Genomic DNA, 50,778 nt, shown 5'->3' with positions numbered 1-50,778 from the left:
GCCCAGGCTGGAGTGCATTGGCGCGATCTCGGCCCACTGCAACCTCTGCCTCCTGGGTTCAAGTGATTCCCCTGTCTCAGCCTCTTGAGTAGCTGGGACTACAGGCACCCACCACCATGCCCAGCTAATTTCTGTATTTTTAGTAGAGACGAGGTTTCACCGTGCTCACCGCTGGAAGTCACCACAAAGGTTGTTTCCATGACACCTTTTTTTCGGCAGATTCAAACGGTGTATATTTTTAAAATTTATTTGTTTTGTGTGGGTCGGAGCACTGCAGCCTCCGATTCCCGGGTTCAAGCAATTCTCCTGCCTCAGCCTCCTGAGTAACTGGGATTAATAGAGACGCGGTCTCACCATATTGGCCAGGCTGGTCTCGAACTCCTGACCTCAAGTGATCCTCCTGCCTCAGCCTCCCAAAGTGCTGGGATTCTAGGTGTGAGCCACTGCTCCCAGTCTCAGCTGTTGATAGTGAATGGCCATGCCCATGACTACATTGTTTGTGTTGTATTTTAAGGCTCCAATCAATTATTTTTTCTTGATGTTAAACACAGTAAATGTGTGGTATGCAACGGAGAACAAAAGAGTTCATAGTAAGATAAATAAACTTGGTCCATTATGCTGGGAAGAGGGAATAATCAGTCAAGGTCAGTGATTCTCAACTGGGTGCAGTCTCCACTCCCCTAAACTCAAGGTTTGGAGACATTTTTGGTTCTCAGCTGGGTTGGGGTGGGGACTACTGGCAACAGTGGCTAGAGGCCAGGGATGATGCTTCTGGCCCTGCAATACACAGGACAGCCCGCTGCAGCCAAGAACCATCCGACTCCAGGCCGGGTGCGGTGGTTCACGCCTGTAATCCTAGCACTTTAGGAGGCCAAGGTGGGTGGATCACGAGGTCAGGAGTTCAAGACCAAACTGGCCAACATGGTGAACCCCTCTCTCTACTAAAAAATACAAAAATTAGCTAGGCATGGTGGCTGGTGCCTGTAATTCTTGGGAGGCTGAGTTTAGGAGAAGTGCTTGAACTGGGAGGCAGAGGTTGCAGTGAGCTGAGATTGTGCCACTGCACTCCAGCCCGGGCTACAGAGTGAGACTCCATCTCAAAAAAAAAAAAAAAAAAAAGAATGATCCAACTCCAAATGCTAGTGGTACCGAGGCTGAGAAGTCCCTGGTCTAGGTGATTGTGTATGGTGACACTGGGGAAAATTGACTCCTTACCCCCAGGTCTAATTCAGGCATACAGAAAACACATGGATGCACTAGCTCTGGCAAGACAGACCTGAGTTTTACTCTGCCTCTACCAGGAATTAGTGGTGTAACTCTGGGCAAGTTAGTTACCTTTTACTTAAAAGTAGCACTAAGGTCTACCTCATGGGGTTGTGGTAAGGATTTAACAAGTGAATACGTTTCTTTGGGGGTGATTGAGGGGAGCGGAGACTCCCTATCGCCAGGCTGGAATGCAGAGGCGCGATCTTAGCTCACTGCAACCTCTACCTACTGGGTTCAAGCAATTCTCCTGCCTCAGCCTCCCGAGTAGCCAGGACTGCAGGCACCTGCCACCACGCCCGGCTAACTTTTTTGTATTTTTAGTAGAAACGGGGATTCATCATGTCAGCCAGGCTGTTCTTGAACCCCTGACCTCAGGTGATCCGCCCACCTCAGCCTCCGAAAGTGCTGGGATTACAGGCGTGAGCCACCACGCCCAGCCTTTTTTTTAATTTTCCTTTTTTGAAATGGAGTCTTGCTCTGTCACCCAGGCTGAAGTGCATTGGCACGATCTCTGCTCACTGCAACCTCCGCCTCCCGCATTCAAGCAATTCTCCTGCCTCAGCCTCCCAAGTAGCTAGGACTACAGGCGCCCACCACCACACCCAGCTAATTATTGTATTTGTAGTAGAGACAGGGTTTCACCATGTTGTCCAGGCTCGTCCTGATGATCTGACCTCAAGTGATTTACCTGCCTCAGCCTCCCAAAGTGCTGGGATTACAGGTGTGAGCCACCGTGTCTGGCCAAGTGAATGCATTTCTGTCCTTTCTAACCCTGAGGCTGTCGTCAGAGGCAGGGCTGATATTTTACTGCTGGAGTCGGGATAAGAGACTGTTGCAACTATCAAGAGACTAACAATGGCAGCTTAGAGTAGAGCAGTCATGGCGGAGCCAGTGGAAGGTAACAGGTTGGGGATAGGCTTTCAAGGATGAATGCAGGGTTAGCTGTTGGGTTGGATGTAAGCTGGGAAGGAAAGAAGAGTCAAGTCTTTGGGCTGGGCAGTTTAATGAATGAAGGTGCTGTTTACTGGGGTGGGAAGGATTGCAGGTAAAGCAGGTTTTCTGGGATGGTGGACAAGGGATGGGAACCAAAGCTAGAGTTTTAAAGAAGATAAATGGGAGGCTGGGCGTGGTGGCTCACGCCTGTAATTCCAGAACTTTTGGAGGCTGAGGCAGATCAGGAGCTTAAGAGATTGAGACCATCCTGGCCAACATGGTGAAAGCCCATCTCTACTAAAAATACAAAAATTAGCCAGGTGTGGTAGCGCACGCCTGTAGTCCCAGCTACTCAGGAGGCTGAGGCAGGAGAATTGCTTGAACCCAGGAGGCGGACATTGCAGTGAGCCCATATCGCACCACTGCACTCTAGCCTGGCGACAGAGCAAGACTCCATCTCAAAAAAAAAAAAAAAAAAAAAAAAAAAAAAAAAAAATGGTAAATGGGGTGCCCCGTTAGAAATCCAATCCAAGTGGAGTCAGCCAGGCACAGTGACTCATACCTGTAATCCCAACACTTTGGGAGGCCAGGAGTTTGAGACTAGCCTGGGTTACATAGCGATACCATGTCTCTGCAAAAACTAAAATATTACCTGGGTGCCACACCTGTGGGTAGAGCCCAGCCAGGTACCTGGCATTGTGTGGCAGTTGGACAAGTCAGTGTGGCTTCTTGTGAGGAGACACAGGCTTCGGCTGGGCTCACAGCAGCAGGCAGAGGGGCAGAGATGGGCAGGGTGCATCCCTTAGCGGGAGAATCAGCCAGGCGGGGGCTGACTGGACACAGGAGGAGGTGAGGAGGGAGAGAAGGAGAAGCGGGGACAGAGAGGAGCAGCCAGGTGGCCCCTACTAATAATATCTCATGGTGCTCTGGGGGGACTGGGCTCAGCGGGGTAGTTCTCCTGCTGACCTCACTTGGAGTCTGGTGCAGTCAGATGGCAGCTGGGTCTGGAGTCTCTGTAGGTGCAGCTGTGCTGAAGCATCTAAGTTGGCTTTGCCATCATATAGCTGGTGCCTCAGTGCTTCTTTTTTTTTGAGACAGAGACTTGTTCTGTCGCCCAGGCTGGAGTTCAGTGGCACGATCACACTCACTGCAACCTCCACCTCCTATGTGCAAGTGATTCTCCTGCCTCAGCCTTCCGAGTAGCCAGGACTACAGGTGCACGCCACCATACCCGGCTAATTTCTGTATTTTTAGTAGTGACGGGGTTTCAACATGTTGGCCAGGCTGGTTTCGAACTCCTGACCTCAAGTGATCCGCCTGCCTCTGCCCTCAAAGTGTTGGGACTACAGGCGTGAGCCATCACGCCCGACCTCTCAGTGTTTCTTTCGTGGCCCCTCCCTCTGTGTCATCTCATCTTCCAGGTCCTTTCTTTCCAGCAAGGCCATCAGACTTCCTGCACAGCGACTGGCTTCCAAGGGCTTGAAGCTAACGCTGCCAGGGCTTATGCATGGACCCAGAACTGGCACCGTGTTCTTTTGAGTTAACTGAGTCGACGGCCAGCTCAGAGGCACGGGAACTGCACGAGCAGTGACTAATACGCAGCAGGGGTCATGGGGGCCACCAAAGAGTGGGCCACGGTCGCCCAGCTAGGAAGTGTGTGGCCTCGGGTCCGTCTGGCTTTGTGTCCCACACTCCCAACTCTTTGTTTTTTTGAGACAGGGTCTCCCTCACTCTGTCGCCCAGGCTGGAGTACAGTGGTGTGATCATAGCCCACTGCAGCCTCAGCCTCCTGGGTCCAGCAGTCCTCTCCCCGCAGCCTCCCCAGTAGCTGGGAACACAGGCATGCACCACCACAGTCAGCTGATTTTTTTTGTAGAGTTGGGGTCTCCTCACGTTACCCAGGCTAGCCTTGAACTCCTGGGCTCAAGCTCTCCTCCTGCCTTAACCTCCCAAAGTGCTGGCATTACAGGCATGGGCTACCGTGCCCAGTCCACAGTCCCAGCTGCTCCCAGATACTGACCTTTCCAGGTGTCATTGAGTGTTTGAAGTGAAGGTTGGAGCAGGTCATTGTGCAGGATACATATTTCAGAGTCACGCTGGGGACAGCGATCCTGGTCTTGAAGCCCTGACGTCAGTATGGGAAGTGTCACTGGAGTGCCTGCTCCGTGTTGGGCTCTTTACCTCTCTCTCTCTCATCATTCCTCAAACCCCGTCTGAGACTTTGTTTTTCTCCAAACTGGGAGTGCTGTCGGTCACCTCAGGATGTGGGAAGTGTGTTGACAGCTCCCAGCAGAGTCTGCTCGTGGGTATGTACTCAGGCATTGCTGGTCCATTTCCTGCCACTCACGAGGCTGGTAACTGACCTGGGTTCCCTGTTGGACCAGCCTGAGTGCAGCTGAGGGAGGGGGCAAGGCACACAGCCTGAAACCTCCAGCTGTTCTAAACGTGAGAGCTGGGCTGGCCAGGGCTCCGTCTTCCATCCCATGCCGGCCTGGGCTGTGTGGAGCCTGTAAACTCACCTCCGTGTCTCTTCTCTTTTCAGCAAATGGAAAGGATCCTGAAGAAAGCATCTAAAACCCACAAGCAGAGAGTGGAGGTGAGTCACTGTGTCCGGTGGGGGAAGCTGAGGCATTCAGGGTCCCAGCCGGGCCCAGAGGCTAACAGCCTGGCAGAGGGAGCTGTTGGCATGTTGATGAGAAGGGAAGCTTACCCAACAGAAATGACACTTCCCTAGGGCTACTCAAAGGTGAGCCCAGGGTTCAGGTGTCTAAGGCCTGGCAGGGTGAGTTTGAGAGGAGGGGCCAGGAGAGAGGGGATGTGGGAGAGACGGGGCTGCGCAGTGCTGCTTCTCCCCAGCACCCCACTTGGGTCTGTGCTGACACTGGCCTTCCACTCTGCTTTCCCAGGACTTTAACAGACACCTGGACACACTCACGGAGCATTACGACATTCCCAAAGTCAGCTGGACGAAGTAGCTGCCTGCGCCCGGGATGGAGCCGCATCGAGGGTTCGCCAAAGGCCCCGCTGGGGTTGTGTGTGATTCCTTTGGTATATTCTAGACACACGGCTTTACACACACCCTCGCGTCTTCTGCTACAGACTGCTCTTCGAAGCTGTGCACCCTCATTCTGGAACTTGATTAAAGTAAAATTGTCCTTGTCCTCAGTTTAGGTTTCTTGGCAACATATAGAAGATATACCCTTTTCGTTTGGATGGAAAGTTTCTAAGTTTTTCCGGAGGTAAATGTTTTTACCCCCGAGTTGCAGCTAACGCTCTGGGGCCAGCCAGTTGTCTTCTCCTGGATGAGACGGACTCCAGAGGGTCAGGAGCTGTTAATGCCAGGTGGCCTGCCGTATGCAGAACCCCACAGGACCCAGCGTGGGTGCCCTTGCGAGCTTCCTGTAGCTTGGGGCTGTGCTATTCCCTGCAGGCCCCAGAGAAGCCACTTGCAACTCTGTGGTCTTGAGACTTCCTCCTCAGCCACGTGGCCACTGAGACAGCGCAGCCTGGCCGGCAAAACAGCCACCTAGGGGAAGAATGGAACAGACATGCCTTGTTCCTTTCTGAGCCTGTTCCCAAAACCCTCCTTCCAGGTACTTCTAATGGGCGTTGCCATGGCAGACATTGCTAGTGGATCACAGCATTCTTTGACATGGAACCCCGGTATAGCCTGCCTCTCAGTCCTCAGCCGGGGGCTCCTAGCAACCTCTCGTATTTACTCAGAGTTGACACATCACTCGGAACCTGTTTGGCATTCCTACCCTAAGGACGCCTCAGGAAAAGACAGTTGCAGACCTTTATCCATGAGCCAGCAGCAGGCGTCTGCATCATGCAATACTGTGGAAACCCGTCGCCTGTGCAGTGGAAAAGTAGTTACTTAAGTTCTCTCTCCCCAAATAACAACAGGAGCAGGGCAGAGCGCCAGCACAGACAGACATGGGTGCAGTCCGATGGGAAGCCTCAGGCATCCATGGTGGAGGGCAGGGATCTTGTAGGGCCTGTGTGTCCTGGTTGACAATCAAACCACATGTGCCGCTGGAGAAATAATCTCTGGTGATGGAGCTATTGAAAGAAAATCGAAGGCAGAAGAGAAAAACCAAGTGTGGGATTTAGGGTTGTCCTGTGTAAATTACACAGTAAAGCAAAAACCAATTATTATGAGTGCCTTTTTTTTTTTTTTTTTTTTTTTTTTTTTTTTTAAAGAGACAGAGTCTCAGTCTCGCTCTGTGGCCCAGGCTGGAGTAGAGTGGTGTGAACTCAGCTCGCTGCAACCTCCACTTCCCGGGTTCAAGCAATTCTCCTGCCTCAGCCTCCCAAGTACCTGGGACTACAGGCGCCTGCCACCACGCCTGGCTAATTTTTTGTCTTTTTAGTAGAGACAGGTGTCACCGTCTTGGCCAGGCTAGTCTCGAACTCCTGACCTTGTGATCCACCTGCCTTGGTCTCCCAAAGTGCTGGATTACAGGCGTGAGCCACTGCGCCCGATCAAGTCTGAGTGTCATCTTAGAGGCTATTTAATTATCATCTAAATGCTGCCTTTTGGATTTGTGGCACAGAAAAATATGCATACTGGAAAACAGCAACTCAGTTGGAAGAACTCGGATGGCACATCTGTCCCCGCCTGTGGCTCACACCCGAGAGAGAGGACATGCATTCTGATGAGCGTTGCTTTCAGCAGCAGTTCTCCCATGGCCTGGCGGAAAGACAGTTGCAGACCTTTATCCATGAGCCAGCAGCAGGCGTCTGCATCATGTAGTACTGTGGAAACCCGTCGTCAGTGCAGTGGAAAAGTAGTTACTTAAGTTCTGTCTCCCCAAATAACAAACACCACCAAAAGGTAGTGACTTAAAACAGTGAAGATTCATTATCACAATTCTGTGGGTGGACCCTGCTCGGCTGGAGGATTCTGCTCCATGGAGTGTGGTTCAGTTCACTCATTTAGTTGTGTTGGCTTTCCTGGGGCCAGAAAGTCAGGGTGGCATCCCAACCTCCAGGATCTCCGTCCACATTGCCTATTTCTTTTTATTATTTTTTGAGACAGAGTCTCGCTCTGTTGCCCAGGCTGGAGTTCAGAAATGGGATCTTGGCTCACTGTAACCTCCACCTCCCAGATTCATCCGATTCTCCTGCCTCAGCCTCCCGAGTAGCTGGGTGCCCAACACCATGCCCAGCTAATTTTTGTATGTTAGTAAAGATGGGGTTTCACCATGTTGGCCAGGCTGGTCTCAAACTCAAGACCGCCCACCTTGGCCTCCCAAAGTGCTGGGATTGCAGGTGTGAGCCACCGCGCCCGGCCTAAATTGGTGCATTTTAGGATGACAGATGCCACGTGGTCTCACTTCTGTGAATCTAAAAAAGTTGAACTCAGAGAGTAGAAGGATGGTTACCAGGGGCTGGGGGGTGGAGTGTGGAGTTGGGGGACATTGGTTAAAGGACATAAAATTGCCGTTAGGAGAGGGCCAGGCACGCTGGCTCACGCCTGTAATCCCAGCACTTTGGGAGGCTGAGGCCAGAGGGTTGTCTGAGCCGAGGAGTTTAAAGCCAGCCTGGGGAACAGATTCTTACTGTGTGTGGTGGCAGTGGTGGTGGCGGCAGCGGCGGGGGGTGGGGGGGTTGTAGCAGACCAGGTCTCACTAACACAGGCCTCCATAATGACTGTTCTAGTACTGAGTGGTTAAGTTAAATTTTTTTGTTTTGTTTTGTTTTTTAAATAAAGACGGGGTTTTGCCATGTTGGTCAGGCTGGTCTTGAACTCCCAACCTCAGGTGATCCGCTCGCCTTGGCCTCCAAAGTTCTTGGATTACAGTCGTGAGCCACCACACCTGGCCAAATTTTTTTTTTTTTTTTGAAACAGTTTCACTCTTGTCGCTCAGGCTGGAGTACAGTGGCGAGATCTCAGCTCACTGCAACCTCCGCCCCCCAGGTTCAAGTGAGTCTTCTGACTGTCACCCTCCTTAGTAGCTGGGATTAGAGGCACACATTACCACACCCAGCTTATTTTTTTATGTCTAGTAGAGACAGGGTTTCAGTATGTTGGCCAGGCTGGTCTCGAACTCCTGACTTAGGTGATCCACCTGCGTCGACCTCCCAAAGTGCTGGGATTACAGGCGTGAACCACTGAGACTTGATACTAATTGCCCAATGAATACGCTCTGAAAGGAATCTGACGAGATGTCTGGACCATGACATTTATTTTTTTTATTTTTATTTTTTGAGACAGTCTTCGCTCTTTTGCCAGACTGGAGTGCAGTGCAGTGGCATGATCTCAGCTCACTGCAACCTCTGCCTCCTGGGTTCAAACAATTCCCCTGTCTCAGCTTCCCGAGTAGCTGGGACTATAGGTGCGCACCACCACCCCAGCTAATTTTTTATGTTTTAGTAGAGACGGGTTTTCACCATGTTGGCTAGGAAGGTCTCAGTCTGGCCTCGTGATCTGCCCACATTGGCCTTCCAAAGTGCAGGGAGCACCAAGCCCGGTGAGTCACCGAGCCCAGCCGACTTTTTTTTTTTTTTTGAGATGAGGTCTAATTCTACTGGCCAGGCTGCAGTGGTGTGATAATAGCCCACTGCAGCCTTGACCTCCTAGGTTCAAGTAATCCTCCCACTTTGACCTCCTGTGTAGCTGGGACCACAAGTGCACATCACCACACTCAGCTGATTTGTTTCTTTGTAGAGACAGGGTCTCCCTGTGTTGCCCAGGTTGGCCTCAAACTACTGGCCTCAACCTCAAGTGATCCTCCCACCTCAGCCTCCCAAAGTGTTGAGATTGTGGGTGTAAGATACACACTCGGCCACAACTATGACTTTCTACTGCTAAGGAAGGACATCAGGGTCTGTTCAGCAAGAGTTAACAGATGTGATATGTAACAAACCCTATTGGACCTTAACCTCATATTTTGCCCAATTAATTGTAATGTTTTAGAAAAGCGTATCTTCTTTTTGTTTTTGAGACAGGGTCTCAAAAACAGGGTCTCTGTTGCCCAGGCTGGAGTGCAGTGGTGCCATCATAGCTCACTGCAGACTTTACCACCCAGGCTCAAATGATTCTCCTGGATCAGCCTCCCAAGTAGCTGGGACTGTAAGTGCGTGCCACCACACTCAGCTAGTTTTTGTATTTTTTGTAGAGATGAGGTTTCACCATGTTAGCTAGGCTGGTGGGAAACTCCTGGGCTCAAGCAGTCTTCTTGCCTCAGCCTCCCAAAGTGCTGGGATTACAGGCGTGAGCCACAGCACCCAGCATCGTATCTTTATTTATTTTATTTATTGAGATGGAGTCTCGCTCTGTTGTTAAGCTGGAGTGCAATGGCACAATCTCAGCTCCCTGCAACCTCCAACTCCCTGGTTCAACCGTACTCCTGCCTCAGCCTCCTGAGTAGCCAGGATTACAGGCACGTGTCATCACACCCGGCTAATTTTTGTATTTTCAGTAGAGATGGGGGCAGGGCGGTGGGGAGGGTCTCACTAAGTTGGTCAGGCTGGTCTCGAACTCCTGCACTCAAGTGATCCAGCCGCCTCAGCCTCCCGAAGTGCTGGGATTACAGGCGTGAGCCATCGTGCCCGACCGTAAGTGATTATATCGTTTTAACCTATTACTAACATCTGAGTCCTGCAGATCTTCCTCTGCAGCCTCAGTAAATATACTTAATCTAAGTGGGACCAGGTGCTGGGGTGATGATTCCTCTTGTCTCCTGCTAAATCACGGAGGTTTGGGGAGTTCCTTCAAACCCCAATAAAGTTGTTTGTGGAGGCCTGGGGAGTTTCTTCAGATCTCCAATAAAGCTTGTTTAATCCTAAATGGGTCCTGTTAAGAATTACTTCGTTATCATATCATGCTTCAAGGCCCAGGAAAGGCCTACGCACAAAGCACTTTGGGTGGGCTTTTGTTACATCCCACCCTTTGTATAAGAGCACTCTCAACTTTTAATATTTAACTTAACCCTTGTAATCCCAGAACTTTGGGAGGCTGAGGTGGGTGAATCACCTGAGGTCAGGAGTTTGAGACCAGCCTGGCCAATGTGGTGAAACCGTGTCTCTACTAAAAATAGAAAAATTAGCCCAGCATGGTGGCACATGCCTGTAATCCCAGCTGCTCGGGAGGCTGAGGCCGGAGAATTGCTTGAACCCAGGAGGCAGAGGTTGTAGTGAGCTGAGACTGCGCCATTGCACTCCAGCCTGGGTGGCAGAGCGAGACTCCGTTTAAAAAAAAAAGCAAAAAACAAGCCTCTTGGCTGCTTGCTCTGTGCCTTGTGCAAGAACCCTTCCAACCCAGGAGTCACTTAGTAGTCTTCAAACATTCTACTTTGCTTTTCTAGAGTTTCAGTTACGTTTGTTTTTTCTTTTTCATTTTTTTTTTTCTTTTTTGAGATGGAGTTTCGCTCTTGTTACCCAGGCTAGAGTGCAATGGTGCAATCTTGGCTTACCTCGACCTCTGCCTCCTGGGTTCAAGCGATTCTCCTGCCTCAGCCTCCCAAGTAGCTGGGATTACTGGCATGTGCTACCACACCCAGCTAATTTTGTATTTTTATTAGAGACAGGGTTTCAGTATGTTGGCCAGGCTGGTCTCGACCTCCCGACCTCAGGTGATCCATGTGCCTCAGCCTCCCAAAGTGCTGGGAGTCACATTTCTATCCTAAGCAAAAGCTATATAATTACCGAATTGCAAAAAATCATCTTTCCAAACTCCAAAACGGAGATAGGAGGGAAGATAAAATATATGAAAGAGACAGGCATCCTGGGTAAATCACTCCGATATTGCAGGGTTGGGATCCCCAGGGTACTATGATGGCTAATTGGAACAGAATGCAGACATTTCTCGAAAGCCCCATCATTCATAAAAGCAAATTAAATATGATTCAATGGATTCATCAGGAGCCACCAGTTGCATTACTGACTTCTAACTTTGCAGAAATGAAACACGGTACTTTGGGTCAAGGTTCAATGAGGCTGGTTTTTACAACATTCCAGGCAATAAACAGGGACGCCCATTCACTGATAAATGTTGACACTGACAGGTGGTGACCGATAATAAGGTTTGACTCCCATTCAGATAGTTTGACCTCTTTGCAAGTAACCACGGCCTTACCCCTCACTTTTGAGCTTACAATTGGTACACTTGTTTCATAGGCTTCCCCACCAGACTGTGAGCTCTATAGGGCTGGCCCCCAGATCGGTTCCACCACCAGGCTCTCTCGCCTAACTCGGCCCACGGGAAGCGGCTAAATAAGTTCCACCGGAGGCGGCTTTCAGCTGCTCTGGATCAATTGCTCAAAAGGCAGCGGCCACCGGGTGGCCTGATTTAGTTGGCCCCGCCCTGCAAGGGCCTTACTTCCGGGATTCTTCGGGCGGGAGCAAGAAGCATGGTCACATTTGACGTCCTGCGCCTGCGCACACTCCGTCTTGCGCCTGCGCATTCCTGACAACTCCGGGACCGGACATAACGGTCCCCGCGCGGCTCTCCGAACCGGAAGTGGAGGTGAGCTGTTGCGGGCCGCGCCCGGCCTCGCTCAACGCCCGGTAGCCCCCACCGTCGCCGCCGCCGCCCTCGGCCGTTGCCGAGGCCTCCTGCAGCCACCATGTCCGCCAGCGCCGTCTACGTGCTGGACCTGAAGGGCAAGGTACTGAGGGCTCCCCACCCTCCCCGTTGCCCGGCAACTGGCGGGGTCCTCCTCCCCGCGGGGACCCACCCTGTTGCTAGGTAACCGGCCTGTGAGCTCCACCCTGGTGTGAGGCTAGGAGGCCGGTAGACCTCACCGGAGATTCACACCCTGTTTCTTTCTGGGTAATTGGGCGGGGGTCTGCAGTGGCTCTGCCCCACCCTGCTGCTAGGTAACGCGGTGGGCTGTGGCCACCGCGTTGCCAGGTAACCGACTGCCGCGCCCCTGCTCTCAGGCGCAGGGACCAGGGGCTCTGGCCGCAGCCGTCCCGGGAGCCAGGCAGGGCGTCCAGGGGCTGCGCGACCCTTGGCCAGGGGTGGCGAGGCGTGGCGGGGACTGGGTGCCCTCCAGCCAGTCCCGCCTTCTCAGGGCGTTGCAGCTTCTGTTTACCGTGCACTTTCTCTCAGTAGGAATTTCTCCACGTTCATTGTGATACTTATAAGGCTTAGGTGAGGTGGGTGGTGATCACGAGTGCCATTTTATAGAGGGAGAAACTGAGGCACGGAGAGGTGAAGCAACCTGACCAAGGTCACACCGGTCACAGAGAAGTAGCAAGTCTAGGAGTCCGATCCAGAATCATTTGTTAATTCATCTGATATCTAGGGAGCACTACTAATGCTGGGCAGGGTACTAAGCCTGGGGTCGATTTGTGTTTAGCAAATACCAGTCCCCCCTCTTTTTTTTTTTTTGAGATAGTGTCAGTTGTCCAGTCTCGAGTGCAGTGGCGCAATCTCCACTCACTGCGACCTCCACCTTCTGGGCTCAAACAATTCTCCTGTCTCACCCTCCGGAGTAGCTGGGATTACAGGTGTCCACCACCACACCCAGCTAAATTTTATATTTGTAGTAGAGGTGGGGTGTCATCATGTTGACGAGGCGGTCTCGAACTCTTGACCTCAAGCGATTTATCTGTCTCGGCCTTCCAAAGTGCTGGGATTACAGGAGTGAGTCACTGTGCTAGGGCTCAACAATCCATGTTCTTATGACGTTCACAGGCTGATGGGGGAGATGGATACCGATCTCCAAAACCACAAATAAATGTCAGTTGCAGTGGTGGGGCGGGGTGAGTGTGTAACAGGGACAGTCAGCCTCAGTCAGAGAATGAGAGAGGGTTTCCCTGAGCAAAGGTGACAAATGGACCTGAGACACCAGCAAGGTGGACATAAATGAGAACCCGGGCATCCTCCCCAGAGGATCTGAGAAAATTTAAAGGCAGGATTGTCTCTGCCTTTTCAGAATGGGCCTCTGCCTTCTCCCAAGTCCATCCCAGGTGCACAGCAAGTGGCTGCTTGGCCTGTTGTGTGTGGAAGCAACAAGAACCGGTCCAACAATGTTAGCCCAACATTGATCAGTGAGAGAAACAAACGTGGGTGTCAGGTCCTAGGTGAGAGGTGGGCAGGAGTGAGCTCTGAAGCCCCTGGGAGTGAAGAAGTGAAGTGGCTGCCACTTCCTGCCCCACACCACCCCAGCACTTTCCTGAAGTCCCTTGAGTAGGTGCCTGCCCTGGAAGCCGCCCACAGTCAACACCTAGTGAGACCCAGTGCCGGCCTTGCTTCTCCCGCCTTCTTAGAGGCAAGCCAGAGGCTGGGTGGGTGTGGTGTTCCCTGAGCCCTGGTGGCATGAGTCTTGCTTCTGCCCGGCCACTGCCTCTCCAGCCGTGCCAGCAGGCTGCCTGTCTTGGCTTGCTTATGCCTTCAGCAAACATTTCATGAGCGTCTAGCATGCACCCTGTCCTGTGCCAGGGATAGGGTATCCATTGGCACTGTGGCTGTGGTGTTAGGGCTGAGCTGAAAACCCATCTCTGCCACTTAGCTGGGACAAGCCTCTTCTCTCTGAACCTCGCTTTTCTCACTGGTCAAAAGAGGCTTTTTTTCTTTTTTGGACGGAGTTTCGCTCTTGCCACCCAGGGAGCGCAATGGCGTGATCTCAGCTCACTGCAACCTTCGCCTCCCAGGTTTAAGTGATTCTCCTGCCTCAGCCTTCTGAGTAGCTGGGATTACAGGCACCCATTACCACACTAAGCTAATTTTTTGTATTTTTAGTAGAGATAGGGTTTCTCCATGTTGGCCAAGCTGGTCTCGAACTCCTGACCTCAGGTGATCTACCCTCCTCGGCCCCCCAAAGTGCTGGGATTATAGGCGTGAGCCACCGTGCCTGGCCAAAAGAGGCTTTTATGGACTTACTGTGCAGATTTGCTGAGCAGATGCATGAGACAGGTTCAGCACCACTCATGGTCCACGTTAGCCTTCCCAGGCCTCTCCATCTAGCAGGGGAATCACCTAGAAGCAGAGACATTAGTACACGGTTGGATCCAGGCAACCACAGTGGCAGGACCAAGGTCCTAAGTACCGCAGTTGCTCAACCTTGTCTTTAGCCAGTGGACGGGGAAGGTGGTTACAAAAGGCCTCCTGGAACAGGGCGATGCTGGAGGGGGTTTGGACGGTGACCAGGTCAGGTGGAAAAGAGGCATTGCAAGGGACAGAAGGGGCAGCCTGCTGGGGCTGCCAAGCCAGAAGTCCTGACTAATGCTGAGCTGGGAGAGAGAGCCCAAGGGGACCACTTCAGTTCCAAGAAGGAGCAGCCACTGTGAGGAGACCGTAGCCCAGAGAGGCGTGATCAGACCTGCCTTTCAGGAAGCTCCCCAAGGCAGCTGTGGGCTTCCCTCCCTTCCTCTGCAACCAAGACACCCTTTCTTATTCCACAACCCACGGACCTCATGTTTCCAAAGTCAGCCTCGTGAGCCCACTGTATTTCATCAAAAATAAAGCACATTGAGAAATTCATGGCCACATGTCTGGTTATCAGGGACATTGGCGTGGCCACACTGGCTAGGAGAAAGCTCTCCTGGTAGGAAGCTTCTCAGCTTTATCGGGCTGGCTTCTCAGCAGCTTCTGACACCACTGACCACCTCCTCTGCGGTGCTCTCTTCTGCTTCTGACATCACCGACCGCCTCCTCCACGGTGCTCCCTTCCGCTTCCGGGAAGCTGCACTCTGGGGTTTCTCGCGCTGCCTGTTCTCCTCCTTTTCTGCCCTCCCCAGGGTTATTGAGTGGCTCAGGCCTACGCATGCCTCCCCATGCTGTCACTCTTCCCAGGTGATGTGACCCATGTCCATGGGCCGGTGACCCTCGACTTTGTCCACAGCACTTACCTGGAGATCCACTGGCTGCTGGGACACTGGGAGGTCCTGCCACCACCACAAACTGGGCATTCGTCAAAATGCACTCCCCGTGCCTGCTTGCTCTCCCTCTAAGTGATGCCATTACCCATATAGCCATCTGCACAAGACCTACACATTTTCCTCACCTCCTTTTTCTCGTCACCCCGGTATTCACTCCACAAATGTTTACTGAGTGCCTACTATGGGCCATGCCCCGATCTGGGTGCTGGGACACAGCTTTGAATGAGACAGAGTAGTCGCTGTTCTCAGGGAAGGTCAGACAGTAAATGAGGATACAAATAAATGTATAACGCAGCAGGTGATAGGGACACTGAAGATAAAGCAGGGGTCAGGGTACAGAGGGACAGGACATGATCCCAGCCAGAGCAAGCAGGGAGGACTTCTTAAAGGAGGTATCGTTTGAACTGAGGCTTGAGAAATGAGAAGAGCCAGGCCAGGACAAAGACCCCGAGGCGGGAACAGATGTGGATCATTCAGATCACCCAGGCTGGAGTGAAGTGAATCAGGGCAGCACAGGCAGAGAGGCGTCAGAGGGGCCGTGAGGGGCCGGACTACGCTGGTCCTTGGGAACCACGGGGATGAGCTTGGGGTTTGTTCTCAGTGCCGGGGAGGCTGGAGTAGGTGGCAGTTCAGCAGCAGGAAAGAGACCCCGTCTGGCTTCTGTGTAGGAAGAGCCCTGTCACCCTTTGTGAGGAAAGACCTGGGGGGGTCAAGAGTGACAGCAGGGGGAGGGTCTGTTTCCTCAACAGGTCATCACCTGCCTCCCTCCAGTCAGTCCCACAGGACTGGGAAAGGAAGGTACCATCCTCATCCCTCCCAGCCCTGCCTTGAGAGAATAAAGGCAGTGTGTGATGAATGACAGGTTCTGAGGCAGGCGGTTCCCAGGATGGTCAGCGCCGCCATGGCCTTCTCAGCCAGCGCATTGCTGAGTCCTGCCACTGGCTGTCCTGCGGGCTCCAAAAGCTACAGCTGCTCTGAGCGGCATCTCCAACCGCAGCTGTGCCCAGGCTAGCAAAGCTTCCGACCTCCTTTTTATTCTTTCAACAAGGTGCAATAACCTGCACTTTGTACGGTTTGATGAGCTCAGTCGTTGGGAGGCGTAACCCGCATTCCATCGCCCCTAAAGCTTCCTCATGCCCTTTGCTGTCCAGCCCCATTCCTAGGCAGCCACCGATGTGTGTTTCATCACCGTTTTCTAGGATTTTCTATACGTGCAGTCATCCAGGATGAGCTCTCCTTTGTCTGGTTTCTTTCAGCCAGCAGAGTGGTCGTGGGATATGTCCCTGTATCAGGAGTCCGATGCCTTTCATTGCTGAGACGTGTTTCTCTCCTTTTTTTTTTTTCTTTTCTTTTTTGAGGTGGAGTTTTGCTCTTGTTGCCCAGGCTGGAGTGCAATGGTACAGTCTCGGCTCACTGCACCCTTCTGCTCCCGGGTTCAAGCGGTTCTCCTGCCTCAGCCTCCTGAGTAGCTGGAATTACAGGCGCCTGCCACCACACCCAGCTCATTTTTGTATTTTTAGTAGAGACGGGATTTCCCGCGTTAGTCAGGCTGGTCTCCAACTCCTGACCTCAGGTGATCTGCCCGCCTCACCCTCATAAAGTGCTGGGATTACAGGAGTGAGCCACTCCGCCAGCCTGAGGTATGTTCTCATGGTGTTCAGGACACAGTGACTGTGGGATCCGTCCATGTGTTGGGAGTCCCGTCCCGTTCATTGCTGAGGTGTGTTTCTCATGGCGTGCTGGACACGGTTTGTTTCTAGTTTACCTGTTGAAGGACATTGTCATTGTTTCTAGTCTGGGTCTGTTTCAATTAAAGCTGCTGTTAACATCTCGTGCTAGTCTTTGTACAGACATGTGATTTCATTTCTCTTGGATAAATACCAAAGAGAGAAATGACCGGGTCGTACGGTAACTCTGGGTTTCAGTTTTTCAGAAACTGCCAGACTTCACCAAAGTAGTTATCCCATTTTCCATTCCCATCAGCAGTGGACAGGGGTTCTAGATGCTGTGTATCCTGACCCACAGGCTATGAAAGAGAGAGACCAGGAAGGGCGTCTCCTCTTCAGAGTACCCATGGACTTCAGGAAATACGAACCTTCAGCAGGAATGGGTGCCCTGACCCAGACAGGAAAGCAGGGTGCGTTAACACGGGAAAGGCTCTGACAAGGCCCGTGTTGAGAGCTTGTGAGGCATTGCTTAACGTGTTGTCTCGGAGTGATTCGGTCCTGGACCCTTGCTGCAGAGTCCCCATCTACGCTCACCCTGCAAGGAACTGCGGTGGCCCCTGTGGAAGCTCACACTGGGAGATACTCTTCTCCAGGAATTCCCTGGGGGATGGAGACCAGAATGGCCTCGAGTCCTGCTCTTGTGCAGACAGGGGCCATGATCAGGGACCCTGAGGGAAGCAGGCTGGTGCATCTCACCCGCTGCCCCCAGCCCCTGGATTGAAGAACTGAAAATGCAAGCGTCTTCTCTCTTCCTTCCCCACCACAGGTGCTCATCTGCCGGAACTACCGTGGCGACGTGGACATGTCAGAGGTGGAGCACTTCATGCCGATCCTGATGGAGAAGGAAGAGGAGGGGATGCTGTCACCCATCCTGGCCCACGGAGGGGTCCGCTTCATGTGGATCAAACACAACAACCTGTACTGTATCCCTTTGCTGGGGGCGCCCCCAGGGGACTCCTGTGTGGGTGTGTGTGCACATCTACACACCGGCAACCAGAGCTGATTTGGGCACAGCGGCAGCCATGGGACACAGCCATGCCCTCCCGGAGCTCCTTGCTGCCTGCGGAGACAGGCAGAGAACGCGTTATGACACGTGTGACGGGTGTGGGGAGAGGAGCGGGTGTGACTTGAAATCCTTTGGCTCAGGGGCCCAGGAAGGGAAGAGACACCCTGGAGGAAGCCTGGCTTCTGCCAGCTGGAGGGATGGACAGGCACTGGGCGTGGGTGAAGAATCTGCAGGACAGAGGCTCATTCCAGCAGCTGCACTCGGGGTGGCTGGAGCCCTCAAGAGGGGACGTGTGGCAGCAGCGAGGCTGGAGTGGTCAGCGGGGTCTGGGGTCTCAAAGAACATCATCTGAAATGCGACAGAAAGTCTTTGGTGGCTTTTAGATATGTACCTTCTGGAGGTTTCTGGTTGCTGAGTGGGGCAAGACAGTGGGGACAGGAGAGGACATGGGTAGGTCGGGAGTAGGCTGGGGTCGTCGTGCAGCTGGGAGGGGAAGTGGCTTGGACCACGGAGGGGTGGTGGGGTGCAGAGAAGGTGACAGGCTCCTCCCAGCCCCGCCCAGATCTCAGAGCCCCCTGCCCTTCCTGTCCTTGGACCCATGTGGAGACTTGGCCAAGCCAGTTTCTACCCAGGAGGTCTAACTGGCCATCCCACAGCTTTGGGCAGACCTTCAGGCACATTGCAATACCTGCACTACTACGGAAAGAGCCTGGCTGTGTGGTTCACAGCCCAGTGTGAGCCCCAGCTCCAGCAGCCATGGGGCTGGAGGCGAATCCCTCACCCTCCCACAGTTCAGCGGGAACGACGACCCCTCGCTGCACATTGAGGGGTTGTCAGGTCAGTTGAGCTGACTTGTGCACATTGCTCCCAGCAGATGTGGGCTCCGTGCCCTTTCCTATGTTCTTGGAGACACGGGGCCTTGCCAGTACAGCGTGGCCAGTGGGCCAGAACATCTCCTGGGAGCCCCCTGGAAAGGCAGAATCCCACACTCACCCAGCCCTGCCCATCAGAATCTGCATTGCAGCAAGATCGTTCCTAGTGGGTCGTGTGCATGTTCCCATGTGGGCCGTGCTGGTCCAGGGCCCTCACCTGGCTCCCTGTGGCCTGCCTCTGTGGAGATTTCTCCTGGCTCTGGAAGACCCTGAGAATAGCTCTGAAGCTGATCTTTGGTGGCTTTTAACCCGGGGAGTTGACAGTCCTCTGAGGCCGCCCAGGTATTGGGAGGAGGGTGAGGGGCTGTGGTCTGAGCTCAGCAGGAGCCATCAGATCAGTTTCTGCTTGGACCCCTACATTTCACACCTGGGCATCTGGGGAAGAGACAGGGAGGGCTCACCTTTCTGGCTGAGTGGACATCCTTTGCCTCTAGCCGGGACAATTCTCAGCAAGGCCCTGGGTGAGAGCCACCCACTGCCACTGCTTATAAAGCATCTGGGGAGGGCGTGTTGCCAGGCAGCAGGAGGGAGGCCAGCACTCGTGTGACTGGGCCAGCGTCCCCTTCCTGGGCCCCTGTGCTGGGGTGAGGTGAGAAGGGAGAGGATACAGCCCCCGCCCTACCCCCTAGAGCTCACTGCTGGGCAAACAAGCCACGTGGCACAGACAAGCCATGAGCAGGGATGTCGGGGGCACAGTGCGTGAGCCTATAGAGGAGGAACCAGCCTGCTCTGGTAGCCTGGGAGCCCATTAGGGAAAAAGGAACAGGAAGCGCCCAGCACACTGACCCTGGGAGGCACCCGGGGCAGAAAGGAACATCTGCATCAAATGTCTCATGTACACTGCCTCAGTGAATTCATTCAATTCACAGGCCCCCATTACACAGGAGAAAAATATCGAGGTTTCTCTAGAAAGGTTTGTTTCAAGGCCACGGCTTGTGTTTCCAAAGCCAGGAAGGACTGAAGCCAGAATTGGCCCTGGCTACTTGCCACAGAGTCTGGCCGGGGGACCCTGGATCTCAGCAGGGTCATGATGAGGTCGCCTTTGGAGAAGCAGGGCCAGTGCATCCTGCTTTCTGTTCCTGGAATGAGCCTCGCTCCCTCCCTGCTCAGGGCAGCCCCTCACCCAGCCCCCGGGACAGGTCTCCTGTGCCACCTGCCATCTCTGTGATTCTCCATCTCAGTGAGTGCTTCCTGGGGCACATCTGGCCAGTGACTCCTGTGTCCCAGACCCAGCTTGGACCAGGAGCTTGGTAGCCCACCATGGGCCACGTAAACAGCTGGGAGCGGCGGTAGGGAAGGCTCTGAGGGTTGTGATGGTTAGGGGCTGCCTCCATCAGCTGGGGTCTTCCAGGCAGCTGCGCGGCCTCTGAATGCTCCTTAACCGTGGCTGCCATGCAGTGGTCGCCACGTCCAAGAAGAACGCGTGCGTGTCGCTGGTGTTCTCCTTCCTTTATAAGGTGGTACAGGTGAGTCTCTCTCAGAGGGACTGCGGGCTTGGGTGGCGGTTGTCTTGGCTCTGCTTTTGCACCTCCCCATACCTGGCCGCCCTAATTAGAACTGTGGGGTCCCCAGGGAGGGCTGGGGCTGGAACCCCAGGAAGTGGGAAAAGGGAGCCCAGCCCCCTTGTGTGGAATTCTACAGCTCACATTGCTCCCCACCCTGGGGAAGAAAGGAAAGTGAACAGGAAAAGGTGGGGTGCAGAGCAGGGGTGTGCCCTGACCCTGGAAGGGACAAGCAAGTCCCCCAGCCAGCTTTGGAAGGATGTGGGGTGACCCACTGATGTGGTTGGAATAACAGCAGAGCTGCAGAGCCGAGCCCAGCTCAGAGTCTCCCTGGGGGCTCTCAAGGCACAGAGGCCCGAGGCCCACCTTGGAGAGAGCTGACACACGCCTGGCCCAGGCTGCCAGTGACATGGAGACAGTGGCTGGTGCAAAGGCCCTGGGACAGCCGTGTGCATGGTATGGACAGGGAGGCTGAGGTCAGCTGGGAAGAGGACGGATTATACAGAAGTGGGGATCTGATGAGAGGTAGTGGAGAGCTTCAAGCAGGAGACTGACAAGACCCAGTTTGATCTAAAGCAGTGACTGGCTGCTGAGCAGCAGGACTTGAGGGCAGCCTGGAGGCCAGTGAGGAGGCTGCTGCCGGCTTCCTGGAGAGGATGGGCCTGGCCAAGGCAGGCTGTGGGGCTCAGGAAAGTGGGGACCCGGACCCAGGAGGCCTGGGAAAGCTTTCATCCCTCACTGATCCCACCTGTGCAGAATGTTGGGGAATGGGGGCAAGCCCAGGTGGGGAGGGCATGGGGATGGAGCCGAGCGTCAGCTGGGAAGGCCCCACGTGCAGGCCGAGGGCTCCTTCACTGGACCAGTGGCACTGTCACAAGCAGGGCTGGGCCTGGCTGTGCTGCCTTTGCTTTCCAAGCAGAGGCCGGGCAATCACAGTCCTGAAGCGCACAGGGGTCAGCAGATCAGAGACAGGAGATGTGGGAAGGGGAGAGTCCCCAACTGAGGGTTGGGCAGTTCCTTCCTGCTTCAATGGTGTTCCTTCCTTCGGCACTTATGCCTGCAAAAGTGCTTCTAACAGCCCCTCTTCTTTGACGCCCCTTCCTTAGCCCTCTGAGCTTTGCATTGAAATGGGGAAAATGGCGGTTCATCAGGTCCTCCCCTGCGTCACTCCAGACTCAGGATGGGATGACAGTTACAGTCACTCAGGAGGGGCCGCCTGCCTGGGGGTGTCTGGGCAGGGAAGAGAACGGGGATGTGGAGCTTCTGAAGGCCGCAGAGGACATCTGCAGGGGCTCCAGCCTGGCCCCCCCCCACAGCCAGCCACCGCTGTCCTGCCCCGTTAACCTGTGTCCAGGGCCCTGTAGCACATCCCCGAGCCTGGGAAGTGGGCTGTTGGTAGGACTTAGAGGGCAAATGAATGTGTGCAAGTGTTCATTCATTCCTCAACCATTTGCTGAGCCATCTGCCTCCCGTCCCTCCCCCGCTTCCCACGCCGTCACTGCCACAGGTGTTTTCCGAGTACTTCAAGGAGCTGGAGGAGGAGAGCATCCGGGACAACTTTGTCATCATCTACGAGCTACTGGACGAGCTCATGGACTTCGGCTACCCCCAGACCACCGACAGCAAGATCCTGCAGGAGTGAGTGGGCGGGGGTGGGGCCGGGAGCTAGGCCTGGGCGGTGTGACATTGATGCCATCAGGTTTGGAAACAGAAAGCAAATGTGTGTTCGTGTTGTCTCCCACCCCCCTCCCACCACCAGCCGTGTTAGGATTTTTACTGAGTTGGTAGGCTTCTTTTCTTTCCTTCTTCTGTAGTGTTTTATCTCCTCTGCTATAGAAATAGACACAGCATTTAAAACTAGCAAAGCCCCAACAGCCATTCTGGGTGGTGACAGGTAGCAGGATTCAGTCTGGGCCATTAATTGAAATGTGAGCTTGTCCTATCTTTTTTTTTTTTTTGAGACAGAGTCTCGTTCTGTCTCCCAGGCTAGAGTGCAGCGGTGTGATCTCAGCTCACTGCAACCTCCGCTTCCCAGGTTCAGGTGATTCTCCCGCCTCAGTGGTTTTAATTCGTTTCCTCCTCGATAGTTGAGCATAGCAGTGCTTTTCCTGTTCCTTATCTTTACTCTCCATCCACACAGACGCCCTAAGTCCCTTGCTACTGAGGAGTAGCCTCCTTTGTTTTTACTGTCATAAAATAACCGTGATTGAGATCTCCCCTCTTTGGAATCCTGCCCTTCAGATAATAGGCAATGAGAATTAAGTCCCCCCACGTGCAGCCTTTTACATTCACTGAGTCACAGCCTCCCCATTTACCGTCTTCCCATTTTACGGTGGGCAGACAGACTCCCAGAGAAGCCTGTGTTCTCAACCCTGCACCTGTTGCTCCCGCAGCGGGATGGGGTCATCAGCCCCACCCACGTGCTCAGCGGGGGTGGGAAGCAGCTCACACCCACTTCTTGTTTTCCTCCCCAACATGGTCTTCTTGGGCCCCAGAAATGAGCGCTTTAGACTCCGTAGCGTGTGTATTGGCCTTTGGAAAGGGTGAAGATTTTCCTGTATGAAGCAGCCCCAGGTGAAACCAGAGGCTGCCTTTTCTGGAGCTGCTTAAATTGAGGGTCTGCTTTCAAGTCGGTCAGAACCTCCCCTGCACCCACCCTGACCCCACCGAAACATCAGGGCCAGAAGCTGTGGCGTTGGCGCGGGTGCCACCTCCTTCACTCTGAGCTTGTGGCCCCACAGGTACATCACCCAGGAAGGCCACAAGCTGGAAACAGGGGCCCCGCGGCCCCCAGCCACCGTCACCAATGCGGTTTCCTGGCGGTCCGAAGGCATCAAGTATCGGAAGAATGAGGTGTTCTTGGACGTCATCGAGTCTGTTAACCTCTTGGTAGGCCTCCTTTCTTTCCTTCTTCTGTAGAATGTTATCTCCTCTGAGAAACAGACGCAGCATTTTAAAACTAGCAAGGCCCCGAGAGCCATTCTGTGTGGTAACTGATAGCAGGATTCAGTTTGGGCCACTCTGAAATGTGCACTTGTCTTATCTTTTCTTTTTTTGCTTGTCTTTTCTTTTTTTTTTTTTCTTTTTTTTTTGAGATGGAGTCTCCTTCTGTCGCCCAAGCTGGAGTGCAGTGGTGCGATCTCAGCTCACTGCAACCTCCGCCTCCCGGGTTCAGGTGATTCTTCTGCCTCAGCCTCCTGAGTAGCTGGGATTACAGACACCTGCCACCACGCCCGGCTCAAGCTTGTGCTGTCTTCATTAGCATTTATGCTGACTGAGAAGCCATGCGTGCAGATTATTTTTAAAAATTAAAAGCAGGATATGAGGTTAGAAAGTGAAGGGCTTTTATCATTCACCGTGTACAGAAAAAAAAGAGGAAGCGAAGGGCTCCGCTCCCATGAACAGAAAGATGAGGATTTCTTCACCGTCCTCTCAGGCCTCATTCTGTAGACAGAAACGCGTATGTTGGTTGCCCTATAAACCTGAGATCGTAAGCTGTGGTTCTCCTGCAACTTGTTTTCATTGTTGTTGTTTTTTGGGTTTTGATTTTGCATTCAGTGTTACTGTTTTGTATGTTTGTTTTTTTTCTTTTAGTTTTTAAATTATGAGATAAGTTGACGTTTTGAAAATGAATTTTAGTGCTTGTGCAGATTTGTGTAACCCACCACCATACCCAGGGCACAGGACCTCAAAACCTCCTCATGCCGCCTGTAGCTCCACGCCCCCTCTTCCCCATTCCCTGACAACCATTGCTCTGCTCTCCACCACCAGAGTCTTCGTTGTGTTGCAGTTGTCACCGTAGCTGTCTTTCTGAGATTGTCGTATGAACGGCATCATACAGTCATGAGCTCTCGAGTCTGGCTTTAACTCATTCTAATTCTTTGCGATTCATCCAAATCCAATTGTTTTGTGTATCAACAGTCTGTTTCCTTGTATATTTATTTGTATTTATTTTCTGTTCCAAACCACAGAAGGACATTTGGGTGGTTTTCTAGTCTTTGGCAATTGTCAGTAGAGTTGCTAGAAACATTTTGTGTCCAGGCTTACGTGTGGACATAAGTTTTCATCTCTCTAGGGTAAATACCCAGGAGTGGGATGGCTGGGTCACACGGTAAGTGTATGTTTACCTTTATAAGAAACTGACAAACCATTGCCGTTTTGCATTCTCACCAGAGCGGATGAGGGTTGTGAGGACCCCACATCCTTGGTCAGTAGTTTTACTTTTGCTATCCTAATAGGTATGTAGTAGTATCTCAGCATTGTTTTGTTTTTGTTTTTTTGAGATGGAATCTTGCTCTTGTTGCCCAGGCTGGAGTGCAATGGTGCTATTTCAGCTCACTGCAACCTCCACCTCCCAGGCTCAAGTGATCTCCTACCTCAGCCTCCCAAGGAGCTGGGATTTTAGGCACCCACCACCACGACCAGCTGATTTTTGTATTTTTAGTAGAAACGGGGTTTCACTGTGTTGGCCAGGCTGGTCTTGAACACCTGACCTTGGGTGATCAGCCTCCCAAAGTGCTGGGATTATAGGTGTGAGCCACTGTGCTTGGCCTATTGCATTTTCGTAATGGCTCATAATGTTGAACATTGCTTTACATGTTTCTTTGTCATCTGTATATCCACTTTGGAGAAGCGTCTCTGTGCATCTTTTTCGCATTTTAAAATTAGATCGTTTTCTTATAATTGATCCTTGACAGTTCTTTGTTGTTCTAGGTTCTAGTTAGAAGTCCTCTGTCAGATATGTGATTTGCAAATATTCTCTTCCAGTCTGCTTATCTTTTTAATCTCTTACCAGTGTCCGTTTTTTTGTTTTTTTTTTTTTAGGACAGAGTCTCACTTTGTAGCTCAGGCTGTAATACAAGTGGCATGATCTCAGCTCACTGTAACCTCCGCCTCCTGGGTTCAAGTGATTCTCTAGCCTCCGCCTCCCAAGTAGCTGGGATTACAGGCAAACACCACCACACCTAGCTAATTTTTGTATTTTTAGTAGAGACAGGGTTTCACCGGGTTGACCAGGCTGGTCTTGAACTCCTGACCTCAGGTGATCAGCCCCCTTCGGCCTCCCAAAGTGCTGGGATTACAGGCATGAGCCACCATGCCCGGCCCCCAATACCATGTGAGAGAGGACATCTTTGTCTTGTGTCAGTTTTCAGGGGAGGTGCTTCCAGCTTTTGCCTATTCAGTATGATGTTGGCTGTGGGTTTGTCATAGATAGCTCTTATTTTTTAGGTATCTTCCTTCAAAACCTACTTTGTTGGCTGATCATGGTACCTCATGCTCTACTAAAAATAGGAAAATTAGCCGGGGATGGTGATGGGAACCTGTAATTCCAGCTACTCAGGAGGCTGAGGTGGGAGGATCGCTTGAGCCCAGGAAGTAGAGGTTGCAGTGAGTTGAGATTGTGTTACTGCATTCCAGCCTGGGTGACACAGCAAGACCCTGTCTCAAAAAACAAAGGCGCGGTGGCTCACACCTGTAATCCCAGCACTTTGGGAGGCCGAGGCGGGTGGATCACGAGGTCAAGAGATCGAGACCATCCTGGTCAACATGGTGAAACCCCGACTCTACTAAAAATACAAAAATTAGCTGGGCATGGTGGCACATGCCTGTAGTCCCAGCTACTTGGGAGGCTGAGGCGGGAGAATTGCTTGAACCCAGGAGGCGGAGGTTGCAGTGAGCCGAGATCGCGCCATTGCACTCCAGCCTGGGTAACAAGAGTGAAATTCCATCTCAAAAAAAATCAAAACAAAACCTAAAACCCTAGTTTGTTGAGAGAGTTTTTAACATGAAGATATGTTGAATTTTATTGAAAGCCTTTTCTGCATCTTTCGAGATGATCATGTAATTTCTGTATTTATGTGATGAATCATGTTTATTGATTTGCATATATTGAACCAACCTTGCATCCCAGGGATAAAAGCCATCCTGATTGTGGTAGATTAGGTTTTTGATGTACTGCTGGATTCAGTTTGCTAGTGTGTTGTTGAGGATTTTTGCATCAATGTTTATCAACGATATTCCCGAAGTTTTCTTTTTTTGTTGTATCTCTGCCAGGTTTTGGTCTCAGGATGATGCTGACCTTATAGAATGAGTTGGGGAGGAAGCCCTCCTCCTCAGTTTTTTGGAATAGTTTCAGTAGGAATGGTACCAGCTCTTCTTTGTACATCTGATAGAATTCAGCTGTGAATCGGTCTGGTCCAGGGCTTTTTTTGGTTGGTAGGCTATTTATTACTGATTCAATTTTGGAGCTCATTACTAATCTGCTCAGGGATTCAGTTTCTCCCTGGTTCCGTCTTGGAAGGGTATATATGTCCAGGGAATTATCCATTTCTTCTAGATTTTCTAGTTTGTGTGCATAGAAGTGTTCACAATAGTCTCTGAAGTTTATTTGTATTTCTGTGGGATCACTGGTAACACCCCCTTTGTCATTTCTAATTGTGTTTATTTGGATCTTCTCTCTTTTCTTACTAGTCTAGCTAGCAGTCTATCTTATTCATTCTTTTAAAAAACCAGCTCCTGGCTTAGTTGATCTTTTGAATGTTTTTTTTGTGTGTCTCAGTCTTCTTCAGTTCCGCTGTGATTTTGGTTATTTCTTGTCTTCTGCTAGCTTTGGAGGTAGACACTTTTGCATCACGCGTTGAGTTGTGATGTAGATCTTTCTAACTTTTTGATGTGGGCACGTAGTGCTATAAATTTCTCTTAACACTGCCTTAGCTGTATCCCAAAGATTCTGGTCTGTTGTATCTTTGTTCTCATTGGTTTCTCTTGACTTCTGCCTTAATTTCATTATTTACCCAAAAGTCATTCAGGATCAGGTTGTTTAATTTCCATGTAATTGTATGGTTTTGAACAATTTTCTTAGTTTTGAATTCTATTTTTATTGATTTGTGGTTTGAGAGAGTGGCTGATATGATTTTGGTTCTTTTGCATTTGCTGAGGATTGTTTTATGTCCAATTGTGTGGTGGTTTTTAGAGTATGCCATGTGCAGATGAGATATATTCTCTCGTTTTTGGGTGGAGAGTTCTGTAGAATCTATCAGGTGCAGTTGATCCAGTGCCGAGTTGAGGTCCTGGATATCTTTGTTAATATTCTGCCTCAGTGATCTGTCTAATACTGTCAGTGGGGTGTTGAAGTCTCCCACTGTTACTGTGTGGCAGTGTAAGTCTCTGTAGGTCTCCAAGAACTTGCCTTATGAACCTGTGTACTCCTGTTGGCTGCATATATATTAGGATCGTTAGATCTTGTTGAATTGAATCCTTTACTATTATGCAATGCCCTTCTTTGTCTTTTTTGATCTTTGTGGTCTTAAAGTCTGTTTTGTGTGAAATTAAGATTGCAACTCTGCTTTTGTCTGTTTTCTATTTGCTTGGTAGATTTTTCTCCATTTCTTTATTTTAAGTCCATGGGTGTTATTGCATGTGAGATGGGTCTTTTTTGTTGTTGTTGTTGAGACAAGAGTCTTGCTGTGTTGCCCAGGCTGGAGTGCAGTGGCACGATCTTGGCTCACTGCAAGATCTCCGTCCCCCAGGTTCCAGCAATTCTCCTGCCTCAGCCTCCTGAGTAGCTGGGATTACAGGTGTGCACCACCACACCCAGCTAAGTTTTATATTTTTAGTGGAGACAGGGTTTCACCATGTTGCCCAGGCTGGTCTTGAACTCCTGACCTCAAGCAATCCACCCACCTCTGCCTCCCAAAGTGCTGAGATTACAGGCATGAGTGAGCCATGGTGCCCAGCCAAGATGGGTCTTTTAAAGGCAGCATATAATTCGATCTTACTTCTTTATCCAGCCTGCTACTCTGTGCCTTTTAATGGGGACATTTAGCCCATTTACATTCAGAATTAGTATTGATGTGTGTGTATTTGATCCTGTCATTGTGGTGTTAGCTGTTTATTATGCTGACTTGTTTGTGTGTGGCTGCTTTATAGTGTCACTGGTCTGTATATTTGTGTTTTTGTGGTGGCTGGTAATGGTTTTCTTCTTTATACATATATGTATATATATATATATATATATATATTTTTGTGAGATGGAGTCTCGCTCTCTCACCGAGGCTGGAGTGCAATGGCATGATCTGGGCCCACTGCAACCTCCGCCTTCCAGGTTCAAGCAATTCCCCTGCCTCAGCCTCCCAAGTAGCTGGGATTACAGGCACCCATCACCATGCCCAGCTAATTTTTATATTTTTAGTAGAGTCAGGGTTATACCATGTCGGCCAGGCTGGTGTCAAACTCCTCACCTCAGGTGATTCACCTGCCTCGGCCTCCCAAAGTGCTGGGATTACCAGCATGAGCCACCATGCTGGGACTTCTTTTCATATTTAGTACTTCTTTCAGGAGCTCTTGTAAGGCAGGACTGCTGGTAACAAATTCTCTCAGCGTTTGCTTGTCTGAAAGGATTTTTTTTTTTTTTTTTTTTTGAGACAGCGTCTCATTCTGTTGCTCAGGCTGGAGTGCAGTGGCATGATCATGGCTCACTGCAACCTGTGCCTCCCTGGCACAAGCTATTCTCTGGCCTCAGCCTCCCAAGTAGCTGGGACTATATAGACAGGCACCACCACACCCGGCTAATTTATATACTTTTTGTAGAGACAGGGTTTGCCATGTTTCCCAGGCTGGTCTCGAACTCCTGGACTCAGGCCGTCCACCCACCTCAGCCTCCCAAAGTGCTGGGATTACAGGTGTGAGCCACCGCACCCCACCTGAAAATAATCTTATTTCTCCTTTGCTTATGAAGCTTAGTTTGGCCAGATAAGAAATTCTGGATTGGAATTTCTTTAAGAATGTTTAATATATAGGCTGGACATGGTAACTCATGTCTATAATCCTAGCACTTTGGAAGGCTGAGGCAGGCGGATCACCTGAGGTCAGCAGTTCAAGACCAGCCTGGCCAACACGATGAAACCCCGTCTCTACTAAAAATACAAAAATTAGCTTCATGTGGTGGTGCATGCCTGTAGTCCCAGCTACTTGGAAGGCTGAGGCAGGAGAATTGCTTGAACCCAGGAGGTGGAGGTTGCAGTGAGCCAAGATCATGCCACTGCACTCCAGCCTGGGCCACAGAATGAGATTCTATCTAAAAAAAAAAAAAAAAAAAAAAAGTTTAATATAGGCCCCCAGTCTCTTCTGGCTTGTAAGGTTTCTGCTGAGAGGCTAACTCTTAGCCTGATGGGTTTCCCCTTGCACGTTACCTGTTACTTCTCTTTAGCTTCTTTGATTTTGACCCTGGACAATCTGATGATTATGTATCTTGGGGATAATCTTATGAAGTATTTTGCAAGGGTTCTCTACATTCCCAGATTTTGAATATTGGCCTCTCTAGCTAGACTGGGGAAGTTCTCATGGATGGCATCCTGAAATATGTTTTCCAAGTTGCTTCCATTCGCCTCATCTCTTTCAGGGTTACTGATGAGTTGCAGATTTCATTTCTTTTTTAATCCCGTATTTCTTGCAGGCTTTGTTCATTCCTTTTCATTCTTTTTTCTCTCTTCTTATCTGTCTTATTTCAGAAAGCCAGTCTGTAAGCTCTGAGATTCTTTCCTCTGCTTGGTCTATACTGCTGTTGATACTCATGATTACATTAAATTCTTGTGCTGTTTTTCAGCTCTCTCGGGTCAGTTATATCCTTTTCTGTCCTGGCTCTTTTGTCTGCCAGTTTGTATATTTGTTTTTATTATGATTCTTAGCTTCCTTAGACTGGGTTTCAGTGTTCTGCTGAATCTCGATGATCTTTGTTCCTCTCCAGATTCTGAATTCTATTTCTGCCATTTCAGCCATCTCAGCTCGTTAAGAACTCTTGCTGGAGAGCTAGTGCAGTTGTTTGGAGGAAAGAGGACACTGGTTTTTTGAGTCGTCAAGAGTTCTTGCGCTGGTTCTTTCTTATTTCCGTGGGGCGGATGCTCCTTCGGCCTTTGAAGTTGCTGTCCTTTGAATGGGTTTCTTTTTCCTTTATCCTATTTGGTGACCCTGGGGGTTTGATTGTGTATAAGGTGGGTTCAGTTGGCTGGCTTCATTATTGGAAGATTTGAGGGGACCAGGGCTCGGCTTAGGACTCCTGAACTGCGGGCTCTCACTGGAGGGCTGGTATCCAGCCCTGGCTTTGAGCTCTGGCTCCTCCAGGTTAGGAACCTGCTGTGCTGGAGGGGCCAAGCTGCTCCCGGACAGCTGGTCACCACACTCCGATGGGTGGTGCCAGGCAAAGCATTGCGCAGGGTGGTGGCAGCGGGATCTGTCCTCGTTTGCATGTGCCAGTGGCAGTATGGTGGCGTGCATGCTCATTGCCTGTGACAGGGTGCTAGTGGGTGCCATGGAGCCGGCCTCTGGGAGGGCATTTGTAGCAGCACCAGTGGGGACAGTATGGCTGGAGTGGGGGCAGGGGCACACTGGCAACTGCATGCCTGTGTGTTAGTGCCAATGGTGGGGTTAGCATGGGGGTGGGGCACTGGTGGGCACAGGACTGTGTGTGCCCTCTGTGCATGTTCACACTGGCAGCAGTGGCCGCTCAGGGCTGGGTGTTGTCTCTGCCTAGTTTCCTGGGGGAGGCCCAGCATGGGTGGGGCACCGGCAGGGGTGGGGCTGGCGGGCTCTATGCCGCCAAGACTCTGGCCAGGCGTGGTGGCTCACGCCTGTAATCCCAGCACTTTGGGAGGCCGAGGCGGGTAGATCACGAGGTCAAGAGATCGAGACCATCCTGGTCAACATGGTGAAACCCCGTCTCTACTAAAAATACAAAAATCAGCTGGGCGTGGTGGCACGTGCCTGTAATCCCAGCTACTCAGGAGGCTGGGACAGGAGAATTGCCTGAACCCAGGAGGCGGAGGTTGCAGTGAGCCAAGATCGCGCCATTGCACTCCAGCCTGGGTAACAAGAGCGAAACTCCGTCTCAAGAAAAAAGAAAAAATAAATAAATAAATAAAAGACTCTGACAACAATGGTGGTAGGAGAGGAGAATGGGGGGTGAGGTGCATTTAGGCTGGCAGCAGTGACACGACATAGTGAACACACGACATAGTGAACGCACATTACCAGCAAAACGATGTTGAGGGTGGCTGTGGGCAAATGCCTGCAGGCAAAACCGCACAGGGTAGGCTGCAGTGGGAGCAGGGCTCAGGCAGGCTAGTGTGTCTGCGGGGCCGCTCTGCTGGAGCACTCCCCGTTCAGGCACAGTCTGCTAGTGCAGGAGGCATGATGCCGCCCCCAGGAGGTACCTGGGGATAGCACCTCAAGCAGGCTTGGCCAGGCTTGGGCCGCAGGAGAGGCCAGCAGACTGAGGGTTGCTCAGGTCAGACGGGCCCCATCTGATGGGCAAGACTACTCTGGAGAGTTCAGGTCTGACATTTCCCCTAGGGCTAAAGTCTCCCACGGGAGCAAGTCGAGCCTAGGGATGGGTATCCTGGCTGCGCTTCACTACAGATGCTCCTGCACCAAACCCCCTGGCCTGGCTCAGGCTGGAGCTCTGCCCTGACCGAGGTAGGAGACAGAACTGGACTCAGGAGGTGGGGCTGGGACGCCAGATCAAATGGAGGACCAGCTAAAACAGGTCAGGGGCAGAAGCGCCTCCTCATAAGACACACCCCCAGTGTGCTATGCCAGTTTACCATTGCCATGGCAACACTTGGAAGTTACTGCCCCTTTTCATGGTGATGACCCAACAACCCAGAAGTTACCAACCACATTCTGGAAATTTCTGCATAAACTGCCCCTTACTTTGCATATAATTAAAAGTAGGTATAAGTGTGACTGCAGCGCTGCCTCTGAGCTGCTGTCCATGGGTAGCCCCACTCCATAGGGAGCAGTGCCTCTGCTGCTGCGCACGCAGGCGCTTCAGCAAAAGTTCTGCTTATTACCACCGGCTCGCCCTTGAGTTCTTTCCTGGGTGAAGCCAGGAACCCTCCCGGTCTGTCTCAGTTTTGGGGCTTGCCTGCCCTGCATCACTACCACTTCTTTAAGCAGCTTTCTCTGACGAGGGGTCCCTCCTGCCGGGATTCCAGAGGCCATGGTGAGAGTGGGTTCCCCTTGCTTGTTCAACTCACCCTCTCCACAGGAGTCGTTAGGGGCCAGGAATGATTCCTGGTGCACAGTAGCCCCATGCAGCGTTCCCAGCCTCCTCCTCTGTCTCCCTCCAGCTTCTGTGTCTTCCCTTCACCCACTCTCGGGGCCTTCCTTCTGAAGATCTAGGAGCGCACCTGTCTGCACAGTGTCCCTGTCTCGCAGTGGGAGATGTCTCTCCTGGCTGCGCCTAGTTGGCCATCTTGGAGCAGGAGCAAAATCTAGGTAAAGTCTTTAAACAGCTTCAAGCAGGGGTTCCCTGCTTGAACCCCTCTTTTTGGTGGGCGAGACATAGGGGAAGGGGCCCAGAGCTTTCTTGCCTTCTCTGGGCACGCCACCCTCCAGGAACCTCCACGAGTTCAGCTCTCTGGAGGCTCCTTTTATCTCTTTTGCTTTACGTCTTCCCTCACTAAGACTTCCTCATTCAGTGTTGAATACAAGTGGTGAGAGTGGACATTCTTGCTTTGTTCCTGATCTTAGAGGGACACCATTAAGTCTTTTGCCACCAAGTAGGATGTTAGCTGTAGATTTGTTGTAGATGTTCTTTTTCACCTTGAAGAAGTTCCCTTTTATTGCTAGTTTGCTAAAAGTTTTTTTGTTATCATGCATGGGTGGGCATTGTATTTTGTTCAGTTCTTTTTCTGTATCAATTGATGTGATCACATGAGTTTTCTTCTTCATGTTGTTAATATGGTGCATCCCACTGACTGCTTTCTGATTGTTGAACCAGTGTTGCATTCCTGGAATAAAATCCAGTTGGTCATGGTGTATTGTAGATTGAGTATCCATTATACATGCTTGGGACCAGGAGTGTTTTGGATTTCAGATTTCTTTGGATTTTGGAATATTTGTATATGCATCATGAGATATCTTGGGGCTAGGACCCAGGCCCAAACATGAATTCATTTTATTTATTTATTTATTTATTTTGAGGAGGAGCTTCATTCTTATTGCCCAGGCTGGAGTACAATGGCGAAATCTTGGTTCAGTACAACCTCTGCCTCCCGGATTGAAGCGATTCTCCTGCCTCAGCCCCCCCAAGCAGCTGGGATTACAGGCGCCTGCCACCACGCCAGGCTAATTGTTGTATTTTTAGTAAAGATGGGGTTTCACCATGTTGGCCAGGCTGGTCTCCAACTCCTGACCTCAGGTGATCTGCCTGCCTCAGCCTCCCAAAGTGCTGGGATTATAGGTATGAGCCACTGCACCCAGCCTCGTTTATGTTTTATATACACCTTATGTACATAGCCTGAAGGTAATTTTACTTTTCCCTTGGGGATGCTGAATAAACTGCATTGTGCACCTGCATTTTGATTGCCACCTGTCACATGAAGTCAGGTATGGAATCTCCTACTTTTGACGTCATGTTAGGGCTCAAAAAGTTTTGGATTTTGGAGCATTTTGGATTTTGGATGTTTGGATTAGGCATGCTTAACCTGTATTCTTTTTGTGTACTGCTGGATTTCCTTTGCTGGTGTTTTGTTGGAGATTTTTGGATGTATACTCATAAGAGATATTGGTCTGTGATTTTCTCTTTTCTGCAATGTTTTTACCTGGTTTTAGTATCAAAGTAATGGAGGAAGTGTTTCTTCCTCTTCCGTTTCCTGGGAGACATTTTATAGAATCTATGTTAATTCTTTAAACATTTGTTAGAATTTACTGCTGACACTATCCAAGCCTGGAGATCTATTTTACACAATGCTTTTAACTATGAATTTCAAAAAAAAGTGTTCTTTTGAGACAGGGCCTTGCTCTGTTGCCCAGGCTGGAGGGCAGTAGCATGATCGCAGCCCACTGCACCTCGACTCCCCCGGCTCAAGGGATCATCCCATCTCAGCCTCCTGAGCAGCTGGGACTACAGCCGTGTGCCACCAAGCCTGGCTAATTTTTAAAAAATGTTTTGTAGAGATGAGGGTCTCACTGTGTTGCCCTGGCTGATCTCAAACTCCTGGGGCAAGTGATCCTCCCGCCTCTGCCTCCCAAAGTACTGGTAGTACAGGCATGAGCCGCTGTCAGACGTGGCCTCCATCCTGCTGTTAAGTCCATTGAGCAAGCTGTTTATTTCAGTTATTCTATTCCTTAGTTCTAAAATTTCTCCATTTGATTCTTCTCTCTGTTTTTGAGACAGGGGCTTACTCTGTTGCCCAGGCTGGAGTATAGTGGTGCAGCCATAGCTCACTGCAGCCTCAGCCTCCTGTGCTCAAGTGATGCTCCCACCTGAGCCTGCTGGGTAGCTGAGACCACAGGCGAGCACCACCATGCCTGGCTGGGTTTTTTAATTTTGTAGAGACCAGGACTTGCTGTGTTGCCCAGGCTGTTCTCAAATTTCTGGTTCATTCTTCATCATCTGTTTATTTGATGAGACTTTCTATTTTAACATGTGTTGCAAGCATTTGCAATTTTTAAAATAGCTGTTTGAAGTCTTTGTCAGATAATCCCAACATCTGTGAAGTGTTGACATTGGTTGATTGGGTTTTCCAGGCAGGTTGACATTTTCGTGGTTGGTTGTATGCTGAGTCATTTTGGATTGTATCCTAGACTTTTTTTTTTTTGAGACGGAGTCTCGCTCTGTCCCCCAGGCTGGAGTACAATGGTGCAGTCCTGGCTCACTGCAACCTCCGCCTCCTGGGTTCAAGCACTTCCCCTGCCTCAGCCTCCCGAGTAGCTGGGATTTCAGGACCATACCTGGCTAATTTTTGTATTTCTAGTAGAGACGGGGTTTCACCATGTTGGCCAGGCCGGTCTCGAACTCCTGACCTCATGATCCACCTGCCTTGACTTCCCAAAGTGCTGGGATTACAGGTGTTTGCCACTGCACCCGGTCATATTCTAGGTCTTATTTAAACTATATGGGAAATACTGATATTTTTGTTTTGGCCGGGGGCCAGTCTTTCAGGCCACAAGTTCCAACCTCCAACCTGTGGGCCATGAACATCAGGTCGGTTTTTAAAGCTCCTACTTAGGTCTCCTAGGTGTGCACCGCCCAGTGGTCAGTCTGGGACCAGGGTGGTTAGTTCCATTCTCAGAGTCTTTGGTAAGTGGAAGTATGGTATACACACAGGATGCACACATGCTCGATTCTAGAGCGTTCTGGAGACATCAGCCACTTGATGGGTGACTTTCCTGAGCCCCTGCCTCTGTGCTTTCTATCTGGCACTTTCACATTCCTTGCGGTGTTCTCGGTTGCACACATCTGCCACTGGGCCCGCATCCAGCCCACATGGGGAGAGCACAGAGAGAGAAAAGGACAACAGTCCCCCCCCACCCTTGGAACAGTAGCTAGCACCACAGGGCCTGGGGCATGAGGAACGCGGAGATGAGGACTTGTGTTTTCTGGGAGCATCAGGAGCTCCTCTTGCCCTGGAGCCCGGCCTGGAGGCTCTGCTGAGCTCTCGTCTGCTCTGTGGTGCTCACTCCTGCCTCCAGGTTTCTGCTGCCCTTTCTTGTGGGAGCGGCGGGGACACTGTGCATTCGGTGGCTCTTCCCTGGTCCACCTGCTGCTGTCTTCGGTGTTCCGGCAGCTGCCAAGCCTCCTGCCCAGGTTTCAGAGCTGTAGTCGGCGGCAGGGGAAGCAGCGTCCACCGACCCACCTTGCCAGCCATTTGCTTTTGTGTTCACACTGGCCGCCTCCCCACGGTGTGGTGGACGGTGACGGGCTCAGCCGATCCAGGCTGAGGATCACTCAGGCGCCCATTTCTGATGGTCACAGGCCATGCAGCATTGAGCAGTCTTGCTCAGCCCCAGACGTGTGCACTTGGGTGTCTCCATGACCTGGGTCGGAATTTCTGGAGGGCTGAGGCCCCAGACACGGAATTGCCGAGGAGAGTGCTGCCCAGACTGTCTCCCAGCGCGCTCTGTGCAGACCTCTTTGCATTCTTACTTTCTAAGCTATGGGATGGGACAGTAGCCTCGCTAATAACCGCCTTCCCCTCTCCTCTGGGGACCCTTGTCTGATTGTTTATTGAGCCCAAAACAGGATCCATCTGGGTGCCCTGGGATGCAAAGGCAAGTCCCAGAGGCAGCTTAGAGCTGAGCAGGAAAGCTATGGGTCTGCAGGGGCCCCCACCACAGGGCTCTGCTATGCGTGGCTCCACCTGGAAGGACCCCACTCCTCCTCACGGGTCAGCCCAAGGGCAGCCGTCAGAATGCCGCCTTCCTAAGTCACTTGCAGAGCTCGCGGCTGGGTCAACATTTACCTCCAGATTGATTATCTGGGTGGAGCCTGGTACTTACACAGCCAGGCCCTCAGCAAGCATCCCTTCAGCGCCCACCCTGGGAAGGGCACCTGCTCTGGGCAGCTAGTCACACCTCAGCTGAGAAGGTCCCGATTGCTGCCCGCAGGACCGAGATCAGCCTTGTGGGCTGCGTGGCTTTTCGGCTTCACTCCCTGGGCCTGCCCTCGCAGCATTTGTGACCTCACATGTTCAAGTAGCTGGCTGCCAGGGACAGTCCCAACTCCCTGCGGGGGAGGCAGCATCCAGGGCGAATGAGAGGCCGTCACAATCGAGTGGAGGCCCTCCGAGAATGAGGCAGGCGGAATCCCAGTGCTCAGGCTCCGGGAGCCCCGGCCGGTGAGGGTCCTGCGCGCCTGAGCCTCCTCGTGCCCACTGAGCACCTGTTGTCTCACACGCCGTTTCTGGAGCAGGACGTGGCAGTGCGCAGCCCCACGTGGCTTCCCCGAGCAGAGAGATAGACAAGTAGGCAGACTCAGGGAAGCGCTTGTGCACTGTGGGACTGGGGAGCCGCCTTCAAGATGGGGACAGGATGGTGACAGGAGGCGAGGGTGCGGAGGGGACAGACCAGAGAACTTGGGGCTGTGTCTGCTTCCCTGCCCCTCCCATGGCTGCCATTTGCTTGGTGCCTCAGTTTTCCTGATTCGCTCAGAGGCGAGGGTGGGGAGGTGACAGACCAGAGCCCTCGGGGCCATGTCTGGTTGGCGCCTCAGTTTTCCCAGTTCCCTCAGAGGCAGCAAGCTGGTGAGAGGCTTTAGCGTGTCTACCTGGTGCTTTTTGGATGTCACATGTAAGACTGCACAGACTCTCCTGCTCCTCTGCAGACAGGAAACACAGGCCCTGCACCATGTTAGCCTGGCTGGAGCCAGCATCTGGCCCCAGGTGTCCAAGTTGGTGGCCCCGGTCTGTGCAGCATGGCAGTGTGCAGTGGTGGCCAGGGCTGCAGCCCCAGCGATTCTTCTGTCAATCTGCACCCTCAGCACAGGGCCTCCGATCTGAGCGTGTTTCGTCACCTCTAAAATCGGTGCAGGAAGAGATGCTCAGGACAGGCGGGGGGTGGAGGACCATCGCCCTGCTGTGGATTTCTAATTGCACTCTCAGACGTGTCCCAGCACCTCGCCAGGGTCCCTCCTCCAGAGGTGGTCGAGGCATGTGTGGAGCAGAGCAATGCCTGGCGTGGTGGAAATGCTGTGTCAGCCTTGTGACTGGATTGAAGTGGATTATTTGGGATCAAGTGTTATCACACATCAGGGTGGCCCTGGGAAGCAGGCAGGGGTCCAGCCCTGGGGGATGAGGGGCCAGTGGCCTTCCTGGGAGGTCAAGAGGAGAAACAGCTTTCAAGAAGTCAGTCTGATCTGGTCCAAGAGACCCTGGCTCAGCCCATCGGGTGAGCAGGGACCAAAAGGTCCTGGCCCGGGGCTGCCGAGCTCAGGGCCTCTCAAGGCTGGCTCAGCATGGGGACTGGCTGCTGGTTCAGCCCGGGGGATTCAGGGGACTCTCAGGAGGGAAGGACTGGTGCAAGAGAGAGAACCCTCGGGGCTCCAGACACACATCACCTGGCCCCAGTGTGACCCGAGGCCCAGGGGACAGGACCCGGTATCCGCCTCATGTCCACAGGGCGCTGGAGTGGGGTGGGTGTCAGCCAGGCGTGGGTTGGGTGGTAGGCCTGAGCCACAGCTGGGAGTCTCCCAGCTTAGGGGACAAACAGGAGGGGAATGGGCTGGGGTTTGAGAAGGGCGTTGAGAGTGGGGTGGCCAGAGGGTCACACGACATGACGGGAGGCAGTGGCTGGTGTTGGGGACGTCCCCGAACGCCCACACTGCCACCCCCAGGTCAGCGCCAACGGCAACGTCCTGCGCAGCGAGATCGTGGGCTCCATCAAGATGCGGGTGTTCCTCTCAGGGATGCCTGAGCTGCGCCTGGGCCTCAATGACAAGGTCCTCTTTGACAACACAGGCCGTGAGTACCCGCACCGCGGGTCCTGCCATGAGGATGGCTTCACGGGGTACGCATAGTACAGCCCAGGCCAGGGTTGGGCCAGGCAGAGGACGAGCTGCTTTGGCACCATTTCCACTGCTTCACAGCCAGCCGCGTAGAGCATCCATCTGTCCTGGCAGAGTAGGCACAGGCAGTGAAAACCCTCAGTGCAGCTGTGAGGCCCCCGTCACCTGGCCTTACACGGCAGGTCCGGCACTCTGCCCTGCGTTGCCTGAGCTGCTGGACTTGGCGAGGCCTGGCTCTCTCCTCCCTCCCAGTCCAGGTTTCTCCCCGACCTTGGGCCGTAGGTATGGGCTGTGTGAAGGCCACACATGGTGATTCTTGCTCCCGCCGCCTGGCCTCTTAACACTTCCCACAGCTGGGCGGGGCCAGAGGGGCTCAGGGCCTGGGTTTGCGAACTGCGTCTCCCACCTCTCAGCCATCACAGGCCACTGAAAGAGAGTGCTGTGGCTGAGCACACCCCCATTCCTGGCCCAGCGAGCACTTCTGGGGCATCGGCCCATCAGGGCAGCGACCCCCCACCCCGGGCTGGGCAGGGCCCCACCCACATAGCCCTTGGTGAGGTGGGAAACCAAGGTAGGACCCAGGATCCCATAGATGACAGGGTCTGAGCCCTGAGCCATCCCCCAGCCGAGTCCACCAACTGGGCCCTGGGATGGCCGCTGAGGACTCAGCATGAACCAGACCCACCAGCCCTGCCCCTGGGAACCCAGGGGTGTGAGGAGTGGCAGGGCGGTTGTCTTGGGACCCAGCCCCCTTGGTGTTGGTGGCCCAGGCTGCTCTTGGTGCGTGGACTGGGGCCCCTGCTCTGCCCAGGGTGGGCCCAGGTGGTAGGAGTGCCGCTGAGAGCGCGACCAGAGGGCCCAGGTCTGTCCTGCCCTCACCCCGACTCCAGGCGGCAAAAGCAAATCCGTGGAGCTGGAGGATGTGAAGTTCCACCAGTGTGTGCGGCTGTCACGCTTCGAGAACGACCGCACCATCTCCTTCATCCCGCCCGATGGCGAGTTCGAGCTCATGTCCTACCGCCTCAACACCCACGTGAGTGTGCCACCCTAGGGCTGGGCTGCAGGCAGCTTCTCCTTTACCTTGAGGAGGGGAAGCCCAGGCAGGCACGGGGGCCGGGCCCACCCCACACTCTATGAGCTGTCTGGCTCTGCAGAGACCGAGTCTGAGGATCTGGGACTCCGAGCTTTCTGAGGGGCACAGACCCCGTTGGCCACCACCACCTACTTCCCAGGCAGTCCCTAGAGCGGGCCCCGGTCCTGTTTTCTGCATTGGCACTGACGCCTCCCCGGTAGCTCCCGGCTGCCTCGGCCCTCCCTGATGCTGGCTGTGCATGCCCTGGGGGGCCCTAGGCCCACATCCAGGCAGATGGTCCCTTTCCCTGGGCCTCAGTTTCCCCTCTGAAATGGGGCTTTGTCAAGCATGGCCAGGCGTGAGCACGCTGTTTGCCCTCCCTCCTCGGCAGGTCAAGCCTTTGATATGGATCGAGTCGGTGATTGAGAAGCACTCCCACAGCCGCATCGAGTACATGATCAAGGTGCGGGGCCGAGGGGAGGGCCTGCTGGCCCGTTCCGGGGCCTAACCCAGGGCTGTGGGTGCCGGGGAGCTGCCATCTGTGCACTTTCTGTGGCCTCAGATGCAGGAGTGGCCTGCCCCTAGATGGTGCCACTTGTGGGGAGGGGCCTACAGCCAGGACACTCAGCGGTGTTGCCCAGCAGGTGGACCACCTCTGCCCTCAGTGGGCCCTGTCCAGCCCAACCTGGCCCTGGGGACACAGACACTGTCCCAGGAGGGCAGGGCAGAGGGAGGGATGGGGAGCCTCAGAAGCTGAGCAGACAGGAGAAGCAAGATGAAACTCCTGAAATTAGACCTTGGGAGAGTCTCAAAGCTGGGATGGGGGTGGGCAGTGCCTGGAGAAGTGGGGTCGGGTGGGGGTAGGGAAGATCCCCCAGGCCAGGCTGAGGGCCATGTGGCCTGGAGGGGCTGGGCCAGGTCCCCGTGGCCTCCATAACCCTGGGCTGCATCGGCCTGGTCTGCAGGCCAAAAGCCAGTTCAAGCGGCGGTCAACAGCCAACAACGTGGAGATCCACATTCCTGTGCCCAACGATGCCGACTCGCCCAAGTTCAAGACGACGGTGGGGAACGTCAAGTGGGTCCCCGAGAATAGTGAGATCGTGTGGTCCATCAAGTCCTTCCCGGTGAGTGCCCCGCGCCTGTCTCCACGACGCAGCCCAAGTGCTGTCGGACCTCGAGATGGGGTGACAGTGGCCACCATGTCCCCCACCCCTGGGCTTCTGAAAGGGTGGACGGAGAGCCAAGGACTGGAGGGAAAGCAGGAGGAGGCAGAGGCTGACTGGGCCCCTCGGCCCCTTTCTGTTTGTAAACCAGCATCTATCTCTACCCTCAGGGCAGCACCCTCTCCCTCCCTCTCTGTGATGCCCCCGAGTACCAATGTTAGATGGGGCTCCAGTGCATACAGGCCTGAAGGGGCCCCTTCCGTGTAGGCCATCGAGGTGCACTGCTGCCGGTCGGCCGGAGCAGCATGGCCTCCAGCGCCCCGCACCAGCCGCCTGTGTCCTGGGCGAGCTCTGCACTGGTGTGGCTGTCCCCGCACCGTGTTAAGGATTCTGAGGACTTGAGTCTGGGCTTTCGAGAGTATGCGGTGGCCAGAGAGGCTAGGCCCGGGCATGGCTCTAGAGCTGAGCCGGGTGGTCCTGACCTGCTCCGCCAGGCACTGCTTTCCATGTTCTCTTCTCTCCTCTCCGTCTGCATCCCACGGGCACTTGGGGACAGCCCCTTGAATTCCGTGACATTACTTTCCCTCACAGCCTCAATCTGATCACATGACATAAAATACAGCACATAGAGGAAGGAGAAAGAAAAGCTGGTAACCCTTTTCTTTCTTTGAGACAGAATCTTGCTCCGTCACTCAGGCTGGAGTGCGGTGGTGTGATCTGGGCTCACTGCAACCTCTGCCTTTCGGGTTTAAGCAATCCTCCTGCCTTAGCCACCATGCCTGGCTAATTTTTGTATTTTTAGTAGAGATGGGGTTTCACCATGTTGGCCAGGATGGTCTTGATCTCTTGACCTCATGATCTGCCTGCCTTGGCCTCCTATAGTGCTGGGATTACAGGCGTAAGCCACCACACCAAGCCTGGCTATTTGCTTTTAAACCTAGAGTGTTTCTCAGTCCTGCCCCTACCGCTGTTACCAGGGTAGAGAATCTGACATGTGTCCATGACACTGTCCCTCCGGACAGAGAGCCGGGCCGGGCTCTGCGTTCCCCATAGCGCCCACTTCACAGAAGTGGCTGCCCCGTTACTGGGTGTATGGGTACCCGTGATATTGTGTTGTCCCTGTGGCTTATGGGCCAGCAGCCTCTAGGCTTGTGACCCATCCTCCTGCACAGCTGTCATTCTCCCTGTGATGACGGCAGCACGCCTGCCGCTGCCTGTCCTTCCTGCCCGGGAGCCCTTCTCACTGTGCTTTTTTGGCATCAAGGGGGTTTGGTGTTGAACTGGCACCAGCCTACAGTTCTCATCGAGAGCAGAGTTAAAGCCACTCAGCTCAGCATGACGACACGGGCTGGGTGTGCGGACCTTCACTGCCCCTGCAGAGTCTGCTTCCCTGCATTTTCTTTGGCTTGTGTTTTCCTGTCGGTCTTGCTAAGGTTCAGATCTGGGGTTCAGGTGAGGCGCCGAGGGGGTTTATGCCCTTGCTGCCTGCTTTACCAACTGCTGCTGTCTCGTTATCCTCCCCTCAGCACACGTCACGCTGCCCTAGTGGCAGCAGGCAGAGATGGGCCACTCTGCCTGCCCCAGCTGCACGGGGAAGGCCCCTGCCCCGAGGCGGAAACAGCCCTAGTCGCAGCTCCCACTGAACCTCGGCCCGAGTCCTGGGGAACAGAGACTGTGGGTTCCAGGTGTGCCCAGAGTTGAGATTGTGTCCCTGACTGCTCAGGGCAGGACCAGGCACTGGGGACGCCCAGGCTGTGACCTCTTGTTCCTCAAGGCAGGGTGAAGATCACTGCCAGGATGCAGGTTCCAGCCAGAGCTGCCCCCTGCTCACCCTTAGGGCTGACCTGTCACTCAGGGCGTGCTTCTTGGTTTCTTCCTTTTGTCACCTCTCCCTGTTCATGGTTCTCACCTTGACACACTCTTCACGTGCTGTCCTGAGAGTCGACGCATGGCCCCTGATCCCCGGCAGCCCTCACCTGCCACAGTCATTGCACCCTCCCTCCCTCTTCCTTCCCATGGCCAGTCTGTCTTGTTCGCCAGCCTTGGGGGAAAGTGCACTGGGGGAGCTGGGGTGCTGGGCCACTGCAGGTGACACAGGCGACATTGCAGGGGCTTGGTGAGCTCAGCTCTGGGTGCCTGGGAGTCCTCTTGGGGCAGCTGGGCACTCCAGTGCAGGGTCAAGCTTTCACTCCCCAGCACAGGGACTCACGCTCCCCTCCCTGGACTGGGGTGAATGGTCAGTCTCTGCTCATCGCCACTAGGGCCAGAGCTGTTGGCCAAGCTGGGGGCAGGGCCTGGGCCTGAGCGCCTCCCTGTCTGCTCCCCAGGGTGGCAAGGAGTACCTGATGCGGGCCCACTTCGGCCTGCCCAGCGTGGAGGCAGAGGACAAGGAGGGCAAGCCCCCGATCAGCGTCAAGTTCGAGATCCCTTACTTCACTACCTCTGGCATCCAGGTATGTACAGCCCAGGTGAGGCCGCAGGTGACAGACGTCAATGCAGCCAGCATGGAAAAAAGGGTCGGGCAGCTGCAGCCAGGACCCCATGGTGCCACGGGGCTCCGCCTCCCCACAGGCAGTGGGACTCCAGCTGAGGAGAGGCGAGGCTGCCTCTGCTTAGCCCTGAGCTCAAAGCTCAGACTCATTCTGCCCCAAAACTAGCATTTGAGGCTCTACTGTCCACACTAATGCACCATGGGAACCTCTTCCCTGGCACCCCCTCAAAAGCCCACGGCAGGAGAGGCTTAAGGACAGCCCAGGGCCTTCTGGCTGGGCTCCCCAGCAGGCTGCTGAGGCCGAGTCTGCGAGGCTCACCCTGGTCATCACTGCTTCCAGAGGTGGCTCTGCCCTCCCATGCCTCTGCACGGTCCAGACACAAATCCCCCTCACCCCCGAGGTCTGTGCTCATCCACTCGTCACAGCCTCCCCTGCCAGCCAGCAGGAATGGTTACGGGGGGACCAACAGGGATGGGAGCCTGCGGTGCTTAGGGCCTTGCAACCTGTGCCCCAGGTGCGCTACCTGAAGATCATTGAGAAGAGCGGGTACCAGGCCCTGCCCTGGGTGCGTTACATCACACAGAACGGAGGTGAGTGCGGCCCCACCATGGGGTGGGGTTGTGCTGAGGGGTCTTTGGTGGCTGCCCCCAGGGTGGAGTGGTCGGGTCCTAAAAGCCTTGTCAGGTGCCCCCCATCCTGGGTGCAGAGTCCAACATGAGGCCTCCCTCCTGTCTCCTAGATTACCAGCTCCGGACCCAGTGAGGGGCTGTCGCTGCCAATGCCCCGGCCCCAGCACCAGGGGACACACCTGCCAAGCCCACCGGATGGAGGGGCCCTCCCTGGACTCGGGCTAGCCTCCATCCAGGGACCCCTGCCTTCCCCAGGCCACCTGCTCTGCCATCAACACTCATCTCAGAAGCCGCATTTCCCGAAGAGGCTGGTCTTCAAAAAGTCTCGTCTCTTTGCCCCTGAAGTCAGTTTCAGGGGAAGGAGATGAAAACTTTCCCTCTAGAGGTTACAGCCTTTTATGCTGTTGAGCTCCCAGGTACTAAGAAGCTTGGCCAGCGCTTGCCAGACAGACAGCTGCAGGTGGCATCTGCCACCAAGGAAGCGCCAGCCTCACCAGGCCAGCCGGTGCGTCGTCTTGTTGCCATTTTGTTGAACGTGATGGGTTTATGGGTGTTCCTGGAGCTTGTCTTTGTGCGTTCGTTGCTGTTTGTTACCCTCACCATCCCACATCCCAGGGCACTCAGGCAGCACTTGGTGAGGACGGGCCCTCATCCTCGTCTTCCTCCCCAGCAGTGCATGCAGGGGGCCGTTTACACATTGGTGCCGGGACCTGGTGCTCTCGGGGGCCACTGCAGCATCTGCCTGCTCCCTGGAGGCCCCTGTTCTGGACTCACAGGCCTCACCCTGTGGCGCCTTCTCAGGGCCAGCCTGGGTCACAGGACGCCGTCACTCAGCCAGATCAGTATTTACCCAGCAGGGGAGGTGGGATTCGGTGAGAGACGCCGGCCTCAGACTTCTTCCCACTGAGGGTCCAGAGAGCGGGGCCATGTGTCACCCACATCTGCGCTTGGTCACCACCCTCCCCACCCTATGTGTGTTCATGTCATAGTTACATTAAATTCCATTCATTGAATACTCCGCGGCCTTCCTCCGTTGTGGCGTGGTCTCGACGACTCCTGCGTGACCACGGGCAGCTGCAGCGCTTGCCTGGTTTCGTCACTGACCTTCCCTGTGGCCTCACAAGGTGCCACCAGCTACTGCTTCCCGAGCTGAAACAGGAAAAGCAGCTGCAGGATGAGACAGCTACAGCGCTGGAACGTGGGCCACCGCTTCAGGGCCACGCAGAGGAGGCCACAGAGGCAGGTTCTCCTCTCCAACCTGTTCCACCCTCAGATGGCCAACAGCTGGTCCCCGCCTCTCCCCAGCCCAGTGGCCCGCTCCGAGCGTGGTCCTTGTGTCAGCAACATCCCTGTGTGCTCACTAGAAATGCAGGTTCTTGGGCCAACCCTGACCTGCCAAAGCCGAGGCTCTGGGGCCAGGGTCCCGGAAACCATTAACAAGGCCCTCGGGTGCTTTTTCTGTGAACTGCTACCTGGTCCACAGGGCAAACGGCACGTAGCTAGGATGCACCACCTGCTCCCGGCTCCCTGCCCCCAGTGCTGGTGGCCCTGCCTGGCCAGTGCCCTCTTGCCTTCATTCTCCCCCCTCTCTCCTTTCTTGCTGAGCTCACCCTCAGGCATCTCGTGGGCATCCATACTAACACGACCCAAGTAGAACCTTGGCTGTCCACCCATGCGGGTCTTCCCCGTCTCAGTGATGCTGCCCCAGCCGAGGGTGCAGGGCTCAGACGGAAGTCCTGCAGGCCTCCCTAAGGCCCCTCCCCTCACTGTCCACACCCGTACCAGCAGCCAGCCTGATGGCCCCTCCAGAAGACCCTGGGTCTGATCGGCCATCCTCGCTGCTCCAGTGTGGGCTGTCCCTGTCCCCACCCTGCAGAGCCCCCGTGCTGGGACACTGCAGGGACAGGAGAGGGCTGGTCCACAGGACAGAAGAGGGGCTTCGGTTTCCAGCGACAGAACAGATCAGCCCTGCAAACCCTCCACCGGATGGTAGAAACGCGAGAAATGAAGCAGACGCACCTTGCCATGCCCATAAAAACTCAAGATCTGCAGGAGCCCAAAACGAAGGAAGGAGACGTGGAAGACACCATGGGCTCGCGCCGGAGTTGCTCTTGGAAACCACAGGGTTTAGATTTGGGGGCCAGGTGGCAGATAAGACTTTGGTCCTCCGGAAATGGTGAAATGCAGTGGAAATGACTCCTGCATGAAGCTGGAGTCTCATAAGAGCCTCAAAAGATACTTGCAGTAAAAAGATGGACTAGAAAAAATCATTTGCCCTTCACCCCTGAGAATAAGCACTGTGTCCTCTCTTTGCCTGAGATCCAGAGGAGAAAAAGCCTCCCCTGAGGCCTCACCGCTTGTTTAGACCTGACATGTATAATACACCAATATGGTTTGCAGACACCCAAGCCAAGATGATTATGACACAAAACCTCCCTGGAAGGACCTAACTTCATCCCTTCTTACCGAAGATCCTCGCACACAATCCATCCTACACACAAGGACACATCCTCAAAATTACAAAACACGTGCGTAAAAGCAAACTTTAAACAGCAGGATGGGCCGGGCACAGTGGCTCATGCCTGTAACCCAGCACTTTGGGAGGCCGACGCAGGTGGATCACGGGGTCAGGAGAACAAGACCATCCTTGCCAACATGGTGAAACCCTGTCTCTACTATAAATGTAAAAATTAGCTGGGCGTGGGGGCACGCACCTGTAATCCCAGCTACTCAGGAGGCTGAAGCAGGAAAATCGCTTAAACCAGGGAGTCAGAGGTTGTAGGGAGCTGAGACTGCACCACTGCACTTGAGCCTGATAACAGAGCAAGACTCCATCTCAAAAACAAAAAAAAACCTGGCAGGATTAGATCCTCACGAACTTCAAAGACTATCGGGCATGTAAACAAATACGCTATGCAGTAAATGTGCTCCAGGTGAGTGGAGGCACAGAGACTCTCCACACTTGATCTTGGCCAAAAGGCAATGGCACAGGGACTCAATAGAAAGGAACAAAATGCTGTTGCAGCAGAACTGTTACAACATCCAACAAGGCAAATAATTTGCATGCGGATTATGCCTACAAATCAGAAAAAGGGAGAACCTAATAAAATGGGCAGTGCGTGAACAGCATGAAGAAGAAATACAAATGGCAAACGTTCAGGCAGGCATGGTGGCTCACACCTGTAAGCCCAGCACTTTGGGAGGCCGAGGCGGACAGGTCACTGGAGGTCAGGAGTTTGCGACCAGTATGGCCAGCATGGTGAAACCCCGTCTCTACTAAAAATACAAAAATTATCCAGGCGTGGTGGTGCCTGCCCGTAATCCCAGCTGTTGGGGAGGCTGAGGCAGGAGAATGGTTTGAACGTAGGAGGTGGAGGTTAGAGTGAACCGAGATGGCACCACTGCACTCCAGCCTGGGCAACAGAGCAAGACTCCATCTCAAAAAAAAAAAGAAACATAGGCCTGGCTCGGTGGCTCATGCTCATGCCTGTACCCAGCACTTTAGGAGGCCAAGGCAGGTGGATCACCTGAAGTCAGTTCAAGACTAACCTGGCCAATGTGGCAAGACCCCATCTTTACTAAAAATACCAAAATTAGCCAGGCACAGTGGCCGGCACCTATAATCCCAGCTAACAGGAGGCTGAGGCATGAGAAGCGCTTGAACCCCAGGAGGCGGCAGCAGCGATGAGCGAACTCGGCACCACTGCACTGCAGCCTGAACAAAAGAAAAAGACTAACTCAAAAAAAAACTAAGAACAAAGGCAAACATTTAACCACGTAGGTATTCAGGAAATACATACACATAAACCAAGACCACAGTTAGATGCTATTTCGCGTGCATTTTTTGAGACAGGGACTTACTGTGTTACCCAGGCTGGAGTGCAGTGGCATGATCATGGGTCACTGCAGCCTCGAGCTGCCAGGCTCACACAATTCTGCCTCAGCCTCTTGAGCGGGGACTACAAGTACATGGCACCATCCTGGGCCAATTTTTTGTATTTTTGGTACAGATGGGGTCTCATCATGTCCACACTGGTCTTCAACTACTGGGCTCAAGACGTCCTCCCACTACAGCCTCCCAAAGTGCTGGGATTACAGGCGTGAGCCACCTCGCCCAGCCTCCTGAACATCTAGAACGTGCTACCTGTGTGCTGACTGTGGGAAAGCTGAGAACATCCTACCTGAAATCATCTTTATGCCAGAATTCTCTTGCAGAAGTCTAGCTGAGAAAAGCCCTGAGAAATCCATGCACAAATATGTAGAGAAATACCAGGTGTACACTTACAGCAGCATAGTTCATCAGGGCAAGAAACTGGAAACCAACCAGAAGTCCCTCAGGAACATGGACCATGGTAGTCTATTCACACAACAGATCACAGCCGTGAAAATGAATTCAGGGAGGGCAGTGATGCGGCTCGGAATACATCTTAAACACTGAGCAGGAAAAATGTTTACCAAAGAGTGTGCAGTCATCTGGTACAAAATATCCCCGCACGCTTAGGGATTTTATATATCTCTATATCTCCTAGCACAGCACAGTTAATGACACACACACACTCCACGCTCCGCATCCTCTGCACCCGTGCATTCTACCCACAGTGGATTGAAAATACTTGAAAAACACTTGTGTCTGTGCTGAACATTTACGGTTTTTTCTTGTCATTATTCCTTAAATAATACACCATAATGACTATTTACCTAGCATCTACAGTGTACTGGGTAATCTAGAGATGATTTAAAGATGAGGTGCATAGGATATAGGCAAATGTGCCATTTTATAGAAAAGACTTGAACATCCTCAGATTGTGGTATCTGAGGGGAGTCCTGGAAGCAATCCCTTGAGGATACGGATGGATATATATATAATCTCCAGCAAAAGTCTAACAAAATACTTGAGAATTTGAAAAAATTCACATCCCTAGTTATCTCTGAAGGCAAAAACAGGAAGAGGGTATGACTGGGGCCTCTGCTGTATTGGCAATTTCCTTAAGCTTGGTGCTTAATTCTTTATGCTTTCTGTAGGTTTTTGGCTTGTTTTTTTTTGGATTTTTTGAGACAGAGTCTCACTCTGTTGCCTAGGCTGAAGTGCAGTGACATGATCATGGCTCACTGTAGCTTCAAACTCCTGGCCTCAAGAAATCCTTCACCTCGGCCTCCCAAAGTGCTGGGATTACAGGCGTGAGCCACGGCACCCAGCCCTTTTTGTAGTTCTTACTTTTTTTTTTTGAGATGGAGTCTCACTCTGCAACCCAGGCTGAAATGCAGTGGCATGATCTCGGCTCACTGCAACCTCCACCTCCCAGATCCTGGTTCAAGCAATTTTCCTACCTCAGCCTTCCAAGTAGCTGGGATTACAGGCACGAGCCATCATGCCCAGCTAATTTTTGTATTTTTTAGTGGAGATAGGGTTTCACCATGTTGGCCAGTCAGGTCTTGAACTCCTGACCTTGTGATCCACCCACCTCAGCCTCCCACAGTGCTGGGATTACAGGCATGAGCCACTGTACCCGGCCACTTTTTTAAGACAATGCAAAGCTGGGCCTGGTAGTGTACATCTGTAGTCCCAACTACTCAGGAGGCTGAGGCTAGAGGATACTTGAGCCTAGGAGTTCAAGGCCAGCCTGGCCAACATAGTGAGACCCTGTCTTTAAGCTAACAAAACACCAAAAGAAGAAAAAAAAAGACAGTGCAGATTTGGAAAAAAAATTCCTATAGATTAAAAATGTCACAGAAATTAACAACTTGGCACCGGGCTTAGTGGCTCATGCCTATAATCCCAGCAATTTGGGAGGACAAAGCGGGCAGATCATTTGAGGTCAGGAGTTTGAGACCAGCCTGGCCAACATGGTGAAACCCCGTCTCTACAAAAATTACAAACAAATTATCTGGGTGTAGTGGTACACACCTGTCATCTCAGCTACTCAGGAGGCTGAGGCAGGAGAATTGCTTGAGCCCAGGAGGTGGAGCTTGCAGTGAGCCAGCATGGTACCACTATATCCCTGCATGGGCGACACGGCGAGACACTGTCTCAAAAAAAAAAAAAAAAAAAAAAAGAAAAGAAAATTAGCAACTTGGTGGGAGGGTGTTAAATACAAGTGAGACATAGCTGAAGAGAATTAGCGCACTAGAAGAGAGCTGTCTGAGGCAGGTACCAGGACATGCACAGTTAATGACACACACACTTACACTCCACCCTCCGCATCCTCTGCGTCCGTGCATTCTACCAACAGTGGGTTGAAAATACTTGAAAAACACTTGTGTCTGTGCTGAACATTTACGGGGTTTTTTGGTCATTATTCCTTAAATAATACCCCATAATGACTATTTACGTAGTATCTACAGTGTACTGGGTAATCTAGAGATGATTTAAAGATGAGGTGCATAGGATATATGCAAATGTGCCATTTTATAGAAAAGACTTGAGCATCCTCAGATTGTGGTATCTGAGGGGAGTCCTGGAAGCAATTCCTTGATGAAATGGAGGGATGACTCGTGGTGTGTGTGTGTGTGTGTGTGTGGTTGTGTGTGTGGTGGGTGTGTGGGGGTGTGGGGTTGTGTGTGTTATGGGTGTGTGGGGTGTGGTCTGTTATGGGTGTATGTGTGTTGGTGTGTGTGGGGGTGTGTGGTTGTATGTTATGGGTGGGTGGGGTTTGGGTGTGGGGGTGTGTATGTGGGTGTGGTGTGTGGGTGTGTGTGGGGTTGTGTGTGTTATGGGTGTGTGTGGGGGTGTGGTGTGTTATGGGTGTGTGTGTGTGTGTTAGAGGGGGGTGTGTGAGTTAGGGTGTGTGTTTGGGGGTGTGTTATGGGTGTGTGTTATGGGTGTATGGTTGTGTGTTATGGGTGTTAGGGGGTATGTGTGGGGGGTGTGGTTGTGTGTTACGGGTGTGTGTGTTAGCGGGTGTGTGTGTGGTGGGTATGGTTGACACAAGGCAATAAGAC

The 50,778-nt window shown here is 52.9% G+C and overlaps 2 protein-coding genes and 1 long non-coding RNA gene across 4 annotated transcripts in view; 2 read left to right on the top strand and 1 right to left on the bottom strand.

Moving 5' to 3' along the window:
- The window catches only part of FAM32A (family with sequence similarity 32 member A), a 6,199-nt gene extending 811 nt beyond the window's left edge, over window positions 1-5,388 (top strand). The window contains exons 3-4 of the mRNA XM_032268709.1: window positions 4,742-4,795; window positions 5,106-5,388. Of these exons, the coding sequence (XP_032124600.1) occupies window positions 4,742-4,795; window positions 5,106-5,174 (123 nt within the window). The 3' untranslated portion in view covers window positions 5,175-5,388. The remainder of the gene's footprint in view (window positions 1-4,741; window positions 4,796-5,105) is intronic.
- LOC116543279 lies at window positions 5,240-6,215 on the bottom strand. The gene is made up of 2 exons (XR_004265529.1): window positions 6,104-6,215; window positions 5,240-5,994 (listed from the first exon to the last, which is right to left on the bottom strand). It is a non-coding gene; the product is annotated as an uncharacterized LOC116543279 (long non-coding RNA).
- A 5,097-nt stretch (window positions 6,216-11,312) lies between these two features.
- Window positions 11,313-44,857, top strand: AP1M1 (adaptor related protein complex 1 subunit mu 1). 2 transcript variants are annotated; one of them, XM_032268707.1, is made up of 13 exons: window positions 11,313-11,813; window positions 17,527-17,683; window positions 20,097-20,164; window positions 21,708-21,838; window positions 22,942-23,089; window positions 24,276-24,311; window positions 38,313-38,439; window positions 39,374-39,516; window positions 39,947-40,018; window positions 40,521-40,679; window positions 43,046-43,171; window positions 43,725-43,800; window positions 43,950-44,857. In XM_032268707.1, the coding sequence occupies exons 1-13, from the start codon at window positions 11,772-11,774 to the stop codon at window positions 43,970-43,972; spliced, it is 1,308 nt and encodes a 435-aa protein (XP_032124598.1). In that variant the 5' UTR covers window positions 11,313-11,771; the 3' UTR covers window positions 43,973-44,857. The 2 variants fall into 2 exon arrangements, with proteins under 2 accessions (XP_032124598.1, XP_032124599.1); XM_032268708.1 differs by lacking the exon at window positions 24,276-24,311.
- The last annotated feature ends 5,921 nt before the right edge of the window (window positions 44,858-50,778 follow it).

The sequence above is a fragment of the Sapajus apella genome, unplaced genomic scaffold (assembly GCF_009761245.1).
Source record: "Sapajus apella isolate SASKATOON/1434 unplaced genomic scaffold, GSC_monkey_1.0 scaffold185, whole genome shotgun sequence".
Taxonomy (NCBI): domain Eukaryota; kingdom Metazoa; phylum Chordata; class Mammalia; order Primates; family Cebidae; genus Sapajus; species Sapajus apella.
This window is presented reverse-complemented; position numbering and strand designations above follow the sequence as displayed.

Excerpts from the sequence above, each read along its gene's own strand:
- AP1M1 (XM_032268707.1), top strand. The coding sequence starts at position 11,772 with ATGTCCGCCAGCGCCGTCTACGTGCTGGACCTGAAGGGCAAG. Across the intron at positions 24,312-38,312 it reads TGGGATGGCTGGGTCACACG|GTCAGCGCCAACGGCAACGT; the intron begins GTAAGTGTATGT and ends TGCCACCCCCAG. Across the intron at positions 43,172-43,724 it reads TCACTACCTCTGGCATCCAG|GTGCGCTACCTGAAGATCAT; the intron begins GTATGTACAGCC and ends CCTGTGCCCCAG.